This window comes from Melopsittacus undulatus, unplaced genomic scaffold (assembly GCF_012275295.1).
Source record: "Melopsittacus undulatus isolate bMelUnd1 unplaced genomic scaffold, bMelUnd1.mat.Z mat_scaffold_438_arrow_ctg1, whole genome shotgun sequence".
Lineage (NCBI taxonomy): Eukaryota > Metazoa > Chordata > Aves > Psittaciformes > Psittaculidae > Melopsittacus > Melopsittacus undulatus.
The window spans coordinates 1-64,596 of NW_022994324.1; the positions used below are offsets into that span (position 1 = coordinate 1).

General features: G+C 38.3%; 1 protein-coding gene and 1 long non-coding RNA gene across 2 annotated transcripts; one reads left to right on the forward strand and one right to left on the reverse strand.

Moving 5' to 3' along the window:
* Positions 1–11,645: 11,645 nt before the first annotated feature.
* Positions 11,646–36,113, reverse strand: LOC101880772 (desmoglein 4). Its single transcript, XM_005153532.3, has 16 exons — positions 35,904–36,113; positions 29,448–29,483; positions 28,941–29,069; positions 28,119–28,274; positions 27,825–27,972; positions 26,821–26,984; positions 26,404–26,538; positions 25,671–25,856; positions 25,235–25,494; positions 24,240–24,382; positions 23,864–24,082; positions 21,977–22,471; positions 19,976–20,124; positions 19,431–19,491; positions 17,616–17,824; positions 11,646–15,547 (listed from the first exon to the last, which is right to left on the reverse strand). The coding sequence occupies exons 1-16, from the start codon at positions 35,949–35,951 to the stop codon at positions 14,591–14,593; spliced, it is 3,495 nt and encodes a 1,164-aa protein (XP_005153589.2). The 5' UTR covers positions 35,952–36,113; the 3' UTR covers positions 11,646–14,590.
* A 98-nt stretch (positions 36,114–36,211) lies between these two features.
* Positions 36,212–46,516, forward strand: LOC117438527 (uncharacterized). The gene is made up of 3 exons (XR_004550839.1): positions 36,212–36,355; positions 36,502–36,578; positions 45,415–46,516. It is a non-coding gene; the product is annotated as an uncharacterized lncRNA (long non-coding RNA).
* Positions 46,517–64,596: the final 18,080 nt, after the last annotated feature.

The following is a 64,596-nucleotide window of genomic DNA, read 5'->3' on the forward strand; positions in this document are numbered from 1 at the left end:
GCCGCAGCGAGTAGGAAGCGGGCAAAGCAACTGTGACATCCGACCGATGTAGTAAGGAGCTATTGACGGGGGAGGGGGAATAAAATGGTGAGGGTTTTATCATAACCTTACATGTAATCTTTATAATACGCTCCCAGCTATATCCTTCCTATCTCTACTCGGCAGAGATCTTTCCTGGATACGCCTGATTAATTGGTGCTTACAAAGGCGTAACTGATTCTTCATGATGGTGTGAAACAATTAAATATACTTCCCATATATTCTCTCTTCTTTGAGGCAGTTACCGAATGAATCTTTATAGGATTACACTCAATTGGTGTAAATAATGTTTGAAACGGCTGGTTATGACTATGTGTGATACTATTAGGGCTTGGAGAGGGAGCCAGCTGTATGGGAATCTTTCCAATTACATTATTATAGGATCATAGGACGGTTGGATTGGAAAGGACCTTAAGATTCTCTTGTTCCAATCCCCCTGCCATAGACAGGGATCCCACACACACTAGCCAATGTCAGCCAAGGCTTGTCCAGCCTGGCCTTGAACAATTATGTCCCCTTATTACATGTTGTAACAGTGTATGATAAATAATGTTGCATTCTCAGTGAAGTTGGTTGCAACAATTGTCATTTACATGGGGGTCACAAAGAGAAAAAGCTTTACAGTTATATGTGTCTGTATTACTGACTTAGAATATCACAATTTACAGAGTTTGCTGATATGCTTGCATATTTTTATTAATTTAAATAAAAGCCAGATATAAAGCAGGAAGCATACATGAAACTCACAGTATTAAAGGTTTCTGTATTCTTTCTTGTTTTCATCACTGAGTCACTGTGCTGGACTGATCACTGTGTAAGTGAACAAAAGCACAATAATACTTCTTGAGATCCTCTGAGGATCTTCAGAGTCTCAAGGCAGGGGTGCAGTTTGGTACAGGTTTAACAGACAATGCTGCTAGTGCAGCTGATGTTACTAAAAGTACTGTGAAATTTGCTTTTAGTAATTCCTATTTGAGATAAAAGGAAGCAGAGCTTGTCTCAGGGAGCCTTCATATTGCACTACTTTTTATTTGGTGATTTGATGATCAGAAGTAGATTCTGATTCTATCTGTATATTACATTTCCAAGCCTGGTAGTTAAGCATAACTTGAAAGGATTTCTTTATATCAGAAGACTGTAAGAGAACAACGTTAATTCTCAACTTTCTTCTCAATGTGTACATTGCTTTGTGGAATTCTAAGAGTTTTTGTCTGCATATCCAATGAGATGGTAGTAAATATGTATATTTACAACTATTAGCCAATTTTTATTGCTGATATGATAGAGTAAAAATATAATTTATTTTCCATTGAAAAGTCATTAGCATGATGTTCCTTCAAAGTTACCTGTGTATTTACAGCAGGAATGAGTAGAATAAACTGTTCTTCACAGAGCCCAGTAGCTGCAAAGAGGCAGAAGCTCTTCTGCAAATTATTTTGACAGAACTTAAGACTTCTATTCTCACGTGGCTTATAACTGTGATGTGGGTCAGCTACATGTGCTGCACATCCTACAAGACCCTCAGTCATTACAAAAAGGTTTGGGGCTTTTTTGTACTTGTTTCTGTTGTATGGAAAACTTAATTATTCATATGTTACAGAAATAATTTGCCTTATGAAATAATTATCAAAGAGGATCAATTTGTTTATAACATAATTGCATCACTGACCACTCAAGTTGAATATCTTTCTGTCTTTCCTCTGCTTTAACCTGGCAGCTGCTAAACACTCCTCCTCCCACAGACAAGCTGCAGTTCTGCCACTACAGTTTGCACAGGAGGATCCATGAAGCATTTTATCTTTGTTTTCCCCCTCGAGACAGCAGCAGTTCAGAGTTCACCAATAGAACAAAGAGGAAGTTCATCTTGCTTTTCAAACCATAAAAGCAGCTGGACCCTTCTTCGGTGCTTGGTGAGGAAAGAGCTTCGTTCAGGCTTTGCGAAACGACCTGCTTCTTCGGTGTGGTGGAAAGAGGTTCAGTGAGACGCATGCTCTGGATTGCTCTTTTTCAAACTCTATGTCTAAATTCTTTTGATAAGCTTTTAATAGCAAATACATCATCATCTAAACCAACCTGTCTATTCTCAGGAGGGAGAGTGTTTGCTTTCAGGGTTAATAGCTGTCAGCAAGGGTGTTCTAGCAAGTTACCATTGCACAGAGTCACCTTGGCTGAAGGGACAGTGACTTGGTGACTCTGAAACCTTGCCTTTCCCACAGCTCTGTCTGCCCTACTCCCTTCATGCCAAGCTAATACTTTACAGCAGGGCCAAGAACTGCAGGCTTCCCTGGGGTGGAGACAAGGACCGTGCTTTAGATCAGGCCAGCAAAGTCCCATCTCCACTTCTGACAAAACGCAAAGGTAACTTTCCTGCAGCTGTAGGTTTGGGTTTTGTTGCTGGAAAAGTTCCAGTTTCTTCTGTTAGACAAGTGATTAAATCAATTGAGACAAGTGCAGTACCTAGCAAACAGTGCTAAGGTGGAAAATCCCAGTGCATATATTTAGTAATGAAATGTTGAAATTAATGATTATATGAGGCTATCATGCAAATGTTTCACATTTTTTGAAATTATGTCATTGGTCTTTTCTGCATTGTTTAAAGATTCTTTACTGCAATGTGGCCCCAGCTGCCACTTGGTTTTGGGTAAAAGTTCCCAGTAGAAAGTCCTGTATCAAGGCTGAGCATGAATATATATCAAAATTACATTTTGTTATTTAAAATATATAATGGTTAATGCGTATGCTGTGAAAAAATATACACATCACAGAGAGGGTTCCTAACCCTCAGATAGCTCTTGTTACCAGAGCAGTTGTATTAGGTACCCTTGCCAGTTTTTAAGTGCTTGCAGGACCAGGGCCTGTGGGAGCAGAAATGAGCAGACTGAGGAGTACATTACGGACAGGGTTTGATTCTTTAAGTAAACAGTTGGCACTTTTAGAATGGAGAAAATTGTTTCCCCCCCCTGCACGTTCACTGTGTTTTTGATTCTCCGTGCCTCCTGTTGCGCTCCTTAGACAAATTCAAGCTGTTTAGTCCCTTATAACTATCAGGAATAACCCTTCCCTGCCCTTTCTTTTGCTTTACTACCTCCTCTCACTCACTCAGCTGCTTTCTCCTTATCTGTCTCTCTCCAGCTCTTTCCCCTGTATCCACTCTCCTGTTTGCTGTCTGCCTGGTTTTTATCTTCCAGAGCGCCTGGATTGTTTAACTTTCTAGGTGCCAGCTGCAGCTGTAGAAATGAGTAAGCCTGCTGAGCTGCGACCTGTGGGATTGGCAGAGCTGTAAAAAAGCCAGACCAGATCCTTGCCCTGAACACAGGCGTTTTGTTACTGCCTGACAGCATGAAATACTGACTTTTATGTGTATGTAACAAGGAGTGGCAGAGCAACTCTTTTGTTATGTTCCTCTGCGTAACAACTGAGGCTGCTCTGAAGCTGTCTGTAGACCTTATTTTCAGGGCAGGGTGACTGTTTCTGAAAACTTACATGTCAGAGTGTTCAGGTAGGTATAAACAAATGATTTCTCTGTTGTGCAGCTGGTGGAATAGAACAGAACAGAACAGATTATTTCAGTTGAAAGGGACCTGCAACAATCATCTAGTCCAGCTTCCTGACCTCTCCAGGGCTGACCAAAAGTTAAAGCACGTTTTTAAGGGCATTGTGCAAATGTCATAGAATTGTAGAATCATAGAACAGTTAGGGTTTGGAAAGGACCTTAAGATCATCTAGTTTCAACCCCCCTGCCATGGGCAGGGACACCTCAATACTGACAATCTTGGCACATTGACCACCTTTCTAGAAAGCCTTTTCCAGTGTTTGGTCACCTTCTTGGTAGAGAAATGCTTCCTGATGTCAAGTCTGTACATCTTCTGGAGCAGCTTTGAGCCATTCCCATGTGTCTTGTCACTGGATCCCAGAGAGAAGAGACCAACACCTCCCTCTCCACTTCATCCCTCAGGAAGCCATAGAAAGCAATGAGGTCACCCTTCAGCCTCCTTTTCTTCAGACTAGAGAAGCCCAAAGTCTTCAGCCACACCTCACAAGGATGTTCCTTCTGGCTTTGTTCCTTTCCTTCTCTGGAAGCATTCAAGGACCTTCACACACAACTTCCTTGAACTGTGGGGCCCAGAACAGCACACAGTACTCAATGGGATAATCACCTCATTTGACTGACGAGATCTACTGTGTTTGATGCACCCCAGGGTGTGGTTTGCCCTCTTGGCTGCTAGAGCCCACTGCTGGTTCACATGGAGCCTGCTGTCTGCCAGCAACCCCAGATCCCTTTCTGCAGCATCGCTCTCCAGCCACTCTCCTTGTTTACAGCTGTCTCTGGCATAAGCATAAATATTAACTTTTTTTTTCATCCATGGGTCTTCATCAGTGCTGGACGGCTGAGCTGTGTTCAACAGGAAGATTATTTTGAAAAACCAGAGCTTGGGCTATAGAATGAATCTGTGCTGTTCTTACTGTAGTTTGTCAAGTCCAGTGTCAGCTGCAATGCTACAGTCCAGTGTAACTTTTCAGGGATAGTACAATAAGGAATATGACATTTCCTGTCTCAGAAAAAAAAAGTATTATTCTGTGATTTTATTTTCTTTTTTCTGTCACATTTTAGGTCCATGAGCTAATATACTTAAAATTATTTTGTATGCCTCTATGCAAAGTCAGTAGGTTGGCTGAGCAAGAAAAAGAGATCTCCATTTTAAGAGAGAAGAGCAATGCAGGCACAAAGCGAGATATCAACTGCTCTGAAGTTCAGACTGGAAATCAGAACAGTGAACTCAAATTGGTGGGGCTTGGGGTGCCTTTCAGTTGGAAATGCAGCAACAGGAACTCAACTGTTTTTTTTTGGCAGATTTCAGTCAGCTTATAAAAGATGTTCTATTTTTGCCAGTTGTTAATGGACTGGATGTGACTACAGGGAAAGTTCCTTCAAATTTTCATAGAATCATAGAATTAAGGAATCATAGAATGGTTTGGGTTGAATGGACCTTTAAAGGTCATTGTTCTGGTTTCAGCTGGAATAGAGTTAATTTTCTTCCTCATAGCTGGTGCACTGCTGTGTTTTGGCTTTAGTCTGAGAACAATGCTGATAACACTTCAATGTTTAGTTGTTGCTAAGTAATGCTTATCCTGGTAAGCAGTAGAGACTTTCCAGTCTCTCATGATCTGCCAGTGAGGAGGGGCACAAGAAGCCAGGAGAAAGCAGACAGCACACCTGACCCAAACTAGACAAAGTGGTATTCCATACCACACAGCACATCATGGCCATTATAGAAGCTGGGGGGGAGTTACCTGAAAGGCCCAGATCACTGCTTGGGTTGGGCTGGGTATCAGTCAGCAGGTGGTGAGCAATTGCAGTGTGTATCACTTGCATTTATGGTTGGTTTTCTTTTCCCTTTCCCTCTCTGATTTTATATTTTCTCCCCTTGTTATTTCCCTTAACATTATTATTATTATTAGTAGTAGTAGTAGTAGTAGCAGTAGTAGTAGTATATTGTACTTTAGTTATTAAGCTGTTCTTACCTCAACCCACAGTTTTACACTCTTTCGATTCTCCCCATCCTGCCTGGGAAGGGGTAAAGGGCAGGGAGTGAGCGAAGGGCTGCATGATACTTGGTTGGCTGGGTTTAAACCAAATGAGCAGGGACATCTTCAACTACATCAGATTGCTCAGAGCCCCATCCATCCTGACCTTTAGTGTTTCCAGGGGTGGGCATCTTCAACCTCTCTGCGCAACTTGTGCCAGTGTTTCACCACCTTCATTTTCTAACAATTCTTCCTTGTATCTAGACTGAATCTGCCTTCTTCTATCCATTGTCCTATTGCTAAAGACCCTGTTTGACTTCTTGAAGGGCCATTTGAAAGTTACTTCTGCAACATATATATCTGAATGCTAACTAAAACCTCACCCTTGGTTGGTTTCACCACAGAGTACCTTGTTGAAAAACATGCTTTTTGCAAGTGTTGGCTAGCTTGTTAGAGAGTGCATGTCTGTCATATCAATAAGTGTATAAGCTGGCTGAGTGTTAGGTTATGTTTTCACTGCATTTAACTCATGTTCTTAGTCGAGAGTTGCCACAATACTATCCATGCATGAAAATCTCTCATTAATTAATGACGGTATAGCAACAAAACTTTGGCCTCTGGCTCTGCTTTTAATTGTCCTGGTAATATATCTACACTGCAGTGAGGTTGCACACTAAACCATTTGGAGCTGATACTCTGCAAATACCTACCCTAAGTTCATTACATGAGCCCACAAGTCAACTAAAGCTCCCCCCAAGAAGAAGTCCTAAAATAACTCAGCTTATGCCAGCTGCAAAGAGCCATCTAGGACCACCTGAAAAGCCTTGGAGCAGAAATAACTGCTGTTGCCTTACACATGCACATTACCTCACATGTATCTAGGGTGGTATTCATCATAAAAAAGTAAAATATTTATGAGAGAAAAATCTATTAAAGTGAGACAAAATACCTAAGACTGAAAAAATGTGTGAAATTGAAATTTGCTCTATTATTAGTTGTAAGATTTCCTAAAAGACTGTTGTTGTGGAACTCTGTGAATTGGCTTTTATATTAATCATCCTTGTAAAGTTAGCTGGGTTGTTCTTTTCACTGAGGTACTTTGCATAGCTGAACTATGAAAAAAATGGAATAGAATGCTATTAGCTGTGTTTACAGTAAAAATTGCTAGTGTTCTCTAAAAGTTCTATGCAGGATAAGTGAGAATGTGTATTGGGCCAAGCAAATGCAAGCAGATAACAAGAAAAAGAATAACAGTAAAAATAATAATAAATAATTTGAAGTTAACTGCAAAAGCAAAAGAACAGCAAGATAGAGTCTCTATGTATGCATACTCTTGAATTTTCTACATCTTTGATTTATAAAATGAGAAGGGCACTCAGGAGGACTCACATGATTCAGGCCAATAAAGATAAACCAGTCACTCTGAAAATAAAAAGAATCATAGAATCATAGAATAGTTTGGGTTGGAAGGGACCTTCAAAGTTCATCTACTCCTACCCCCTGCAATGAGCAGGGACATTTTAAACTAGATCAGGTTGCTCACAACGGCATCCAGCCTGGCCTTGATTGTCACCAGGAACTGCACATCTACCATCTCTCTGGGCAACCTGTGCCAGTATTTTATTACCTTCACTGTCAAGAGTTTCTTCCTCATTTCCAGCCTGAATCTCTCCTCTTTTAGTTTAAAACCATTACTCCTTGTTGTGTTGTAGCTGGCCCTGCAAAAACATCTGTCCCCATCTTTATTATAGGCCCCTTTTAAGAACTCAAAGACAATGATATGGTCTTCCCAGTCTTCTCCAGGCTGAACAAACCCAACTGTCTCAGCCTTTCCTCATAGGAGAGATACTCCATCCATCTGATCATTTTTGTGGCCATCCTCTGGACCCTCTCCAACAGGTCCATATCTTTCCTGTACTAAGGACTCCAGAGCTAGGTGCAGTACTCAAACTGGGGTCTCACCAAAGCAGAGTAGAAGAAATCTTGGTTCCCATGTCCTCACAGAGTCCAAGAAATTTCAGTAAAACAGAGGTTGGATTAGGTAATCCCAGGGGGTTAGATTAGGTAATATTTGGAAGGCCCTTCCAACCCAAGCCATTCTATGATATTTAAAATGTACATTAAAAGGGCTTATGAGTTCTGCATTGGCAAAGGATGAGAAAATGCAAAAAAATTAAGAAAACTGTAATTTCAACTTTCTAGTAGTAATTAAAGGACTTGAACAAGCTGGGAGGCTGTTGAATCCTCGTTGCTGAGAGGTGTTAGGTTTAGAATGGCCATTTGTCAGGAAAGATTGCAGTAGAGTTGATCCTGTGTTGAGTCCCTTCTGCTCCCTTTTTCATTAACAGAAGCAATGTGATCAGATAATACACAAGTTAGATGAGACTACAAGGTCCAGTCCTTTAAACCACTGAGCTTTCCTATTCAGCATCTCCTGGTGATCTGATGTAGTCAGGTACTGTTGATATATCATTTGGGATGTAGAATCTGACTCTATAACTTTGTGTACACTTGATTTTTCTTGTAATGCCTTGAATGGATGGTCCTAAAGTCTAAGGCACTTTCCAGAATTAGACTTTTCTTTTTTTCCTCTCTTTTTCTCCCCTCATGTCCTCATACCACACCCCCTCTCCACACTTCAAAGAAAAGGTCTAGTTGCAATTTAACCTTCTCTTTTCACCTACAAATCAAAGTATGGCAAAATATGTTGCCAAGAATTTGCCATATTGCCTAGTTTTACATGAACTTTTCACCTCAGCCCTGTTCTCTTGAATATTGCTTGTGGGCTTTACTGTAAATCCTAGACTCACACCTCACTTCTTCATGTTTATACTCCAGGGGTTCCACGGGGGTTGGAACTAGATGATCTTGAGGTCCTTTCCAATCCTAACTATTCTATGATTCTATGACTCTCTTTAAAAGTACTTACTGAGGACAAAAGAAGAAAGAAGTAATGCTGTAAAGAAAATTCATGCCTGTCATCAAATATTAGTGTCAAATTCCTGTTCCAACTGAAAATACATTAACTCTAGCTAAATCATGGAAATAATTTTAAGGAAAAATGAGGAAGTAACGAGCTATAGTTTCAGGAGCTTAAAATACCCCGTGAGTCAATCTAGTCACAGATGATTTCAACAGAGAGCTCAATTGAATGTAAAATTAAAAATCAACATAGTTAACTGTTTTTAGTACCTCAGTATAAGGGAAATCAGGGCATTTAGATGTTTCATTATATATGCTTACTTTGTCCTGCAAGCTCTTAGCTCATGGTGTACATTATGAAGCTAGTGGAACTTTTGAGATTAAACTTTTGTGGATGATTCTATTTGCAACGTTTATGGTATTTGGTATGGCACAGCTTGTGATATGCTGAAATGTGCACATATAAAGTACTGTAAGGTGCTGCAAGTCTGTCACGTATTAAAATGTCATTTTTATTCTCCAGTGGACTTATGCACCTGTTAAAAATGTCTGCACAGGTTTTTCTTACAGAAATGAAATGTTAAGGATGATGCCAAAGTATTTTTCACACACTTACGCCAGTGATATTTTCCTTTTGAATAAATTGTATTGATAAAAACAATTACAGAGATACTTTGTGAATCACAAATGGTGATAGAACAAAATAAGAGCTGTGTCTGGTGAGACTTCTATCAGAGTGGGCCGTGGACATGCATATTTCATTGTGGGATGGCTACAGGATGTGTATCCCATCACCTTGAGACTACTGATAAGTACTCTGTTGAATTGAAATACATTCTGATTTTGATGGCAAAAAGCAAAAATCCCCAATGACCCAAGGGCTGCATTGATTTTTTTCCTAATGGTTACGCAGCTATGAATGTAAGAAAGTGCAAACCATAATGGTTAACATTAGTGTTAAGGCTGACTACTTTCCATTAAGACTTGCCTATTTCAGATGCTTTCAGACGTTTCCTGTATAAAAAGTGCAAATCCCATACAACCTCCTAGAACTGAGACGAGGAAACTTTTTGAAGGTGATAGAGAAAGCTATTTGCAATCACTGGCAATACTCTTGCTCAATTTTCAGATCTGGGCATAATAAAATTGAAAGCACCTGTCACATGGCAGTGGAGCATAATTGAGAAGACTTGAAAGGAAAATAGGTGTATTCCTTTTCATTCTGCCTCTGACAATGGCAACGGGAGATGCCATTAGAAAGTGTTCAAGCCTGGCCTGTGTTTGCTGTCCATCCCCTAGTACTCACCCAGGTGAGGCTACTTTGTAGTTATAGAACTGTTATGCATGAATTTCTCTAATCCCTTGATCAGCCTGTTGATGGTGCCTACCATGGTAATTTTTATTCAGTAATATATTGACTAAAGAAATCAAGTCAGATATACAAACCCAGAAACAACACAAGCAAAGCATTACTTTCCTACTATTATTAATAACTTTGCATGTCCAGTGGCAGTTATTTATATATGAATAATTGATCTAGAGTGGATTTTACAGTCAAAAGGCGTTTGTTTTAATAGACATCAGAGACTTGAGAACTGTCCTCTGTATGCATGATACAGGCACATTGCCCACAGTGTGTTTGTATGTATTTCCAAAACACCTTAACACCTCAGCATCTTGCAAACATGGATGAATTTATCATCATATTCCTAAGAGGAAGAGATTAAATTGCCATTCCACTTTTCAAAGACAATTTATTGAAAACAGAAAATTAAACAACTTACCAAGGTCTTATAGTGTGTACTGAGGAGGTCTTTGTTTCTTGAGTGATTCACCTCCCTGACAACCTGAGCCTGCACTGATTGGCACATGGACAGACACTTGCCCAGATCTTTGGTACTGGATCACTGTAAGTTCAGAGCCTGCAGATACAAAATTACTATTTAGCTTACTTATATTTTGACTCATTCATTAAAGATTTGAATCAAATATTTACTCTTTTACTTAGCTCAAACAAACCTTTTTGGAAAATATCTGTACAAAAAGCCCAGAAGAATTGTAATCAATACTGGCCTGGGATATTAAAAGGAAATTTGATTCAGAAAAATCAAAATGTTCAGTTTTTACTTTTAGGACCAAAGTGATTTTCTTTGGTTCAACTCATTTTGACCTCTGTGCACTGAATGTACCTGCAGTGCCTGTGCTGCCCAAATCATGTGCTCTCTTTCTTCTCTATGGCTTGTGCTCTGTCGTTAATCTATAGCTCCTCTGAAGCAATTCAGAGTTGTAGGATACAACTGTATCACAGAAAAGAGTGTCTAAAGAGAGAGAACAACACACAGAATGATGGCTTGAGGAAATTGTACTAAAATTCTTGTGAGACCTGACACAAGTTTCCGCTTGACACCTGAACCAAAGTGTCTTAGTCAGTTTGACACGTGAAATAGTATTACCCTGGAATGACCTGACTTTCTAAATCAAGACCTTCTGTTTAATGATTTTTTTTCTTTACAAAAGAAAATTAAACCCAGATTTTTTTTTTACAAACTAGCAGTTTTTATGCAAACTGTTTCCTACTGATAAATGGGAAAAAAAAATCCTGAGTCACTCTACTTAAAACATGACATTCCAAATGATTATTTATTGTATTATTCAGTGCCATTCAGAAATTATTACAAACAACGCTCTTATATTTTTATTTATGAAAACACAATAACACTGTAATATTAATGATATTTAAATAGAATGAAAAATGAAAATAATGCATTTGGTTACTCAGTAGTAAGGAGCATTTGAATTACACTGTTATGTCAATTCAATCAAAATAATAGTCTTGTTTTTGTTTACTGTTGCTAAAATTATGGGTTCTTTTAATATTGCACATAGTAGGTGCTGCTCACAACAATTTAAATGTTCTATTTAGTACCACTATATCAGGAAAGAATAAAAAGTATCAAAACCTGCAGTTCAAATTCAGACAGTGTTCCCAAGATAGAAATCTAATGAGACCCTCACCTTGTGGCTCTATTTTTTTCCATGGCAGTATACTTTTGATGATGCCAAGATCTCAATGAGCCTGTGTAAAACTACATGAACCTGTGTAAAACTGCAGGACCCTGCTCCACAAAACCCAAGTAAAAAACAAGGAAGCCATAGACTTAGTGTTGCATTCTGCTGACACTTTAATAAAAGCTTTTTGCTTGAATGGTTTATAGCAGGATTGATAATCACTAGCCAGAGTTGTCTTCCCTGAAAACCACTCATTCTTCTTTATTAAATGATATGATTAAAGGTAGACAGCAAGCGGGCTTCTAACTTACAACTGAAGGAAAAGAAACAAAACTAATATCTACTAGTCAGGATAAAACTATTTGCCACTTAATAATAAAGCTAGAAAATGAATTCACATAGAATTTTAATGAATCAAATATTTGTTCACATCTTTATATGCATTTTTCATCCAAAATTTGTAGTAACCTAAAATTATCCACATGTCACTAAGAAAGAAATTTTAAGAAAGTTTGTAAAAATTACACAGCAATAGAAATTAATATGCAGAGATGTACTGGAAATGTGCTGAGGGATGATGTGATTGCTGTTCAATGTGAGAAAACAATATTAAAAAATGCTAGAAATATTTCAAGACATTGCATTAAATAATAAGCTGTTGATCTTTAATAAGTTGGGAAAAGATAGTACTAGACATAGACAATCACTACATAATCAAAATCTGTCCTTTGAAACAACTTTTTTTTTCTATTAATTTCTACCCTTTGTATTTCTAGGCATACAAGAGCCCAGTTAGTTCAGACACTCATACTTCACACAGCATCCCTGTTCAAGAGGGCCACAAAGAATTCAACATGTGATCCCAAAGACTACTTCTATTACTTTTGAATCACAATTAGGAAAAATATTTCTGATTTGCATAGATGATTATGGAAATATTTACACAAGATTTTTTTTTTTTTACATTAAAAAAATATCCCCAGTGGGCTTTGACTATATTGCATAGTCTTTTTAAATGTCCAGAGGGTCATAGTTTTTAATGTTTGCTTTTTATTTATGTAAATAGGTGGCTAGCAAAACAAAAGAGAGGTTGTCAGCATTTTAGTGAATTTCAGCACAAATTCTCCAGGGTGCAGATTTATGTATTAGTATCTATTTTCTTCTTTAATAGATAGTTCCAGAAACCAAACTTATAGTTGGTGAATAACAACATAACATATGGGAGAGACTAATACCACTGAAGTCAATGCAATTTTAGCGATACCTAAGATAATCAGGCTACAGGATGAAATAAAAATAGCAATACTTCAGATATGGGAAGAGCATCTAGCACAACTGACTTATAAAGAACTTGAAACCCTGGAAGTGACCCTTTCTCAAGGTAGCATTGAGATTGATCATGACTCCTGGGGATTACTAGTGTTAATAGCAGTGGCACTGACTCAAAGGGCACTAAGAGTTGTTTTTGACAGTGGATCTAGTCGTATTTCTGAAAGGATATTTCAAAAAGCCTTTTCCTGGTATCTGACTCAGAAACTTGTCCCCTAGTTCTTAGATAAGGTAAGCTGGATATGCAACCCAAAGTTTCTTTTCCACTTTATAGAGAGGGAAGTTCACAGACAAGCCTTAACGTTTTCATTAACCCATCTGTCAAAGCTGAAGAAGCAAAATTTGAGGGGAAACTACAGATTTGTTGGTCTAGCAAAAAAAGCTAGTCCGTCTGTATAGCTCTATTGTATTTACACCTAAGTGATGTTATGGTTACTTTACATATGATAACTATGATGATAACTATGGTTACTTTACATATGATACACAAGTAAAATGAGATAGATACTATATTTCAGTACTCCTTCAGATCATATTCTAAGACACTTTAAAGTATTATTAGAATAACAGAGTCCAGTAGAGCTGTTTTTGTGGGAAAATAAAAGCCAGATTTAATTAAGATTATAGTATCATAAAGACTTTTTCAATTAACACATTCAAATAAACTTTCCAAATATCAATGCAAAATACATTGACATATGAAATAAAAATTCTCCACATGGCTTATTAGCAAATTTATATTGCTCCTAAGTGCTTTTTCTTTTCCTGAAGGACTTTAGCTACCAGTGTCAGTGATACAATACTTGCTATTACCTTCCCCACATCACAAAGCTTCTAAGACTTTATTTTATTGTCACTATTTGAAAAGAGGATTGGCACGGTATATTATAGCCTTCTTAATATAACCTGACATTGGGGATTTAAATGGTAGTCAGAGTTTGGCACAAAAATCTGACTAAGAGCTCCTGGTTGTCACTGAAGTCCTTTCACATTTAAGTAAAACTGTAACCGTAATGGAGAAAAGGAGAAGCCAACATCTTCCTGGGTGACAGTGTCAACACAGCAGTGCCAGCTGCAGTGATTTGCTGGTCACACTCCTTTCCATGAGAATAACATCATGGCAGGCCATGGCAGAGTGTTTTACCGAGAACTTCAGAAAGCAATGAAAATGCATTGTGTTTATACGATGATTATTTATAACTGTTGTTGGTTATGGGAGAAGTGGTTGTGAGTGCCATTTTACACCACTTCTTGAATAACATGCAATATAAAATGATGCATTTGAAAGTGCTTATTTAGTCTTGAGCTGACTAATTATCAATTACATTCTTTCCCTGTCTTGTCAGTGAGGGGCTATTAACCCAAATCTGCTTATTGTGGGAGATCACTCAGCAGTACAGTATTTTAACATTCTTTTATATGACATAAATTCATACTGATACTGTATGCATACAAGGAACCCCTCTCACTGCTCCACTCAGTAATCAAATCTCCCTCCAAAAACAGAGTGTCTGTTCATACACTTGTAGTCTATGTGGAGAGAGAGAAGTAAATTTAAAGCTAACTTCGACTTTCCCTTCACTGACAAAGCCCTGTGTTTGACCTTGAGATGGGGCATCCTTCAAAGATCCTTACACAAGTAGGAATCCCTGAAATTTTAGCACTATTTTCTGGTTATAAATAATAACAATATTCTTGGTGGGTGGCAGCTAATGAGTGTCGGTGCAAATGGTGATTTCAGCAGGAAGGGGTCCTAGCAGAGGCCTTACTGACTGGAGTACTGCATGCTGCTGTACTTTGTCACTCTTCTCCGGGAGGTGCCGGGGGATGCTGTGCCCATTGCTTGGCCAAGGTGACAGTCAGCACTGAGCATCTGACTTGTGCCACTCATGCTCCCCAGATTTGCTGCCCCCATGCTGCTCATCCCAGACCCTGATACTACCCTCTCGGTGACCATCATGTTGTGGGCATTTGTTAATTCTGAGGGAATATTTATTAAGCTGCCTGGCACGCCAGAGGCAGGCCTGAACACTCTTTCTGTCACTACCACATTCGATCCATCTACCAAATCGGGAATGCTCAGAGAGGCTGGGAGCCTGGAGTTAGGCGCGATTAATCTTTCTGTGACGATAACGTTGGACCCATCTGTGAGATCGGGGATATCTAGCATGCCACGCAACTCAGAAGCAGATGCAGGACCGACAACCCTTTCTGTTACAACAACATTGGATGCACGCAGAGGGTCAATGCAAATTGAGGGGGAACCAGAGGTGTAGGTCTCAGTCACCGTCATGTTGCCGTGGAGCAAAGGATCTGGCATCGGCCTTGAGTGCTGTATGGTTGACCCAGATGTGTAGGTGTTTTCTGTAACAACAGTTGTAGTGCCAACTGGGGGAGGCATAGGTGCACCTCCATTGACAATGATGGTGGTTCCAGGTGGTGGGAGATTTAGATCACTTTCAGGGTTGGGGAAGGGAACGTTAATGCTTGGCCAGTGTGGATTGACATCAGGGAAAGGTTCGATCTCTTTGCCCAGACAGATCTCTGCCAAGGTCTTGAATTTTGGTCCTAATGTATCCAAATATGTTTCATCTGTATCTTCTCCAATAAAGCTGCAGCAACCCACAGAGCCAACGGGAGTACCGACTCCTTCATGATCATATATTAATAGGCAGTCATTTGCTGGCCGACCTTCATCTTCATCTGCATACACAAACGCTTTCTGTAGTTTGCAAACAAATAAAGAAACAAAAAAAGAAGAGAGTGGCTTTTTATCAGGTTTTTAAGCATGAAGACCCAAACCATGGTAAGGTTTCCCTAAAGACAGTAAGGCCCAGTTGATTTGAAAAATGGGACATCAGCAGAACAAATTACATAATCAACATCTCTGTAACCTTGAAATAAGTTCTGTTCAAATGTTACTGATGCCAGCAGTGTGTGCTTACAGCCCAGATAGCCAACCGTATTCTGGGCTGCATCAAAAGGAGCGTGACCAGCAGGTCGAAGGAGGTGATCCTGCCACTCTACTCTGCTCTCGTGAAACCTCACTTGGAGTATTGTGTGCAGTTCTGTTGTCCTCAACATAAAAAGGACATGGAACTGTTGGAACAAGTCCAGAGGAGGGCCACGAGGATGATCAGGGGACTGGAGCACCTCCCATATGAAGACAGGCTGAGAAAGTTGGGGCTGTTCAACCTGGAGAAGAGAAGGCTGCATGGAGACCTCATAGCAGCCTTCCAGTATTTGAAGGGGGCCTACAGGAATGCTGGGGATGGACTATTCATTAGGGACTGTAGTGATAGGACAAGGGGTAACGGGTTGAAACTTAAACGGCGGAGGTTTAGACTGGATATAAGGAAGAAATTCTTTACTGTCAGGGTGGTGAGGCACTGGAATGGGTTGCCCAAGGAAGTTGTGAATGCTCCATCCCTGGCAGTGTTCAAGGCCAGGTTGGATGAAGCCTTGGGTGACATGGTTTAGTGTGAGGTGTCCTTGCCCATGGCAGGGGACTTGGACCTAGATGATCTCAAGGTCCTTTCCAATCCTAACTATTCTATGATTCTATGTTTTATTTGTGTTTCTGCAAACACTTGGCATCTCAAATTTGGTCTGTTTTCAGTGAGTTTGACCCTTGGATGAAGGGAAAGATTGAAAGAGACAGGGGAACAAATCTGCTGTTTGGGCAGCAATATCTGAATGAAGTGGTAGGAAAAGAAACAAAGCAGGATGGCAAGAGGCACAGTGGAGAGGCCAGAACAAAGTGGATGAGATGAAGGGTTGGCCACAGTGGAGAAATTTTTGTGAGTCTAGAGAGGAAATCCATTTTGAGCGGGATGAAGATCACTGATTTGGTATGGCATTGGGGTGGTGGGGTGGTCAGTGCAGAGGGATCAGGCAGGAAAGAGGATAACTTAACATGAGTGTGGGGTCAAGTTATAGAAAATGGGGAAGGACAGAAGGGGTGGCCTGTGAGGGAGAAACTGTGTTTGGAGATGGAAATAGTCAGCAGGAATAATCTGTAGAGGCTTATGACTGGCAGACAATTAATATGTAGGGCTCCCAGGCTAGGCAGGTAGACTGTGGTCTGGAAGAAATCCATGCTCGAGACTTTGAGACAGCAATCCTTATATATTAATATTTTGGTGACATATGCAATCATAGAATTTATGCATGTTCATGATAATTATGAAAATATATCCCATTAATCCATTAATCTTGTAAACATCATAGCATTTTTAATCCCATATTTAAAGGCTAATTAATTTGTTGCCAATTACAAAGCTGCGTATTTGTGCCACTTGCAGTTAATAAATATTTTAGGGAACAGAAATGCCAATAAAAATAAGGAAGAAAGTGAACTGGTGTTCATAGTTCTCTAGTGATTAAAGTGACTTTATTAGACAAACTGTAGAGGAAACATACGTGAACAATTTCACAAAGTTATTATCGAACTCTACACTGAAAAAGATGACAAATATATGTTTGGTGGCCTATTATGAAGCTGCAATAATTTATTTGCTTGCTACCCATGCCTGAAGTGTGTCCATCAGTTTTACCAAAAGGCCATTTAACATTCAAATCTACCATGGCAGCAGCTCAAAAGTGGTACTCCTGAGTGTCATAGTTTTTCCTACTAGTAAGTTGGAGAGGAGTATCTAACAGTGTAAGTCTACTAGTGTAAGTGTAAGTTGGAGAGGAGTATCTAACAGTGTAAGTCTACTAGTGTAAGTTGGAGAGGAGTATCTAACAGTGGGCTCACAGATATACCACAAAGAAGATAAGGCAGTTACCTCAGAGAAGTAGTTGTCTAGGAAGGCCATGTTCACCCCTCCTTCTCGATATTCTTTAATTGTTCCTCCAATTGATCCTTTTACTTCCCCTGCTCCAGAGATTCCTCCAGCTGTTCCGTAACCAGTACCAGTGCCATAGCCAACCCCTGTAGTTTCTTCAACACCAGAAGCTACTACTCCTCCTCCTCCATATGTATTTGTATATATGTCTGAAAAGAAAAGAAGTTATCCTTCCTGTGCTCTGTGAAAATTTATACAGAATTTGGCAGCTGTTTTAAAAACCAGTACGCTACTGACAGTGCTGAGTTTCTAAAGGTATTTTGGACTAATTTTAGTCACAGATCCATGCACAGGTGCCAAACATTGAAACTGCAATTAAAAATTGAATATTAGAAGACATCTAATACCTTGATTTTATTCCTGAGGCTAGGCAGCATGTGCATATATGTGCTTTAGAAAATAAATGATTTACTTGAGTAATTGACTGGAGATTACTGTGTCTGATGTATATATATGTCATCTTGGAATTTGCATTAGAAAATCAAATAATGCTTGTGTATATTTATGCAAATACATAAATGTATATTTATGATCACTTTGGGGTTAAAATTGTTCTGCCTTAAACTCTGTTCCAAAAGAAATACCTTTGTAACTCTTCACATTTTCTAGCCAATAGATTGTTAAGGAGGATTTGGGAGAACAACGATAGAGCATAATAACCACCAGTGCTCATGATGCAGAATGAAAATGATCTTTACAATAAATTATAAAATCATACTTTCACAGGATTTATCTTCTCCAAATTTTTTTTATATATGATAACAAGGAATGAGTGGTCTTAAATATCATCATGTAATAAGCCAATTGCATACAGTAGTCTTATCTATGATTATATTAAGAAGCATAGGCTAAATTTTGTTGTTTTTTTTTCATTTAATCTCATTAGTCTGAGTTTATAGAATTCACCATAATAGTACTGAAGAGTGGAAATAAAGTAAATGAGATGTCTAAGTCTTAAACTTTTCAATGGCAGCAGAACTTCCCTGAGAACAAAGACTCTTAATTAATGTTTATGCCCCCAAATGTTCCCTCTTGATTTAACCTTAAGCATGAGAACATTTTTTAATAATCAATAGCCATTAGAGAAGGTGTTTTGCAGAGTGACGTCTTCCTGTCAGAAGCTAGTGAAAATGGATCTGTGCCAGCATCCTTCCTTCCTGTTGTGGAGTAAGGAATGGGGAAAAAGAGGAAATGGCACTGCTCAGCTTGTCTTATTCTCTATGGCCATTGAATCCCTGAGGGAACTTTTATCTCAGAAGCCTGAGTTTATTGTGCTAAGTACCAGCTTTCGGTCCAGGCTAGTGCACAAATGGTCAGTAATTAACTGGCTGCTTGACAGGTCCTATTCTCCTGTGGGAAGCAGAGCCAGAAAACTGAGAACTGAAGAGCTCAACCTTTTACCATCAAGTTATGAAAGAAAATGTCCTTCTTCTATCCTCAAGATTGATTTGTACTAAAGCTGCTGCCTTGAAAAGTCTCTCCATTCAGGAGCTGGAATGATAAATTGCCCAAGATTTGAAAGCCTTGGCAGATATTTTGAAATAAATGTAGTTTCCAGAAGTGAATCTGCTCAAAACTCAAATCTCATTATTCACACTGCAAGTCATACTAGTATCGGTTTGACTATCTGCAGATGTATGATTAGAAGGGTTGGGTTATACCTGTGAAACCAAAGTGCTCTATGAATCAGAAGATGTGAAGTTCTGAAAGAAAGCTTTATGACAGCTCACATAGAAAACTTTAGGATCTGCTTACCAGAGGGTTCACCAAAATCACCTCCTGCAGCAGTTGTTGGGGCAAGAATGTGTGAGACATCCTGGAAAACAATATTTTGACTCCTTGAATGATGACTTTGAAATTTTCATATGAAGAACAAGATGTTGTGAAGCATGTTAAGAAATTAGCAGTCTAAACTGTTAACAGTAGCTGTCCGTTACCATCCCCATTAAAAAAAAAAAGACAAAAAAACGACTTCAAGTTTTTTTCATTGTTAATGTGAAAAGTGACTAGTGAAGATGGTTTCTATTACCTTGTCCTACTTTGCACTGATTAAGATTGCTAGTTATTGTGTTTCAGCTTAGGGAATAGATATCACCAAACTGTTGGGCCAAGCTAACTGAATGCAACTTAAAACACACAAACTCCATCTCCAGATGTTAATTAAGAATCACCTTTCATATCTGCCTGACTTCTTCTGGATGACAACACAGTACTATGATCACTTTCATGCTTCTAATCAAATGCAGTCTTTTCTATAAATACGAGCTGCTGCGGGTTTTAAAAACATAGGATGTACTGACCCTGTCTTCAGGCTGGGCACCTTCTATTCCCCACGGATGAATTGCCCCTTCTATGCATTCAGGTACAGGTTCAAATCCAGTTCCAACTCCAGCTGCAGCACCAGGTCCACATCCACAACAGTCGCTCATTGACATCAAAATTGGAATCACTTAACATGATAGAAACAGGAAACAGGATTTAGGACGTCTCTTCCTCACAGGAATAGCTGCTTTTCCCAGAGGGCAGGTGCTCAAGAACTTTGGAAAATGTGTCTTTATAATGTTTCAAGCCAAGCAGCCTCTAAGTCTGGCTTTCAGAATAATTAGCTGCTTTTGGAAATGTATGTATTTGGAAATTCAGAATAATTTGTACCTTCATTTATAGCAGAGCAATGTGGGGGTGGAGTAGGGCTGTTACTCCAAATTTATGCCTGTGCACCTGGGAACAGACTTTGTCTCAGGAGAATGAATATAAGTTGCATGCATATGAAAATTAAACAAACAGAACAAGCTGTTCTCTGTATAGCATTCAGTGATGTTCATTCTTGATATATAAGCATACAATTGTCTCTTCAGATATTGTAATTGAAACGAAATACACATTAGCTATAATAGACATAGAAGAATCAATGGAGGTCCATTTGACTGCAGTGATCTTTGGCTATGGGTCCAGTTGTATTTTTTGCATCACTTACACCTAATACTTGGTTTGAAAAAACAGTAGAGGCAAATCTCAAACCCTAACTTTAAGAAATGATTACATAGAGTGAGTCAGTTTTCCCAGTGTGCTGTATTACGCTTAGTTGTTTCAAGGACTCTGTGTTGGAAATTGCTGAATGCTTTAAATGCCAACATTGAAAACATTGCTTATTTTAGAAAGGCACTGCAATATTAAGTCTGTCTGTCTTTAGGTCCTTAGCCTAGATAACTAGATTAGTAACCTTGTACTACTGCAGAGGAAGTGGAGGCAATTACCTAAACTAGACTAAGCAGAGCATCTAAAGCTCCCAGTTTAACATCAAAGTGAACTGAAAAGAGGAAAAGGCTACAGAGCATACAAAGTACTACTCCACACTGCATGACTAAGGGAATATGTACTCCAGACTACCAACTACGAGAAGTTTCCAAAGGCAGAAAGGCAGGCTGTCCTGTAACATTAATCAACAAAAAAACAGCCTTTTGCAGCTTCAAAATTTTGTGTTAGTTGATTCCTACTAATCAAAAATCAAAACTCAAACAAACCACACTGTTCAAAAAGTCAGGGGAAAAAATCAATTTCCTCTGGTTTTGTAATCAGTATTTCTGCACTGGGAAATTTTAGATGTTGATTGCTTGATGCCCAGCCCATGAAAGAAAGATGACCACATCTGACTTTGGTGGTCTGAAAAGGAAATTTTTGCATAAAGACTAACTTGAAAAATCTTATCCCTGAACTTGTATTTCTTCAAAATTACTAGGATGTATGAATGAATTATCTGTTGTCACAAATGCTACACGTTTTTAATAGGTGCAGCGCTTGGTAGCAACACCCAAAAAGTTCAAAATGCAAGATTATTAAATTTATTGTTCTACCACTGAAATGCTGGCTCTGAGTTCAAAAGAAGCTTGTTCTTTATATCTTTTCACACCCTACTTGGAGCTGATACTTGTCCATTAGTTTTAGTAATGTAACTGAATTATGAATTGCAAAGGGTAAGTTCAAAATTGCAGGGGCAGCTCTTGCCCCAAATCTTTATCTTCTACTAAACATTCTTATCCAGCCTAATGTATCTGAATAACACCTTGGGAATAAAATCCTAATCCTTAGGAAAGAAATAATTATGTCTGAATGAATTATATATATAAATATGCAGAATATAAATATGTAAAAAGTATCATTTATGAGACAATTTTTTCTCTGTCAAATGGCCCATGGGGAGTTAATAGATTAGCAACCAACCAGAAAAGTCACCCTATTTTAGAAGAATTAAAAGAATACACCTTTTAGAAAATACTTTTTTTTTTTTTTAATTTTATACTTACAAACAAATATTAATCCACCAAGGAACATCAGGCCAATGGCAGCACCGCTAAGTGTGGTAGAAGTTTCGAGAGCTCTGCCATAGTCTCCATTTCCATCATAACCATAATCAGTGGCTGCAGTATATCTGTCATTCTCATCATAGTCATCAGTGTAAGTCTGCCAGTTTGTGTGGTCCTCAGTATATCCTCCTTCTTGTCCCCCTCCACCACCTTCCTGGCCTTTATCACTGTCGCTGCCACCAGCCTCACTGCCACCAGCCTCACTGCCACCAGCCTCACTGCCACCACCCTCACTGCCACCACCCCCACTGCCACCACCAATGATAATTATTTTTGTGGCCCCACTAGTGCAGTAATTACGACTATCACACTGACAAGCTTGCACGGGAATTATATGTGGTTTAAGGCAGCGTCGGCCTTGGCTATCTCTTACGCTGACATAGATCCTATAAATGTAAAAGTCAATGTTCTGAGTCGTTAGTTCTGCAGAGGAAGCTTTGGGGGAAAAAAAAGAGACAAATATTTAGATTAAGGTATTGACTACAAATACTGTACAACTGAATAATGAATTTTTGAAGTAATATTTATAGAACATGATGAACTGCTGCTACTTTAATATCTGCTGTTTCTTATGTGCCTACAGTGCTTATTCAAAGTTGAAGTTTATGATATTCATCTATGCTAGTTTTCAGTTTTTGAAATCCTGAACCAGATCAGTCTAGTCATCACTTTTTAATGTGAGAAATATAAGAGGCAAATCCGCCTTTTTGTGTCTATTGCTGCTTTTACTGATTTTTATTTGCATAAAGGTGAACATAAAAATTGCAATTTCTATACTTTTTTGTTTCTCTTACAAGGAATCTAAATGTGTTTTCTGAAAGTTTTTTCCAGTAGTTTTAAAATATTTAGAGTTATACATTTGCATCTGTTTAGGACAAATAGGAGACAAAAGTAGCTGTAATGTGATAGTTATGATTTAATATAGTCTTCTATGCCTGCAGTAAGTTATGCAAATTCTGTCATTTAATAATATAGTCATGTCTTATTGAAGGAAACTGGAAAAGCTTCACTGGGCACTGATTAGCATGTTTTTCTTAGAAATAAATGTAAAGTACAATTTGTACAATAAATTGCAAAAGCTGTTATCTTTATTTGCCATTTTCATATGCCTCATAAAAGATCTGCCAATGAATAACTTTAATAAAAAGAGAGTTTTGTCATATGCTTAGATTTTTTTTTATAATATAGAAATAAAAATGTATCAAATTACAGAATCATAGAATCACAGACTGTTTTGGGTTGGAAGTGACCTTAAAGATCAGTTGCCCCCACCCCATCATAAGCAGGGACATCTTTCACTAGACCAGGTGCTCAGAGCCCCATCCAATCTGGCCTTGAACACTGCCAGGGATGGGGCAGCCACAGCTTCTCCGGGCAAGCTGTGCCAGTGTCTCACCACCCTCATAGCAAAGAATTTTTTCCTAATGTCTAATCTAAATTAATCCTTTTGAATTACCTCATTACATTTAGACCAACAGCAGTGCTTATAGCTACACTCAAGTAAAGTAGTTTTGCTGCTCTATTTTTATCAGTATGTTTTTATTTTCCTTTAAAAGATGATAACCAGCTAAAACACATGTAATGATTCTGACTCTAGAGCTAATATGAAGTGTATATATGTACATATGTATATATGTATACACACACACATATATGCAAATCCAGAGTAAATTTGTGAATCCATATGAGCTTAAAATCACATTTAAGTGAGTTTAGAAGAGATGTTAATAACAGATTTGTTTTTTAGTAAAAGATTAACTTAATCTGTTATTTTAGGGAACAGCTTTTACTATGGTTTATTCTGTAATAAATTGTGGGTTAGCTTACCATTTATTGATCTGATAATCCATGTAGTTTGAGGTTCACCATGTATACTGAATGTAAAGGGGGCACCATATACTTCACCATTCATATTCTTTGCTGTGATAATCACTGATGGGGAATGCATACATACTTTCCGTAACTCAGTATTAATAATTGGGCAATTGTCATTCATTTCCTGTATTGAAAGCACAATGGTGCCAGTAGCAGTATATCTGGGAACCCCTGTGAAAAGAAGGTATTTGTGGTCAGGAGGGAATACTGACACTGTAAACAATGCAGCTCAGGTGGGAAAACTAGAAGGAGAAAAAAAAAACAAAACAGTGAGAGAAATCTGAAACAAAGAGAGTTTAGTTTCAGAGAACTTAATCTTTTTTCTTACCTCTGGTGATAGCCAGAACCTCTGCTCTGTACTGCCCATTGGTTAAATAGATTGATTCCCGGTTAATAACTTTGGTCAGTGTGATTTCACCAGTATTTTGGTTGATTCTGAACAAGGCACCTGGATCACGTCCTATACTATATCTGTGTTTGGTGAAGTGAAAATAGTCAACATTATGTTATGAATATATTTATTACATATTCATTTTGCAAAGAATACTTGTCACTTGGGAATATTTTCCTTTAGGCTGTGCTAGGCGCTATTGCATTTTACCCTGTTCAAGCAGAATTCTTGTAGGCTTAAAAAAATGTAGACCAGAAAAAACAATTAGGAATAATGTAAATGCAAAGAAGTCCATTGTACCTTGAAAGTAGTGTCATAGTCTAAAAATAAAATCTTTCTAGACACTGTAAACCTTTATTAGAAGCCTGTTGATATCAGTATTTAAATCTACAGCTCTGCCTGTAACACTTTGAAGCTGTATGTGCTAACTTTTTTCTGTTTTAAGAAAACTTTCAAACCTTTGTAAATTAGATGTATTTATTTCTACATACATTAAAAAGCAAATTATGGTCCCATTAAATATTAATTTCAGGAGAAATAAATTTCCTTTTTTTTTTTTTTAACATAGAATTCGGTGTTTGTAGCAAATGTTCCAAGAAAAAATATTCTTAGTTTGGGTTAAAAGAAAAAATCTGTTCTGATTTATTTAACTTACAGCCTGATAGAAAAAATGGTATTTTCTTTGTCTTGTATACAAGGCTAAGGAAAGTGCGTCAGGAAACAAAAATAATCATAGCATAAAAATGAGTGGAAGAATATGCTATTCTATCACTATTATTTTACTATTATATATATCTATTAACATATCTGTAATATATCTATTAACATTTTTAAAGTTGTTTTTTTAAAAACACCCTTTAAAATACCTATTTCTCATCCCCCTGATATCCCAGAATTATTCCGCCCAGGTATTTAAGCAGGTTAGAGCTTACACAACATTCGTTGCAATAGCTCCAGTGTCCTCATCAATGGCTGTGTATGTTCCCACAACATAATTTGCTCTTGTTCTTTCTGATAGAGAAAACACAACTGAAGATGGATTAAATCTTGGTGGTTCAATCACATTTTTTACTTCTATTGTGAGGGGTGTTCCAGATATTTGGTATTCATGAGCAACAGAGTGGTGGAAGGCAGCCACGTTCCTGACACCAATAATCAGTGAGTGAGTCTGGAGATGTTCATAATTCAGTTCCTAAAAGATAAACCACAGAGAACTAGATATAAAAGTTCCTTTCATTTTATTTAAATGTTTTATATTTTAGAAGGTTAAGTGCCAGTGTTTTTACTGCTCATTTAATTTTTTTTAAATGAATTAAAGCTATTTAAAAAGGATAATTTCAACTGTTGAATCACAATATTTATCCGTACCTTAATTACTCTAAGGATTCCTTGATTTGTAGCTCGATCTGTAACAATTTCAAACCAGTTATCTTCATTACCAGATATAAAGAAAAATTCTGCTAACCAATTGTCTGTAAACTCTTCGTCAGCATCCAGAGCTTGTATTCGTAGCAGTTCTGAACTGAGTGAATTTTCTGAAATACTTGCTGAAAACTGGAATGACAGATAAATGTCTATCAGCAAACACTAAAATATATGTGAGGAAAACAAAGCTAAATGCAGAGATTCTCTAAAAGGTTGTCCTGCACATAGACCATGCCAATTTAATAAAAATCATGTGTTCTGGGTGAATTATGATTCTGGTTGCATATCTGAAGAACTGAATCATCTCAAGTGTTTGTGGAAGTGGCTTAAAGGAAAAGGATTTGTGCTTTCTGTAAGAAAACATATACAAAGATTGTATTAATGTTTGTAATCTGTATTGCAAGGATCTGGACAACTGAATGACTGGATTTCTCTGAATTCAGAGAAGTCAGTGTCAGGGCTGACTTCTCTGAATACAAGAACAATCTATATGTATGTTATCAGAATTGGTGTGCAAGCAGTGGATTGGATTTTGAGCACATTTAAAGGAAACAACCACTCCAATCCAGTGGAGCATTCAAATGTGAATGATTTCTACGGGTTGGTAAGGGCTCTGTTATCAACTTCTGAACAGGGTTTTGAAACAGTGATGTTGCTTTTGGTATTAAAAACTTACAGAGCTTTGAGCAAGAGTTGGGAAATTGTCATTGACATCAATAACTTTAACATTACAGCTACAGAGGGATGATATTCCATCGGCAGCTCCATCCCGGTCTGACGCTTTCACAACAAGGGTGTAGCTACTATGTTGCTGTTGCAAGAAGAGAAATGAGTGTGTTAGAAGGACCACCTGTACATCACAAATGTTATAAATATTCATGTCTTGCTACTATTTCCTAATGCAGAATTTGCCTTAGACATTTCATTGTAACATACAGAAAAAATGTTTCTTCCTTAATTTTTGTAAAACCCCACAAACTTTCTCTCTTTTTCTCCTTTTTCTCTTTTTTTTCTGCCTTCCACCTTCTTTCCCTCCCCCAACACATATACACCACAACATCGTATTATTTAACTTTGGAACAGGAAATGTTACCTCTCTGTCAAGATAATTTGCAAGATGAAGTTCTCCAGTATATTTATTCATAATGAACATGGGTGGACCTGCAGGTTCCTGACTCTCTATCTTGAAGGCAATTTTAGAATTCAGGTGATTAGGTTCATCTGCATCTGTTGCAATTATTTTCATCACCAGTGTGTCTAAAAAGAAAAAATAAGAATTAGAAAAACTAATCTATTTTGTTCCTGCAAAAAATCCCATCAAAACAATGCTATAACTTGATGTATAAAAATTATTGAATGCTATCTATTCACTGACATTTACAGAAAACCCCAAAAGTTGTATTTTGCAGTACTGATTCTGACTGAATTCTGACTTTCAAATGCATTAAAAATTAGGTGGAGCAGTGCAGATTTTCACTGAACTCGAGTCAATATAGTGGCTGTGTAAAAACTGTAAGTACTGAGCTTGCAGATATTCATGTAAGGAATCTCCCCAGTTTTAAATAAGAATTTCTGCAAAGTGGAAAATGAGTGTTAGGCACCATTGCCTCAGTGCTATTTGCAAGTTTAATGTGTATTGCTGTACTTTTTACAAAAAGAACCATTTTAGAGTTTAAGTAAGGGTTTATTTAATAATCTACTTCATCTGCAATAGTCAGGCTGCAAATACAAATATTTGAAATAGAAAAAGTCAGGAAAAAACGTATTTTATATGCCCCTAAAGGAAATAAGTGTAGGTGTAATGCTAATTTTTTGTAATGAGAGGGAATGAACTGATATATTTTAAATTTTCACGTGAAAAAATTTGCATGGTGGTATGATTAGGAACTGGTACATTCAGTGTTTGTGTGTGGGAGAAAAGGAAGCATCACTGAGTAATCTTAGGGTATAAGCTTGGGCTGCTCCTTCCTCTGCAGTAGCCCTGGCCATTTTATGTCATTACCTAAGAAGCAGTAAAATGAGCACTCCAGGTTTGTATTAACTGTATTCTGTGAGCTTCACTACCTATACTGTAATAAGCATAACATAGTTACTTACTGTCCATACTGCATTCTTCAATAGATCCTGTAAAAACAGTTTGTGCAAATATTGGAGGGTTATCATTTATATCCAGAACTCTGACTCGAAGTTCAAGAGGTGGCTCCAAATCTACACCCGTCACTGAGTGTTTAGCAAAGCAGTGTATCTAGGTAAAAAGATTTACTCATTTTAAAACCAAAAGTGAAATAAGCAAAATAACAACCTGAAACAAATGAATTTGTCTACTTCTACTCTCCCTGCCCCACCCTGGATCTATCATTATAAAGGTAAAAGAAAAAGGGGAGTACTCACAACAAATACTGGGGTTACTTCCCTATCCACTATTGATGTTATATTAATTTCTCCTGTTCTTGGGTTAACAACAAATATTCCATAGGGGGCACGATCAATTCCAACTCCAGAGATGCTGTATGTGATTGGATGGTTTTCTTCACAGTCCGATCGGATCTACAATAATAGATAATAATAATTTATTCCAGTTTACTGAGGACACCTGCAGGGCTTTTTATCCTATTGCTAGTTCCTGTAAAAAGTGCTATATAATTTCAGTTTTTCAACCACTTATCACAAGGTTCCACTGACAGAACCAATGGAAGTTGTACAAAACAGCCTAGAGATCCATCTCCCCTTAAGTGCTGGACAGGATTTCTATTTCTCTTAAATATTCTGGCAGGGAAGTGAAGAGAGAAACTTCAAAGGGTATCCCCCTGTGGCTGGGCCACAGTAAGGGTATGGTCATGTTGAGAGGTCATAATCTTTGCTCTGTTGTCTGCAGAAATTATGTACTAGCCTTGAACTTCTGCTCATGGGTTTCTTAGGATCAGAGAGAAAAGGAAAATATTGTGATCTAGCACACAGATGCTGTACATTAAAAGACTGTGATTGGAGCAGTCCAGGAAGTAGACTGATGGCAATATTCTAGAAAGCCTTTGGTCGCTCCTCAGCAGCCACATGGGTTTACTTTGTGAGACTGTCTCAGCAGAGCTGGAAATATTGCATCATCTTGCTTTGACTAATCTAAGCAAATACATTTTTAAATCTCTCTGCTTTTATCAGCCTGTCTTTAGAAAAACTTCCTTGTCAGTGAAAACTTCTGTTGCACTATCTACTTACTTTGGCAATTGGATTCCTCTTAGAATTATCTTCTCCTTCTCTACAAGCTGCAGCAAATTTGATCCATTCACGTTTTTGTCTTCTGAAGGTTTTCCATCTTGCCATTCCATTTTCATCCCATTCTTTTACCTTCAGCAGAGAGTTCCAGTATCATATGACCAATAATCTCAATCCATTTTAAACTAATACAGACATTTAGAATTTCCAGCAATAAGGAGAAAAGGAATTTTTATAGATCATGTGCTTTTTTATATGTCCATGAGTCCCAAACTCTTAAAACTGTACATATTTACTTTAAAAGTATTCTTGTGTATGAGATACTCATTTAGGCTCAGGAGAACTTCCCTTCACAAGGTAAGCAGGTTATTGCCTGCAACTGTTTAATATTTAAATACATTTTCAATCTTCAAGTTCAGAAATGTTTTAGTTCAGTATTTTCCCTTTAGGTTTTACATTGACTAAAATCCCTTTGATCAGATAAACAGTTTCTAAAGAAATATGTATTACCTCTACATGAAATCCTGTGCTGAAATCCAGGAGTACCTGCAAGAACAATAAGAAGATTGACATATGAAAATGCAGGGCAAAATGCAGTAAGCAAACCCAACTGCCAGACATTGCTATACTGCAGAACTGAAGCAGTACTTCTTCTTAAGTCTGTTGCAATAACCCATCTAGGCCAGGTACAGGATTTTTATAAATTACTTTGTGCAATTAATTTTATTTTATACCTATCACTTCAATTCTTCAACAGTTAACACCTTCAAAATCAATTCTGTCTTTCAAGGAAGAACTTTGAGCTTGAATGGATGTGCCATAGCAAATTTCAAGTTTATGTACATCGAAATACCCTTCACCAGATTTGCAGGTCATAACACTTCATTTGAAGAGAGATGTGGTTGCAAGAGTTGATATTAAAAAGTAATTCTAGGAAACTAGAGAAAGAGTGTTTATTTATTTAAAAAAATGGTATTTTTCTGGTTTAGAAAGTCCACAAACCTGAAATATTATGTAGTTTAACCAAAAAAAGAACAAAAGTGTTTTGTTGAAACTTCCCGCTGAGGTTGAAGAGTTTCAGTGTAAGATGGAAAGCCAGCTGCAGTCATAAGGCCGATTTCTCTGGAGTGCAGAGGGCTTTGATTTGAGATCTAACTATGCAACCAAAGTCTTGAGTAAATGAAGGTGTCAGGATCATATATAATATGTAATTACTTTAAAATTAAAATAATAGAGAATCCTTAATTTCCTGATTAGCATAATTTAAAAGAAGGTGCAGTTTAATTAACCTCATTTCTAAATAAGGTGTGAAAATGAAGTTCATTTGGTGGATATACCTCTTCATTGCATCTCTTTTGGGTTTAGGACCTGCATCTGCTCTCCTCAGATGATAAAGGGTGAAGAATATAGGATTTGCAGGACTGGATGTTTGCTTCATTAATCAATGGGAGAAATAAAATATCCAAGTGACTCAAAAAGTGTTGTAGAATTTCTCTTTTTTTTTCACCAAATGCCCTTTCCAGCAGAAGTTATCAAATTTTCAGTTTCCTTTTAATTTTCCAGTACTGTTCAACACTTGGTTGTTTGACTTGGGTTTATTTTTTTTTTCATCTGACATGTTTTGTCTACTGTTGGAGTTCTGTTCATTTGTTTGTTTCAGTTTTACTTGGATAAACTCTGTGATCATCTTTTTCTCTATGGCAGTTTTACCTCATGGGACTTTCCTCACTTCAGATTTATTGCATTGTTCTGTCAAGGCTGAAAGATGGGCACAGACTTTTTTCCACTTACTTCATATTAAAACTACCTCTTACATGCAACAGATTAATGAACAGCAGCTTCACACTCCTTTTCTCTTCCCTCTTTTCCCCACCATATGTCATTTACAAAGCAATGTCTCTAATGATCTGATCTTGCCCAGAACATTCCCTGAGACCTCGGCACATATTGACTGCCCTAATCTGCTTCTGAATGAAATCTTCAGTTGAAGAATGAGTCTTAAATTCATGTGCAACCATTACTCATCTGAGATAAGGGAGAGTATCAGACTTCATTTAAATTGTGGGTTTTTTTCACCCAGAAGGAGCTCAGGCCTGTCCTTTTAAATCTCTCTTGGAGCTTGGGAAAATATGGGGTGTAGAAGGGAGAGATTACCCTAGCCAGAGAACCTGAGTGATGAAGTCCGCCAGAAATAGTACTGGTTTACATCTCTTATCAGTTGATCCTACCAGCAGAGCAGAACCTCATTTGGTGAGTACAGTGAAATCCTCTCCACCCTTAGGCTGAAATCCCTTCTGGCATGCAAGCAATTTTCTTGATACAAGAAAGTATGGGTATACACCTCCCAGTGCAATGTTAGTGAATCTTGTCTACTGTCTGCATCCTGTGGCCTGTTCTGTTATTTAACAGTGAAAGAAAGAGCTCACATCCAGCCACACCACTCTCCTACTCAGCAAGCCTAACTGAAAAACTGTGTTGAATATCTCTGAAATAAGTATTATGCCTGTAAAGCATTCTGTTCTTTAAGGACACAAATATTCAAAACCCACTTGATTTCAGCCTATAGGGAGTCCTGTTTTAAAGCAGTGATGAATATACATTTTACACTGGAGTTTCATCCTTTGTTTTTGAGCACCAGTAATAGTTACGTCAAGAATTTCGTCATCAGTAATACTGGGGATTGTAAACTTAGGACCCGTATTTCCACATTTGTCCTATACTAACTGTGGAAAACCCATTCTGCTATGTGTTGCTAATGGAAGATCTTGAAAGAAGTCTTGATGGTTTTGAATACAGAGTCCTTAGTGCAGTTTGTGATATTATTTCAAAAGGCTGATCCTATGAATTTGATGTCTGCATTTGGTATATCTCTCTCTCAGTAGCTGCTGTGTTATAAGAAGGAGGACAGGCAGACACCAAAGTTGTCTAGTTCACCAGCTAGACCTCATCAGTTCTGAAATTACATCTATCCAACTATACCTCCAAGTAATGTTTTCCAGTTCTCCACTATCACCAGCAGTTAGGCTCCCCACACCCTGCTTGTCTATTGCTAATGTCTCTCTGCAATACAAACCCTTTTTTTCTAGCGCAGTTTATAGCAGAGAGTTACTATCTCCTAGTAGCGAACTCTTATATACTTCTAGGCAGTGAATAAATTTTCTTTGTAAACTAGTATCTGAGTACAATACTTTCCACAGATTAAGTGACTAATGATAATTAAAGCAATAGGAGCCACTGGAATGTGTGGGATGCATCCTGAGAACCTTGGGATAAGCAATCTGATCAAAATGATACTGAGGTTTGTTGTCCTGTTAGTCTCTGAGAGACTGTGAAAAAATGGAAACTGCAGAGAAGCCAGACTTATTGCACAAGTTGTTTCTGGTTTGCGTTGGGACAGGTGCAGGCAGGAAACATGTTTATGGTGACTGTCATTTGCACAGTGGCCTGTCTGAAAACTTATCTTTTACTGTAATGATACAGAGCTTCAATCATGTGCCTAAAATGAAGCCTTAGAAGCACATTGGAGTTATTCTGGATTTATTCTGATGTGACTGGGAACAGAATTGGTCCCATAGGATGTGTATAGTTTTCTGCACCTTCAAAGCAATTTACAAACAAGAATTAACTAATCATTAATTGACTGCCAAGCAATATTATATGCAATTATGGAATCCTCCCTCCTCCACCTACTGAAATCTAAATGACTGAACACGCCTTTAACATCTTCCCAGCATTATTCATACTGGATCTTCTTCTCTCTCTTTGAAGTCAACAGCGGTATTGTTACTGGCCTGTATGGGAGGAGTGCTGAGAACTAACATATATTATATTAGTCATGAGGGTGCCATGGTGGCTCTGGTTGTGTCAGCGTTTTGGGACTTTTACATCTGTATTAGTCAGCCAAAGCTCTGACTACTGAAGGGTTGAAATAGTGAACACTTCCCTTTATTCATTCTGCATTTCTTAAAAAAATGATAAAACAGTGCACATGAAATAATGAGTAGCATAGACAAAATAACCTCATCTTTTTAAAAGTATGTATTTGATCACTTTTAAATCAAAACATGAATGTTTTTTTGTCTATACTTCTCATTTCTGTAGGTTACTCATGAAGGTGCTTCTAAAAGGGGAAGTTTTTCAGGATTATTTTTCTGGCATTTTGTTTTCTAATTCTGAGGAAGTCGGGTGTTGCTATTACTTCCTGTGTCAGCAACTGACGTCAATAGTTTGTACTGCAGCCATGATGGAAAATCCATTGCTATTGCTATGATGATGTTCATGTCGATCAGAAGAGTATATTCCAAATTTTTATTTATTCTAAAACATGTTTATTTGAAGAACTGACCACTTTGAGAGACTGACCACTGAGATTGTTTCTGTTAAGCTGAGTCATACAGATATAAAGAATTTCCATAAAATAACTGAGCCTAGCCACTAGTAAAATGAACAGAAAAGTGATTTCAGTACAGGGTCTATGCTATTATCATTCAAATTTGAGTTTTTCAGATTAGTCATGCTATATCTTCTCAATAAATATCCTCAATAAAACCTGAATTCTATTATGGGCTAGCTGCAAATGCACATTTTCTTTGGGACCATTTTTGCTTAAGAATGTAAAACTGGAATTTTAAGAACTGACTCTCACATGATAATTCCTGGATGCAGAATTGCTTTAGTTCCTATTTCAACAACAAAATTCTTTGGCAGATCAGCTTGCAAGTTCCTGGCTGCATCCTGACAGATGTTTTGTTGCATATGCAAGGAGAGGATTTGGCCCCTTAATATTTTTATGGGCAACCGAGTTATGAGTAGGATGTATAACCACAGCCTAAATGGAAAAAAAAACCTGAAGCATAGATAGCACATGGGAAAATGTAGCCAGACAAAAGTGCATATAAGAGATGCGGTGAATTTAAAATTATTAGCTGTCACATGATAGCTGGCAGGAGAAGAGTCATACCTGATCAAACAGGTTATTTCCATAAAACGTGTCTGTGCAAGTATCACAAACAGAACTCCCTTACTCATGAGAATAACGCCTTTGAAGTCACGTGAACAAGGGTTGCAGAATCAGTCCCTCCAATGGCGAAATGCATATAGAAAATTATTACTTTCATGGCTGGTAAGTTTTCTTTTTATGAAAGTGCAGTCGTGTACTAAAATATGTATAACTCCACAGCAATTTTATTTCATACAGATTATTAATAGTATACTAGCCAGACACACCATTCAGACAGGTAATTTTCATGAAAGATTAATCAAGCTTAAAACCAAGACTGTTTCTCAAAATACACTAAAATTGGATAAATAATTTACAATTTATTTAACCTCTACAGTTTGTGCATCAGCTTTCTTTTAGGCGCTGAAAGATGCTGTTAAGCTGTCCAGGCCACCATGAACACAGCTGTGCATGCTGCATAATAAGAACAACAATTGCTTCTTCTGGGTAATAAAAGTTCAAATATTTGATAGCCATTGAAACATAATAATGGCATAATGGCAGTTTTTACAATTGCTTCTCTTCCTGGCCCAACACATCAGTTACAATTGTAACAATAATATACTGAAAGAATGAAAATGGCTTCAGAGTTTCCACGAGAAGCAGTAAAATCTCTTTTGAATGGACATATATTAGCTACTGTACAGTCAACATTTGGTTTTGAACTTTGACAAATCAGGACTATGCATCACCAGGTAACTGAGTAAAATGAATCGTCACTACACGAAAAACCAGAAGTGTTAGTGTGATGTACAGCAGGCCAATCTCAGAGACTTCTGTGCTGTGTTAAAACAAGCAGAGACTCATCTTCACCTTAACTTGCTTTTGCCAAGTTTTGTCATTATTTGCTTGGCAGCTGCATTGTATTGGTCAGTTCTACTTTACTGACTGCAGAGCTGTCACCTAAAATTATTTGATGACCTTTTCAAAGTAAGTCTTAGTATTTCATATTCTATAACAACAAATACCTTTTTCCTGACTATAACATTCCTAGAGGTGTCAGTAACAAGAAGTTATCAAACTTCTACCCTTACTAATACATTGTGTAAAATGTAAAATTGTGTCAAAGCCACAGAAGAGCATAACTATAACAGAAATCCTACTCTTTTCAATTTTCAGGGCCTTAAACCTCTACGTAATTTCAGAAGATCAGCACAGACAAGTAAAAATAATCTAAACAAAAATCAAATTGCAGGAGCAAAAGTGCCTTCATAAGTCTTTTAAGTCCTTTCTGGGTAATTTCTGTGCTTTGATGAACACATTCTACAACTATGCTGCTTGACCATAGCCACAACTTTCCTTCTACAGTGAGAAAAACAAGCCCAAAGAACAACACTTCTGTCATTCATTCACTTACTAAGCACATGGCGGCTCAGACACTAATGCACCACAAGGCAGAAACTCTTTGCAATATGAAATAATAGGCCAAGTCTTTGTTTTTTTTTTTTTATTCAGCTGAAGTCTTTGCTGTATTTCATATTTTTCTGTTGAATACAGCTGTAATATATGGTCAGCTCTGAAGCCCTCTTGCATAGAAAAGAGATTTGCTTTCCATATTTACTCAACTTAAAAAAAAAATAGACATAGAACCAAATGATACTCAGTCAAGTTATTAGGATTTTTATAATTATAATAAGTGTATTAATAGCAGTGACACTTTAAAGAGTACCAAGGACAACACTGACCTAAAAAGTCATGCATTAAACATAGAAAGTCAGAAATTACACATCAATGGACTGCAAAATGTTTAAGTGAAAGAAACATTTGTCAGCATGCAAAGAAAACCTAAATTACTGTATAGAATTTTCAGAAACACAATTTAAAATAAGTACAGCTTGTTTTTTTTCTGCTAAAATTCACAGGTGTTTTTTGGGGCAGTTTACACTGTCAAATGTCGTGATCTGCTGAGGAAGACTCAACTGACATAATCACAGAGTTTACAAATGTTGTTTTAGAATCTGACTTACCAATAAAAGGAACACAAAAGCAGCCATTCGGTGAGGGAGCCAGTCCATGGCATCTGACTTCTCGGATACAAGTCCAACTGAGTTATGATTACAAGCTTGTTCCTTTTCCCCTCCCCCCCCCCAGCTCTGGTGTCTACTTAAAAAGACACTTGGTAGATGTCCTTATACTGAGCCCTTCAAGGTGTCTCTGCCTCCCTCTGAGGGAAGCACTGAAGATGCTGTATAACAGAGTGTCTTTCCCCACCCCAAAATCCTGGGCTGGTCTCACCTGAAACGCTTGACAACATCATTATTGCTTGCAGGTAAAAGCTAAGAGACACACCTTAATTCTTATTGCACTGAAACCCTTTGTTGGATACAAAAGGGTACGTTTTAAAAACAGAAGGCAAGCTTCGCTGAGAAGATACTGAGTGATTTATAAATTACTCACAACATAAGGAATCATTAAAATGGTAACTTATCATTTCTTTCAATTCAATTATCGGTTTTCTCCTTACACCAAGTATAATAAAAAAGCTTAATGAAAATTACCATAAAGAATATGGACTTCAAGAAATGATTAGTTTTAATTAAAATATGCCGATTTGTTTACTTCCAGGTGTGAAGAAGTGAGTTCCATGCACATTGTTCACAGAAGGGCAGCACTCAGAGCAGAATGGGGTTCTCATTAAAGAGGTAACACATTAACTTGGGGAAAAATATGGTGGTTTATTTATTAAGGCCACAGGAATATCTGGAGCAGAGGAAGGAGATTTTCTGCTTTCACCAACTGCAAGGTTTCCTCATGCCGTACCTTTCCCTTCCTATGGGTTGTGCTCTCGCTGACATGGTGAAGGGAGAGATGTACACATGTCCTGTGCCAGAAAAACTGGAGAGCTGCTCAAAACAACATGTAGTGGAGGAAAAGGAGGATGTGCCGCACAGCTCACTTCTGGCCTCATTTTGGATGGCACAAGCACAGACATGTGAGAGATAGAGAAATCAAAGAGGATTCCTCACTTTGCTCAGCAGTAGGTCCCTTCATCCTGCAGCTGAGGCTTTGTAAGCCCCTCCTTGTGTTCTTGGGACAACTGAACCACCCTTAATGTGCAAGAAAAAGTTAGAGTGAGCTTTTGCTCTGCCACGGAACTCGGGAGAAGGGTGTATGCTTCATCCCTGAAAGTGCAAAATGGCTGGTATGCTTCTGAGCCTGCCAAGCCCACCATGGTGCTGGGTGTCTGCCAGGATGGAACTTGAGCTGGGAAAAGAGGGCTCAGCACCTCTAGGGTAACTCAGCACCTCCTGGGATGAGGCCACATGCTCCTGCTACATAAGCAGTTTTGCAGCATGCCACACACCTCATAGCAAGGGTGATGTGCTGCCTTGCCGCTGGCTAGGGTTGCCAAAGCCAGCTGTGCATGTCCCTGCTGTCACTCAGCTTTTGGTACTGAGCTCAATGTGCCCATCAGTGAGTCAGTGAGGCAAACTGGGACAGGAAATATTAAATGGATCACATCTAGATTTTCCCTTTTCTGGGAAATTGTCAACAATCTGAAATTTGCTTTTGGATTAAGGAAAAATAAAGTTGTGCATATAAAGTCTCCATGTTCTTTTATGAACCAAAGGACCTTATTTCAGAACTTTTGCTTAATCAAATTTTCCAGAAGATGCCAGTAGTAATTTTTGTATGCTTTTTAATGTTTCATACCATACTGTTACCATTATTGCACTATGTAAAATATCTATATTACTAATGCAATAGTCAGTGGTTGAAGTGGGGCATTACTCTGGCATTTCAGAATTAGTACTATACTTTCTATGCAGTGGAAATACATAGGATAGGGGAAAACATGGCTTCAGAGTGAGTTTTTAAACATCTCTATGGAACTTCAAAGAGTTGTGTCAGTAAATTATTTTTGTAGTACCCTTGAATGAAGTTTGATAAAACTTATTTAGATTATTGAGAAATCACTGCATGTGAATCCTATATAGGAGCCTTGATAAGAAACCAATAAAGGATGAAAATGTGTATCACTCAAAACTGATTCCAGTTTTGAATTTCCATTTTGATCACTGGATGGAAGTTATTTCTTGCAAATATAAAATATGCATGTTCTTTAACAGACCAAAAGATCTCAGTTTTGTTCTTATTTTTTTTATAACAGAAGATAGTTACAAAAGATTATAAAATGCCATAAACAGCAATAATAGTCCCAGCAAAAAGCGAAACCAAAAGCTATAGCTGTTACAATATATATCCCTCTGTGCCATACCTCATTAGGAAGAAGAGTGCACGTGGACTCTTCAGAAAAGATAAATAAGAACAATTTCAAATGGGATTTCAAAACAAATATTCAAACTTTGAAAAGTATTATTTTCATATTAATAATTAAAAAATAGTTCAGTCTAAACAAAAATGACTGGTAAAGATCAGTAGTTTGATCTAGCTCGAAGAGGAAATCCTAAACCACTGGCTATAACCCTTTGGGATTACTGCAGTAGACAGAATTAGTGGCATCTACTTAATAGTAATTCTGTGCTCTTGGAGCTTTTTTCTCCATTACATTTTTTTATTAAGATTTTTGTGGTTTTTAGTTTTACTCCTGTTAGCACCTTACAGGGCAGCAGAGGAAAGCATCATTGAAAAAAGAGCTGTACAATTCAAAATATGATTGCATATAAGGTAGTTCATAAAAATTTCACTTTTCATGGAAAGGCTAAAACGGTCAGCTACTGATATTGCAAAGTCAGCTGAGTCCAGTTCCTAGTGACTTCTGTTTGCGTGAGGTAACCAGCAGGAGAAGAGGAGCTTGAACTTGGTCACAGTATGCTGAGCAACCTTAATTCTTTGGGGAATTAACTTTGGACCAGACTCTCTAATTTCAGCTCTGTGGGGAACTAACCTCAAGCAAGAAAAGTGGAGCAAAAGAAACAGAAAAAATGGGGATGAAAATGAGAAGTAGAAGAAGGAACTGAGACGTGAGGAGAATGTCAAAAGATGGTGTTGAAAAAGCAGACTAATCAATTGTAATTTTAGATTATGCGTGCGGACAGCAGCAACTAACCAATTGTATTGTAGCTTTAAGTGCATGGGTATGATCAAACCTATATATAAATCATGTAACCTAATGTAAAAAGGTCTTTGACCAGCAATCGGAGTCCGTGCCTTAAATCCCCTAAATGGTGACCCTGATGTGATCGCGGAATGAAAGGGCTGTGTACTCTGGAGGGGACTGTCTCAGCTGAAGGATCATCTTGCCAGCTGGACCGAGCAGACCAGAAATCCCGTGTAGCTTCACACACCTCAGAGAAAAATTCAGGTGACCAGCTGAGAGACAGGAGGGAAAGAGAGGATGAGTTTGAATATCTCGAGCAAGGAAAGGATGATAGTTAGGATGATGCAACAAATGTTAAAGAGACGAGGAGTAAAATATGAAAGAAACAATATGGAACTATTGCTAGCATGGTTCAAAAGTAAAGCCTTACCCGCAGAAACACTGCGTGTATTTGACTATGAAATTTGGAAAAAAGCTGGTAATCTGATCTTTGACCATGCTACAAGGGGTGACCCAAATGCTGTATGTATACTATCGACGTGACCTTTGGTATATAAGACACTAAAACAAATGTGTCGTGAAAAAATTGTGACAGAGGAAATCAGTAGAGTGTTAGTGACTGGAAACCCAAATGAGGAATCCGCTCACAGTGGAGAGTCAGCAAAACAGGAAAAAGCAGTTCAGATGGACGAGAGTGAAGCAGAACAGGAGGAAAGTGAGTCAAAAAGCTCAGATAAGAAGGGGACTGTGGTCTCATGACCGATAACATTGCTGCCACATATGTGACCTGTGGTTTCACATAAAAAAGGGTTCAGGCAGGATGAGGCTCCCTTCAAGCTGTAGGGAGCAAAAAGAGGAAGATGAAGGAAGTAAAATAAGAGAAGGGTGGAGAAAAGTGCATTTAGATGGAACCAAGGAAGGGGAAAAGTTGCAATTAACCCCTCACTTGACATTTCCAGTGGTGGTCCAGCCCAATAAGCCTGGGACCCATCATTCTTTCAATTGGGAACTGGTAAAGGAGGTTTGCAAAGCTGTGATGCAAAATGGGCTACAATTACCATTTACCCAAACATTATTGGAAAATGTTTTGGGTGGGCAGCTGGTGACCCCATTTGATTGTCATCAATTAACCACATTGATTTTAACACCAACCCAAAAGTTGTTGTGGAAGGACAGATGTGCTAGGGAAGCCCTTCTATTGAGTGGCCAGGTCTTACAGACACAAAGGTTGCTTTTTTTTCTCAGTACCTGTAAGATATCCAGTGATAGGGAGACATGCAGGAAAGTTAGTGGTGTAAGATACATATAGAAGCAGTAATAATAATAATACAATTCTGCTCAGTGTAATTAGTTTCAACAGAAATTATCTTAATGTTTAGAAGTTTACGTACAACTTTTCTGTTTCATCTAGATGGCAAAATATGATAAAATTTTTCACTTGACAAAATTTCTGGCAATATTCTGTCATTGTTAATCACACCTCTAAATTAGTGTTTTTCAGTAAACAAAACTGACCAGCACATCATCTGTCATTTACAAAATGCATGAAAATAAAATCAATACCATCTGAAGTTACCCATAAGCTTGTTCTTGCTACAAGCTGAAGAATCAGTATCATCCTATAGTGTGATATGACTACAAAAAGAAAGGCTATGTGGTTTCTTTGGCTTGTTTGTGCCACAGGTGAGAGAGAAGGTTGTTAGTGATGATGAAGAGATAACTGAGTTGTGGGTAAGAAATTCCTTCTTGCATAAATCCATCTCCAGTACTTGCTTCATTATGGAGGCTGTTGAAAAGCCTTGCTCAAAGAGAGCTAATCTTTGAGAGTAAAATAAACTGCCAAGGCACCTTCCCTTCAGAATGAGTGATGAGGTTACCAAGTGGGAATGCTAAAGGACTCATGGAAATGAGGTATCAGACCACGTATCTCAATCAGATGTATGTTGCATGTATATTCATACATGGTTAACATTAACATTCTTGTAGGTTGAAGCTCACAACCTTAGCTCGAGAGTTTTACTGTAAGGGGAAAACACATGAAATAAAATACGTGTTCCTTTAAAAGTAAGCATGGTGCAGTCTGGGATGATAAACCCAGAACTGACTTATTCTTAAAGGTATCACAATTGTATTACACTGTTATGGAGCAGGCTAATGTGGATGTCTTAATTGATTTTTTAAGTTTAAAGATCTATAACTTCTAAGGTATTCCCTTTAGTTCTTAACTTTCATATTATCAGTCACATCTTATAAAGCTTTTTTTTTAGTAATATTAATTTTTCGGTTTAACTTTTTTCTTCTTTGTTTTGCTTCAGTTTGTTTTCTTTGGTAGGGGGAGTTTTCATTCTGATTTTTTTTTTCTAGAATTTCATGTTAAATATTTTCACAGTTTTTCTTTCTTAACTAAGCACACATTTTTATACAATTTTATATTACCCACAGCTGTAAAGAACATGCATATACTTGATTGCTAAGGCACATGTAAAACAACAAGGTGCTTGGTGACAGCCAGCATTGGTTCACTAAGGGGAAGTCCTGCCTGACCAATTTGGTGGCCTTCTATGATGGGGCTATGGAACTGATGGATGGGGTGGAGCAGCTGATGTCATCTACCTGGACTTGTGCAAAGCATTCGACACTGTCCCACACAATATCCTTGTCTTTAAATAGGAGAGACATCAGTTTGATAGATGGACCACTCAGTGGATAAAGAACTGGCTGGATGGCCACATACAAAGAGTTGTGGTCAATGGCTCAATGTCCAGCTGGAGACCAGTAATGAGTGGTGTCCCTCAGGGACTGGTGTCGGGAACAGTCTTGTTCAACATCTTTGTCGTGGACAGTAGGATTGAGTGCGCCCTCAGCAAGTTTGCCGATGACACCAAGCTGTGTGGTTCAGTTGATATGCTGGAGAGAAGGAATGCCATCCAGAGGGACCTTGACACGCTTGTGAGGTGGGCTGATGCCAACCTCATGAAGTTTAACCATGACAAGTGCAAGGTCCTACACCTGGATTGGAGCAATCCCAGGCACAGCTACAGGTTGGGCAGAGAAGAGATTCAGAGCAGCCCTGTGGAGAAGGACTTGGGGGTGTTGGTCGATGAGAAAATGAACATGAGCCAGCAGTGTGCGCTTGCAGCCCAGAAAGCCAACCGTATCCTGGGCTGCATCAAAAGGAGCATGACCAGCAGGTCGAAGGAGGTGATCTTGCCCCTCTACTCTGCTCTCGTAAAACCTCACCTGGAGTATTGTGTGCAGTTCTGGTGTCCTCAACATAAAAAGGACATGGAACTGTTGGAACAAATCCAGAGGAGGGCCACGAGGATGATCAGGGGACTGGAGCACCTCCTGTATGAAGAGAGGCTGAGAAAGTTTGGGCTGTTCAACCTGGAGAAGAGAAAGCTGCATTGAGACCTACTGGGATGCTGGTGAGGGATTCTTCATTAGGGACTGTAGTGACAGTACAAGGGGTAACGGTTAAAACTTAAACAAGGGAGGTTTAGACTGGATATAAGGAAGAAATTCTTTACTGTCAGGGTGGTGAGGTACTGGAATGGGCTGCCCAGGGAGGTTGTGAATTCTCCATCCCTGGCAGTGTTGAAGGCCAGGTTGGATGAAGCCTTGGGTGAGATGGTTTAGTGTGAGGTGTCCCTGCCCATGGCAGGGGGGTTGGACCTAGATGGTCTTAAGGTCCTTTCCAATCCTAACTATTCTATGATTGTGTGAGAGGCTGCATATAATTTTCAGATTTCCCTGCATTTTTTAAAGATGCTAAACGTCCAGAGCAGCTGATAGCAGGGAGGCAGAGCTCAGGGTGCCAAGCCAGGGGCAGAGGATGATTAGGACAGCCCCTCTGGGGGGGTAGCAAGGGTTTGGATCTACATGAGATAATCACAAACACACCCCCTAATACTGCAGTCTCCCCTAATACTGCAGTCTCAGACTTAGCCTTGAGTGAAAGTCTCCTGTGTGGGAAATGAAAAAGCCCAACAACTCCAGTAATTAAAATTTTCTGCTCTAGCTTTATCTTTTTGATTAAAGGAAGCATGTTCCCCAGCAGTTACCTGGAGGATCTGTCATTCCTAAGTTAATACACACCTCCATTCTGAACAGGAAGCCAGTCTAAGACTTTCCTAAACAATCTGCTTTCTGGCAAGCACCCAGGAACCTAGATTTAAATTATTTTACCAATGCTATATTCAGACCTACATGGAAAGGCTAAAAAAGATTTTCTGTACTAACAAGAAAAGGTAAATGGTAAATACCATTAGGTCTATCAATACTGTGTATGATGAAGTCGGCACCATTCATTCTATTTGAATTTGAGAAACCTAAGGCTCAGCAAGATGAAATGACTTGTCAGAAATAACTCACCAAAGCAGGGACATGACTGTTTCACCTGCTGTACTTTAAGATATCTTACAAGTGGCATATGGCAATGCACTCATCCCTGATGTATCTTACAGCCCAGAAAACCAGCTGTATCCCAGGCTACATCAAAAGGAGCATGACCAGGAGGTCAAGGAAGGTGATTCTCTCTCTCTGCTTCAGGGCTGGAGTACCTCTCCTATGAAGACAGGCTGAGAAAGTTTTGCTTTTTCAGATTGGAGAAGATAAGGCTCAAGGGAGACCTTATAGCTGTTTTCCAATAGCTAAAGAGGGCCTACAAGAAACCTGGAGAGGTACTTTTTATGAATGGTAGGACAAGAGGCTTTAAACTGGAAGAGGGTAGATTTAGATATTACTTATTATTTAGATATACTAATTATTTAGATTCTTTATTATGATGGTGGTGAGACACTGGCACAGGTTTCCCAGAGAAGTTATGGCTGCTCCATCTCTGGCAGTGTTCAAGGCCAGGTTGGATGAGGCTTTGAGCTACTTGGTCTAGTGGAAGGTGTCCCTGCCTATGCCAGGGGATTGAAACTAGATGGTTTTTAAGGTCCATTCCAACCCAAACCATTCTATGATTCCATGATATTATCATACCATCTGTTTGATTATGAAATTGAATGTTAAAATATGATATAGGCAAGATCATGTTAAAGGCAATTTTTTCAGTTTCCTCAGAATAGATGATTTTTGCAGATTAGTTTTTTCAACTTGCTGCTATTGCAAGTAACTGTCAACAATAATAATGATAATAATATCATCATTTTTGAGTTGCTGATGATGTGTAGGACAAACCTAGGAACATAATAAGAAAGACTTGCAACAAAAGCAGAAAAATTAAACATGATGTAAGGAATAGAAGGTAAATAAGAAAAAATAAAGTATGTAGTAATAAGAATGATTAAAGAAATGCAGTCATGAAATTGCTCACTCTGAGATGATACATGCCTTCTCTGTCCATCCTCTGGAGCCAACAGCAATAGAAAAATGTTAAGATTCGTAAATGCCCTTGGTAACAGTCATCCGCTACTTTTTCAAGCAGTTAGCATCTCCTGGCTGCCTTCTTATTCTCCCAATATGGGGTACAATTTTTCTTTTATTTATAATGAACAACTAGTGAGTCTAATCTGGTGAAGCCAAATTCATGAACTGTAGGGTCTGCAGTAGGGTTTAAGCTGCTGAACAGTTTGATATTGCCTTCATGAGTTACTGCCATGACTCCCTCTGAATTATGAGTCCTATCATTGAAAGTCAGTATTAATGTTTTTGTTGTCTCTCTATTAGGATAATCATATGAATACTTCCCAGCTCCTGGGCCTGGCTGCATGGCACAGGAACTCTCCAAGACCCATGAGCAAGCCATGACACTTTCTTGCCTTTTCTGTCTAAGGCAGGTCTGCAGCCACAAAGCACACACTTCTGGTATAAAATAAAAGATTCACTGGCATGTCCCCATTCTGGCAGCAGCTGGGAGGTGATATCATAGAACATATCAGGTGGCGACCAATGTTGTTCTTCACAGGTCTTTAAGTATCATGGTGGAAAGTCAAGAAAGTCTTAGAGGTACATAGCCTTCCCCATGTCTCTCAAACCCCAATGTTATCCTCTCTTATCCATTATTATCTCCTGAGGAAGAGTTAATTCAGGAGTCAGAATTAATCTTGCCCTCAGAACTTCAAGAGAAAATGGTTGGTTCATTATGGGCAAGGGTGGAAGACCTGTAAGGAGCTAACATGCCTGTATGTATGTGTTTGGATGCACTTACTACTGAACAATCCCAAGCTTCCTCCATATCTGCCACTGTACCTCTTAGAGAAAATAAGATAAGCAGATTTTTTTTCTCTCATTGAGTTTACTTAGACTGTCTTTAGTGTCTAGAGAGAAAGAATTGTAGGTGTCATAACAGAAATCAAGCAGGCTCAAGAAAGCAGCAGCAAGTCAGGAGCAGTTAAGATCAAAGGGTGGCAAGTTTCATATGCATTGCCAGCTCCCCAAGTTATTCCTTTAAAGATAGGAAGATGACCACCTTGATTTCCTTTTCTGGGTTTTACTGCTGATCGATGCCTTCCCTGTTTGGTTTTCAGAAACACCCCAGTGTTGTGGTTTAAAACCAGCTGGTAGCTGTCCTGCTTACAGATAAAGAAGAGAATCTCTGTGCTGGGAAAAAGAACAATTATAATCCTAAACTTCAGGGAGAAAAAAACAAAGAAGCAAGAAAATAAAGATGTCAGAGCCAATGGTGTAATCTGGAGCTACCCAGGACCAATTCTGTGACAGATGGAGGCTCAAATTCAAGCAGCATTTCTAAAAGCTCTTACCAAGTAACAGACTTGTAAAGTCATATCCAAGCATCTAAGTGGCATGACTTTCAAACATGTCAAGCATCACCAGATTAGTGCTACTAAAATAAGGCCTGCTAATTAGAAAACTGAGCTGGGTAACAGCATCACAGCATCACTTCAAAAGAAGATGATTTTAAGACTCTACCTTCAACAGCCACTAAAAAACCCCAAACCACCAGAAAATCTTAGCTTGACAATCTAAACCATGAACCCCTATGATTACATGATTTAAAGGTGAATTTGCTTTAGATGGTGTAAAGCTAGGTGTCACTTTCAACAGGTTTGACTTCAGATAAGCAAGTAGAAGACCAGAAATATGCCTAGGCATAAAGAACAAAGTTATGAAACTATGTCTGAGTCCTTCTTCACTGTTCTGATGTGTCTCCCTCAGCTGTCTTGCTAACCCTTTGCACATGATTTTTTCCTGAGTTTGGGAATAATTTCATTTACTTTCAGTGTTGCTAAATTATGGGGTACTTGGTTCAATTTTACTGTTTGTTCTCTCTTCTAAAAATAAAAATCTATACTGCTATTTCATATGGGGTTTTAGTAAGACCCAAAGGTATGTGTGTTTGTTTTTTGATATCAGTTGCAGCTAAAAATGACAATCTTAAGCCATTTTCTGAATAGCAGTGCTACCTCAACATGCTGCAGGAGTTCTGCCCTCACAGGTCGAAAGCGTGTAGGAACACATACCACTTAAGAACTGGAGAAGTAAACAGCAAGGATAAGGTCATTGTATAAGATTGAAAAGCTCAACATTCATGACAAGATAATTCGATAAATATCAATATATATAATTATATATTTATATTTCAAGTCCATGATCAACCCCAAATGAGCCAGGAATGTATGTCAAAACTCACACAAGCAACCTCACCATCTCTATTTAAATATGTTGCACTAAAACGTCCATGGAGTCAAAACCCTGTGCAATGTTATAATATTATCCAGTCTTACCTCTTTCAGTACCCAAAGGCAAGTAAGCCCCTGAAGCATTGTGCTGCCATCCCATTTCTGCTTTCAATTTTTTTCCACTTCTGCTAAGAGTATGTGATTGAAAGTCACATTCCCATCTTGGCTCAAGCAAAGTCCTGGTTATCTGGATAACTGTGTTACCTCAGACACTCTGCTCAAGTTCTGCACCTGGGTCCTTCCCCCAAAAGCTGTTGAGCAGGGTGGGTAGACAAGAGGGTGCTGAAGGCAAGAACTGGTGAAGACAGTGAGTCTGAGGAGAGCTGTGTGCTAGGAGTAGCACAGAAGCCAGGCACCTGCAGTTGTCCTGTCATGCTTGGCCTAACTCTGAGTAGCAGCTTAGAGGAGACATCTTAGAGTTTTTTGACTATGGTTTTTAAAAGGCAGGACAATTTAATGAGCTTTTCCTGTCTTAATCTCCATCAGCTAGCATCAGATATATCTCAGAACAGCCTGCACTTCATATGTACACACTCACTTGTTTCTGGTTTTAATTAGCAATGAAATACCTGATTAGGCTATCTGGTATGGTGCCCTGTCCCACCTCTATTTCTAGCATATTTGAGAGTATCTCTTCCTCCCAGCCTCCCAGGGAGATCCACGAGATGTACAACTCTGGCCATGTGTTTCTACTTTCAAGTCAGGTGAGAGACAGATAGACAGGCCTGCAGTGGAGCTAGAGGAGACGTAGCAGGAGCTCTGCTGTGCAGATCCTCCTGACAATGCCTTCACACATGGTAGGAGGAGAACTAATCCCTTAACTACCTCATCTTCCTTTGAAGAAAGGAAAGATAGATGAGAGAAAGGAAAACAGTGCCTTTTCTTCTAGCTCTTAGAATCTGTACTCAATTAATAGAGTATGTTTGAAAATATTACAGAAATCTCAACACAGATTTTAGATAGCAATAACCAGGTTTTTGTATATGCTGCTGCAGGGCATGGTCAGCAGTCTTCATCTGCTGCCTTTGCTGGAGCTCAGGGAGCATTTACCATCCATAACACTAACAAACCAGCTGTCAAGACACTACAGGGAGTGTGATCGCTTCTCTTCAGCTGACTGTATAGGACAGGTATGTGAGCTACAAGCAGGGCATGCAGTTTCTTGTCTATTCTGCCTGCTCAGGCATTGATTGATGTGTGAATTGTATGACTAATAGTACAAAGACATTCTGAATTCAGTCTTATTCAAGTATGAACTGAGTCCCTGAAGAAGTAGCCATTTTCTTGGATGTTTTTTCTGTCTTAGTCATCACTATATTGATAATGACTTCAAATTAAGCCCCTCAAAATTATTTTGGTGCATGGATACCCATGTCTTTTTCTTTTTTCAGAGTAAGTCTTTGTGGTGTAGCCTGCATCTGAGTGCAGAGAATGAGAAAGTGGGATTCATCTAGTTCAGCAATCATAATGAAAATATCACCACTGGTAACGCTAACTAGTAAAGTAAAAAAAAAATAAGAAAAATCTCTCTAATACAATGCTTTATTAAAAATTAGTAATTAAACATAGAAAACACTGAGTAAAATTAAGTTGTTTTTTTTTTTTTCTGTTGAAAAGGGAGAACAATGGTATTTCAATACCCTGTTCTAACAGAAAATACTGAATTCCTAAGTAGTGACCCCTGTTCTTTCAATTTCAGCAACTAACTTTTGTGAAATGATCACAAATTTCCAAGTTACAAAAAAAAAATTATTTTCAAGATGTCATATTTTTATTTATTTGGGAAAAGCCAATGCCCAAGCTTGAACCTGAAGTATATATTTTAGTGTTTTCATAATACGACACTTGTGTTTTGCATTTTACATACATAGCTTATATATCATCTTCTTTAATGAAATGGCATTACTATTTTCTCGTTTTATATATGAGCACTAGTAAGGTACGCATCTGAACTGGTTTTATGTTTCAGAAAAAGCCTATAAAACATTATATCTGGCTGAGGATCTTTGCATATTCTATGCTTGTATGCTGAATCTATGAGGACTCAGGTTTTCATAAAAACATTAAGTGGAGATAATGACAGAAGAATGTATAACATCACTAGCCATATAGACATCAGACCAAAATTCCCTCTACACTGACAGCCTGTGTTTGAGCAGCCAACAGCAGCTGCTTAGTGTAATAGCCAAGTTCAGAAAGGAATTCACACAAAATGGTTATTGGTGGTTAGGAATTTCATGAACTGGAAATTGCATCCATATGGCTATGCCTAACAGTATTTGACTCACCTTTCTTCCATTAATTTGTTTTAACACTTTTACACCACCAAAACATCCTCTGGCAATGAGTTCCCCAGATTTAGTTACGTGCGATGTGAAAAAATTCTTCCTTCAGTTCTTCAGTTGTTTTAAACATGAGGGTTAATTATTTTACTGAACGTACTCTGTTATGAGAAGCAGCAAGTAGCTGTTCATTAATCACCTTCTCTAGGTCATTCACTGGCATCTACTAAACAACAGGGACTTACACAACAAAATAAAGTGCATACCTTCTAAGAATGACTACTGAACTTCTCTTTTAATCAGGAGTCGGCCTTCCCTGTAAATAACAGTCATTATGCACCATTAAGAATGAACATGGAGCATTGCTGGAAATAAAGATCAGCTTTTTTATCTCTCCAGTTGTTCTGGATTTTCTTTCATCTCTGGGAAGTGACTGACCCAGAGATTATTGAATTAACAGGAGAGGATGTTTTTGAGTTTGCTGAACTTTGGAAGAGGTCCCATGAGGGGATATTTGCTTCTGTAGGTGAAATGGGTTTCCCTAATTTGTGTAATCAAAGAGAGCAAGAACTACCTCTATAGGAGGCTTGAATACAGAAGTCAGTCCTTAATTATGTGAATCATGCTTTTAACTTATTCTCCTGACACAGGTGCATTTGAATACTGTACCAGCAGATGTGAAACTGACACCCTTTCTAGGCCCTGCAAACACTCTGCTGAAGAACAGATGATGGAGATTTCTCATACCCCTAAATCCAACAAAAAATCCTTACAGAGCCTAAATTGGATCACCAGAGACTGAGCAGCATTTAGCAAGCTGCATATCTGCTATTGGTATGATGCAGCTTCTTCCCAATACCCTATCAGCCCTGCTCTGCGGACCAACTTTCTTTTATATCCGTCCAAAGCCTAGATTCATATCACCTTCCTAAGCTGCGCATCACAAATACATATATAGTAAATAGAGTGTCACCTGCTTAGCACAACTCAAAGATGAGCCTCCAGAAATGGTTCTTTCTGACCATTTAGAAAGTTAAAGTGGCTGTGCTTCTAACATTACACTTCTTACTCTGGTGCCTTTTTTTGGGTGGGCACTTAGTCAGACAGGTGGGATTTCCTTGTGCCTGAATTCCAAATTGTGTGTGAACTGAACAGGAGGCAGACCCTTACACTGGTCACTTAGTGACAGACAGCGTCACTGTGCATTGCTCCATCAGTCCTGTGTCAGCTTCTGTTGCAATCTGGCTCATGGACATCTCAGACAAGTTGCTGAAGAACATCTAGACTGGGTTGGGTACCTATTACAAGTCTAATTAGAAGGAAGCAATTACTGGCATTACATGTACAACTGAGATTCTGTGCAAGCAAATGCCTACTTTGGCATTTATTGAAGCTTCTTTTTAAAAATACTTCTTATAAAAACATTGTTCTATTAATTTCCATTAATTGTATATGCAGTGTAGAGATTTAGGTTTGTCATAAAGTTCTGCATTTTTTCCAGGTCTTTCTCACAAAATCAGCATGCTTTTGCATATTCTTGAATCTCAAGAGGCTAACTTTCTAGTTTGGTCACCATAACACAAAAGAAAGGCATTGCCCCTCTGCAAAATTTCAGTTCCTATCGCTCTCCAGTTTAATTCATGTATCTTTTACTATACCTCTTAAAACTCCTTGCCCTCTGTTGTCTACTCTCAGTTTTCCTAGGTCCTGCCCACCAGAGCAGTTGCATCTCCCAACACAGTGATGACAAGACTGCCAGGCTACCTCTCAGCACAAGGGAGGCACATGGGACTGCAAAAACTGATGCCAGGTGCTCATTTGCCCTGCTATGTTGCTATGTTAGCTGAAGGACATGTTACATTTTTAAAGTTGTGCTTCCTTTACATCACTTGAGCAATCATTCCAGGTATACTAGAAAATTTAGAGAAATATGTATACTCCATGTTGACTGTTTTCTTGTTTTTGTTGTTATTTCTCCCCTTCTGCTGGTTTATGCAGGGAAAAATGCCTCTTGGAAACTCTTCTAAACCAGAATACATATGTTTTTCTAATTTTGTTTGCATGATGTTTTGCTAAAATGGCTCAGACCTGAGCCATACAAATCTAAAAATGACCATTTTTATTAGTGACTGCTCCATACCCCCAGTGGTAGCATGTACTAGCAGGGGATGGTGCTGAGCTCTGTGGCATCTTGGGGGATGTCTCAGGGGTCTCCGTCAAGGCAGACCCTGTCATCAAGGTAGTGCCTTCCCTGACACATGCAGTAGGGGATCTTCATCCTCTAGAACTCTTCAGCCCTCATCCAGCCTCCTCTTCTGGTGTCCTCCCTGAGGACAGCTCTCTTGCTGCTATGGAAGATTCATAAGTTATTCCAGGTGCTATTTCTGATTCTTTCGTATATCTAATATAAGCAATGAAATATGAAAATGTGCTTGACCACACATTCACTAATGAATATAATGGGAATGTATAAACACCTTGAATCTGCCAAAAGATGGTGAAATACCTGTGTAACTTCAAACAATATTAAATTGTCTGCCATTTGGCTGAATTCACAGTCTTTACCTCCCCCTTCCATACATTACTCAGCTAGGGATGTAATGAACTTTGACCTTTAGAGAAAGCTGTCTCTTGTAGCAAATTTAAAAACCCCTACATGCCATTCACCCACAGGTTGCCATCTTTAAGCTTCTAAGATACCTAACTATTCTATGATTCTATGATTCTAAGACATTTGGGTTTCTTCATACACAAAGGGTGCGAAAGTGAAGCCAACAAGAGAAAAACAGGTATTAAGAACAGGGATAAATCTTCAAATACTGGATTTCACACTAATGTTTTGTTCTGAAAAGAGTAAATCATTACCAGCTGTTTATGCCTTTTGGACTGTGATGAATAAAGAATGTTATCAGAAGCAGCAAAGATTAAACACTAAAAATGCCTTAGTCATTGTTAGATATAAAACTGGTGCCTCAGCAATACACCCACCCCCCAAAAAAAGAAAAAAAAAGAGAGTTGTCATGGTATTAGCAAGTTATCCACTTGGTTTCTCAAGAGTATGACAGTGCACATGTGATTAGACAGGGAATGAGAGTGGTGAAAATGGAGAGGTGTGGCTCTACAGTGCACTGAGTACAGTACACACCTAAAAGAACTGCCAGTCACTTGGGAAACTGATAAACAGTTTCTGTACTCTATATCCAAGTTGACAAGCCAAACTCTGGTGGAGCAGAATGCTTCATCCACTGAAGGTGCATGAACCCTAAGCAAACTTCAGCAAAGCACTGACTTTTGATTGACTGGGAGAGCACAGCTCCAGGAAGCAATGCACAGGACGCTGCAATTGTGCAAGGATATACCACTGTGCTAACAATGTATATAGATGTATACATATACATTCTTTTTGCCCTCCCAGCTTTGGACTATGATCTCACTGTAACTGTGTCTTTTTTGCTAATTAGTGGCAAGCCTGTTCGGGAAAGAGAATTTGGTTTTAGTTGTGTTTATAAAAGCTACAGTGGGGTATAAATGTCTTTTATTAGTAGTAGTGGTATTAATAATGGTAGTAACAGCGGGGAAGCAAGAAAACTTCTGTGTGTTGCACAACAGAATCTTTTCTTGAAAAATTCTTTTTTTTTACCCTCTAAGCTATTGCTCAGATATTTCAGACTTGAAAGGAAGAGCAGGCAAAACCAGAAATGTAACGAATCTACGAGAAATAAAAAAAATGGAACCACTGTTAAAATAAAAGGATGCTGAATATTTTGGATAATGGGACTGGGTACCTATAATAAGTTTATAGGAGAACTTTATGTGTTATGGATGGTATTGGCTCTCTATGTGTAAAATACATGGCCTTCTAAAATAACTTAATGGTCTTTTTCCTAACAGTTTTCAAAAAAGCCAAAAGAAGGGTAATAAATCAACCTCACTCTACTGGTACAACTGGATTTAGGAAACTGTTGAGAAAGACAGTGACACAGAGGGTAGTTTGGTATGGAAATTGCTAAGAAAGCAAAAAAGCAGACTGTGATTCTCTTCAGTGATTACAGCTTGCTCAATTTACACCAAATCCATAGATTAGGGGTGGAAACAGTTTTCCTAAGAATCCTGTTAAAATTAAGTCAAGATGTATCATGAATTAAAAGGCAGTCCTTCAAAAAAATCTCTACCAAACCCATCTCCTACTGTTTCTGCTCTTTGCTGTTGATCACTGGAAATGGCTGGAAAATATCGTCTGATTTATTTATACCTGTTCAGATGATCTTGAAGTTTCTTATTTTCTGAAATAAAAAGGTCACATTTTCAAGTCTGACTTTATCATAAAATTGAAGTGATTTGAGGAAAGGTCATAAAAAATTTCACAGTTTTCCAAATTGCTTCAGATTTGATTCTCAGTCTTAAAAGTTATACTGTGCAGGTTCAATCAATTTTTGAATCAGAGGAAACCATCTTGAAAAGTCTGAGGACTCCTGCACATAAGTAATTTATGATGGCAGCAGTGATGTGAATTTGCACTTGACTTTTTTTCCTGGAAAAGAAAGATGCTACCATCAAGAAAGGTAGTGTCTCTGCACAGACATAGCAAGCAAAACAGAATGGTCAGACCACCAGCACCAATAGAAGAACATTCCTAAATCCTGGTTTTTACCCTCAGTTGGGATTTCCCAGATGCTTCTCCTGTTTCTCCTGCCCCTGCTGGTGCAAATGGTGCTTATACACTATCATGTACTGTATAGATGAATCCTCCCTTTTTGTTGGTCACTGTTGCCTTTCATTAACCTACTGCACCAATTTCCTCTCAAGAACCTTTCCTTTGAGGTGTGGTTTTACAAACAGCAGCAGCAGATGCTATAATAAACTCCTTCTCCCTTCAGTCTGCTGCATTAGGTTGCTACACCAGAGGAAACAGTTCATATGTTTTAAGGCTAGAGGGGACCATTACAATAATTTTACTTGCATAAGAAACAGAATACATAATTCAGAAATATATCTGGTCTTGACTTAGAGCCTAGATTCCATCACTTTCTCTGCTGATTTGTTTAATGTTTATTATACTTCTAACCGAAAACCTGGTGTTAAATTTACAGCTTGTGTCTCTCTAGCATACAGATTTCAGATTCTGACTCTTGCTATGGTTTAGTTTACTGAAGTCATAGAGTCCTCTAATGCCAAAATCTTTCACTTGAGCATACTTATGGCATCTGAAAATAGTTATGGACCTCTTTGGTCCCAGTCACAAGTCATAACACCAGCAACAGTCATAACTCGCTTTTCCTCCTAGAACACATTGTGAGCTGCAAGATGTTTTCCTCAGTCTCTGTTTACAAAAACAGTCTCCATCTTTTAATCAAGAGCTCTCTCTTTTTCTTTGCTTTGCATCTGAACTATGCAATTAGATTTGAATATACACATGGCTGATTACACACTGCTGACAGCAGTCTTCAAGAGGAGAGAAGATAGAGAGGTGGGCAACAGACATTCAAAAATTCCAAGTAACTGGTTGTCATTGTAAGAGTAATTAATGAGGGGATGTTTGACTCTCTATCCAAACACTTCTGTGCCATTTCCTTTCTAGCTGCCATAATTCCCCCACATACCAGGCCACATACTGCTTTGCTCTCCCTTCTCCCTTCCTCCTCATGCAATTCACTCAGAGAGCTTACTTTGTCCCAGAAGGAAGTACCCAGAAAGGCAAGAGGCATATCTGAGGAGGAGGAGTTTTGTATATGCCTTTCTCACATGCAGCAGGGAATGCATATGTTTTAAATGCAGATTCTGTGTACCTTGCTTTGCAGGCCAAAAAAGGAAACAAAGAGGAAGAAATACACTGGAATTCTTCTGGCTAGTCTGGAGGAATCTTTAGTTCATTTAACTTTATGCACCTAACCTGGGTATGTCAAATAGGAGCGCAGTTTCCCTTTGCAGTCAGTGGAGAGGAAGTCACTTACAGAAGATGAATCAGAGAATCCAACACCTCAATTACTGCTGGAAACACTTATCTCCTCCCAGTGACTACAGAGGGAGGACACGGTGATGCCATTTAGCAAGTCAGAACATCAGCTAGAGACCTACAGTGAGTTGGCTTTCTGTCGCTCTGAAGAAATACACAGTAGAGGTATTTTTCCACTCACAGAAGTTATTCTGCGTGGTAACTACAGAAACAATGTTGTTTGACGTAAGTGAACTGCATGGCAGGTTGCAGGTCCAGCTACAACCTTTGTCTTTTGGATATTTAATTGGATTCTTCAGCATCTTTTGCAGTGACCTTGCATCATCACATTGCAATTTTGAATAAATTAAAAACAACCTGGCCTTGAACACTGTCAGAGATGGAGAATTCACAACCTCCCTGGGCAGCCCATTCCAGTACCTCACCACCATAACAGTAAAGAGTTTCTTCCTTATATCCAGTCTAAACCTCCGCCGTTTAAGTTTTAACAGTTACCCTTGTACTGTCACTACAGTCCCTAATGAAGAATCCCTCCCCAGCATCCCTGTAGGCCCCCTTCAGATACTGGAAGGCTGCTATGAGGTCTCCACGCAGCCTTCTCTTCTCCAGGCTGAACAGACCCAACTTTCTCAGCTTGTCTTCATATGGGAGGTGCTCCAGTCCCTGATCATCCTCATGGCCCTCCTCTGGACTTGTTCCAACAGTTCCATGTCCTTTTTATGTTGAGGACACCAGAACTGCACACAATACTCCAAGTGAGGTCTCACGACCTGATGGTCATGCTCTTATTGGTGCAGCCCAGGATACGGTTGGCTTGTGGCATGCTTCAGTGTGAGGTGTCCCTGCCCATGGCAGGGGGATTGGAACTAGATGATCTTAAGGTCCTTTCCAACCCTAACTATTCTATGATTCAATGAACTAAAGCTTTCAAGTAGCTTCCATATCTGCAGAGGCTCTTACACCTTTGCAGCGTACATGTCAAGCAGGACATGTAAACCTCCTGAGACAAATACCACACATTCCACCAGCCTCAAGCTCCACAGTCTTTTCAGGGCCTTAAACATGTGATAGTTTCAAAGTTTTGACAGCTGGCTTGAGAAGAAGCCTCGGGGGTTATGCTCTGTTTAGATACGTTACCAACCCACTTCTGCATAGCTTGCAAAACAAGCTCCATGTCTATGCTGCAGCTGAATTTACAAGAAATTCCACAGAGGTATAAGAAAGCAAAAGAAAAAACTATCTTGTCATTTGCAGATTACAAAGTCAGCTAACAAGGATGCATTCGTGCCTCTTAAGCTTGGAAATCAACCATACATCCACAGCAATGTCAGCTGAACCTTTTTTGGCCTAGAAACCAAATGTGAGTTGAAATATGCTGATTTTGAGCATGCTTGGAGACATGAGCATGAGAAGGATGAATCACCTCTGAGAGCTGGCATAATACAAACCACCCTAACCAGTATCAGCACTAGTCACTGAGCCTGAGGAACAGTGGAGCTCCTCAGTGAGGGGATGGGAGTCTGCACAATAATTTCACAGTGGTATGCAACGCAAAGGAAGATTCAGAGTTGTGCCTGCAATTCCTGCATGTCCTGTTGCCACAGCTACATTTCTCATAAGGTTATGCCAGTAGTCTGTAGACACCCTAAAGATATACATGTGATTGAGGGCAACACTTTGACTGGAGTCCTCTGTTAGGACTCCAGTCCGAGCTTTGCTAGGGACTGTAGGCACCTGCATAGGAGATTTCCTTTGGGTTACATTGTGGTTTAATGAGGTAAGAATTAAAGCAATGTTTCCCTCTGCAGAGAGCAATCTTGCTTTCCCTCCTTATATGAGGAGTCCCACAGAGCTGGAGGAACAAGCTGGGCTTGAAGGTTACACGTATGCCAGCCTTTGAACTAAACTCTACCTTCAGTTACACCACCATGAACTGCAGTAAGCCTTGCACTTCATTGAAACTAGCTAGGATGTTTTGTTGATGTTACAGAGGAAAGACAACAGCTAGAGACCTTTGCACTCATTTTGGAGCTCCAAGAGCAATTTCCAAGTACAACAGCAAAGGGCCAAGTGAAACAAATGATTATTGCTGTAATAATTTAGTCACCCTTGCTTTCTGAAGCCAATTCTGTTCAGAAAAATAAATATTACTGACCAGGCTTCTATAATAAGGTATTCATTTATCATAATTGAGCTACAGCTTTAAGTAACTCTTAAATGTTCTGTTCAGAAGTCTAAGGAAGCTTACAAAGCGTTTATTTAATTTGCTGATCTTGTGTAAGCATATTTTGTTTTAAATAAAAAAAAAAAAGGTAGCAGAACCTTTCTACAAGTGTTGCAGTTTTTCCTGCTACTGGGAGAAATATGAGTAAACAAGGATAAGAAGACAGGCCCATGAGGCAAAGGAGTCCGCTGTGAACATTGTGATTTTGCTTGTTTTCCACAAAATGAAGGATTTTAATGTAGTTTCTGAGATAAATGTTTGTAAAAAAATATTTCACAGGGAAAGATACATGAGCAATAATTTTGGCTGAGAAGAGCAGAGGAAACCTGCAAAACAAGAAACAACAGTTCATGTAGAAACTTAGTTTTAATAAGATCAAGTTTTGCCCTGCCGTGTTTTGAAACTATCTGGAAGAGCCTGTTGCTTTCCACAAAGAACAAGCACAGGTAAAATTACTAACGCAATGACTCTCCTTAACAAACAACTTAATACCTGCAGACTTTCTAACTGGGTGTGGAGGTGTAATTGGCTCTTTTGGATCTTTCTGCTTGGACAGAAGCCAATGTAAACTCCCAAGCCAAGTCATCCTGATTTAAAAGCCATTTTCTGAAGCTCTCGGTTCCCATGAAAGCTTGATATCTATTTAAGAACCAAAGATTCAGATACATTTGAAACACTTCATTTGGAGGCATTCTCTGAGTAAAGTCCGTAAAAGCAAAAGCACAAACGTGCTTTAGAATACACAAATACCTACTCAGTGCACCTTGGTCTAAGTTAATAAGAGGAAATATTTAGGAATTGAAAGTATCTGTTTATATGTATTAGATCACCAAGCACAGGAAGAACTGTGTTTTAGTGGTTGACCCTACCATGTGTGGGCACAATCCAGCTTATACATCCTGTTACACTCATGGCTCTTCCATGAGTCTAAGTTTACTTCAGAAACAAGGAAGTCGCAGGCCTCATTTCCGCTCAGTTTAACTTTTACACTATGTTATATTCTTTTTTCTCCTTGTACTAATTATATTTTTATTCTGCTGCTTACTCAAACTGGCAGGTCAGTAATACTTCTTGTTGGCTGAAGTAATACCACTCAGGTATTCCAGCTTGCTTTGTGATACACTCTGACATGTTGTCTTCATGTCTCAGTCTACAAGCACATCTGGAGGGCAAAGTGGACCAGGTGAAAACAAAACCACAGCTATAATAATGACAAACGTGCAACCGCATAAGAGATGAGCTAATTCTGCTTTGGCAGAGCTGGGGCAAAAAGTAATGCAATGGGTCTTTGACTGATAAACATTTTGTGGAGTGAAATTCTAAAGAAGCTCCATCAGGAACCCCCAAACACAAATAACAGGTTGTCAGCACCGGTGTCATTTCATCTGTGCTGATACTGCAAATGTTAAAGCAGCACAGAATATTCAGTAGCAGCTATCCTGACTTTACTGAGGTCATATACACATTTTTACAGAGCTGTTAGATAAAGTCTTCCTGGCTTATCTGTTAATGCAAGGAATGCTTGCTGTAGGAACTAAAAATAATGAGGGTAAATTGCAATACTAAAGCAGAGAAAAAGCCTTTTGAAGGATTGCCCTGTGGGATTAGCTGACTAGTTTGGTCAGGTTTAGGAAGCGTTAGAAGACAAAGAATCTGAAATTTCAGAGAATCTCGGTTCTGACTTGAGAGAAAAAGCATTTTACCCATCTCATTACTGACAGATATAAGACTGAGCAAGACAGATGAAAAAACCTCTAAAGGATTTCGATGTGGAAAAAAGGATGTAGAAAGCAGGTAAGCTAAGTATTATTCATGCTATTTCAACATTTTTAAGGCACATTTTCTCCTAAATGCTTTTTCTAATTAAATAGTATGTGCTTTATGGAACTGGCTGGTTACTGAGCACCTGTGAGAGAGCAGCATGCTGGGAGAGGTGCAGGGAACCCAGGCCAGTCTCACCAGCTAAATGAGACCCAGACACAAAACATTGGTCTGTATGTTTTAGCTCCAAGAACCTGACAACAAGAGGCCTGCACTACAGTGGGGAGAGAGTCCTGTTGGACCGGAAAATGTGCTGTGCATGCCAGAAAGTGGCTAGGAAGAACTAAGGGCTAGTTTGCAACATTTAGGTATAGTTATTAGTAAGGAATGATGCAAATTCTTTTTTTTCCAGGAGGAAGCACAGGGGAATGTGCCCACATACTGTTTTTTGTTCCCATACCTATGCCAGCCTGCATGGGGTGGTTCACCCTGCTTACCCACGTGTGAAAGGCTGGACTCGCCCTCTCTGAAAAGCTTGTATTTTCCAAGGAGATGGGAATGGAGTAAAGCATGTGTTCCTTTGGGGTCAGAGTGAGATTCACTCCATCTGTCCCAGGGACATTGCAATAGTGACCTGTACATCTCAACTGCTTTTTTTTCTTATTTCAGCCTAGGTAAATACAAAGTTTATTCCATAATCTTTAATCTTAATAAAACTCTCTCTCCCACCCCCACCCCCCCAATTTCAGTACGATCTCAAGTGCATGCTTCCAAAGGCAGTTTAAAAAAAAGTGCTTATATAAAAACGAGTGATTCATGCCTCTGTATTCACAGGGATATGGGTGGGGGAAACCCTTATCTTCTGCTTTTTCTGCAACCAGCTAACCTACACAGATATAGCTAGTTACTACAAAGAATAAAGTAGAGAAAAAAATTACTTGTGGACAAATAAGAACTTTACATTATGAAAAAGGCTTTAAAGTGGACAGAAAAAATATCTATGATGTGACTCCTTTTATAGTCCCTGTGTTATGTAAAATGACCTTTGTGAAACAAAGAATCAATCAAAAAATGTTTAAAATTCAGCATTTCTGCATACCTTGAATCTATTCCTAGCATAGAGTGTACTCTCAGTTATACATGTTAAAAGGTCCTATGTGGCACTACTGCTAAATCAACACTTATAATTGCATGGTTATGTTCTGGTATTTTTGCATGCATTGAAGGTTCTATATAGATTTGGTCATGATGCTGCCACCTTCAGGAATTAAGTTTTATGTAAATTTAAGGTAACTGTACTTGTAAAATGAAATTACTCTAGCGGTAATCTAAGTTTATCTAATTTGTTAAGCATGTAAACCACCTTAGATTCACACTGGATTCCTGTTCATCTGATAGATCATCTCTGAATTTAGCCTTCATAGTCTAAGGCTAAAAAATTCTAAGGCAATCTAAGGTTGGTTTAATTAGTGTGTCAAGGGACAGGGTAAGGGTGTGCCATGTTAAGCAGATAGTAAAACCTATGTGAATGTGTAAATTAAAGTAAATCAACTCCCCTTTTAATTACTTGCTCTTTGTGTATATAGTCCACCAGATGGATCAAAAAGGTTAGATGTTCAAATATGCCTTGGAGGCACAGACTGTAGCAAAAAAAAGGTATGGAATTGAAATGAGCAAAAGAGAGTTTTTACATCCCTTAGAACTAGTAGAGATTTTCAAATGAGTCCTGTATTGCACTAGAATAAAGCGGGGATCTTCCAAAGTTTTAAATGCCATTCACATCAGAATAGTAACTGTGGTAACCCCTTAGTATGAGACTTTGATAGGATGTAAAATGTACTGATTTCAGTCTTTGGTTTGAATAATTAAGAATAAAGATTTGTCCCAAGGTCTTTCCTATTGCAAGAAAGTAACTTAATGACTATTTTAAACTATGCTTTGCTCAGGCTTTTCTATTAGATCTGTTTAACATACAAATAAATTTTACAGAAACCTTGTTCACAGTAACACAAAGGCCAATATTCATTTATCTAACTTTTTGGTGTCTGTGGTGCAGATGTCTACATCTGAGCTAGTCACACAGATAATCTAGGGTTGCCTAGTTACCATCTGTACTCAGTGGAAATAGAGTAAATGCAATTGATGCCACATAGGGCAATCTTAATCTGTCCAAAAGCAGGAATCTAGTTTAGGATGAGACATATCTATCAACTATTGGCCAAATCTCTGCTGGTTATAAAAATACTTTTTGCTCAGCAAGGCTGATTCTATGATTGATCTGATTTTTATAAGATATATCTTCAAATTAGATTTGTAAGCAAATATTGTCCCAATTCTTTATTTGTCCTTCAAGCCATGTTTCAGTTAAAGTGAAAAAATGGCATATATAAATTTTATTACTTAATTTTCCTAGAAATTTGCTCAGAAATAGAATCTTTCCTTCCTAAGCCTGTATATATGCCATAAGAAAAGGCTTTTGGTTTATGAAATATATTTTTTCTCATGTCAGGAGTAGAATTCATAGTTCCTTACTTTCACTTTCTAAAAAAAATCATGTAATGCAGTATTATGGCATTTGTGTATCATAACTTTAAAGCTATTATAAGGGAAAACATGTAAATTATTATTATTGTCAGCCAGTCCCTATCTTATGCTGTCCATTTTCCAGATAATATAGTAAACAGAAAGTTAATTACCTTATAGGGAGAAAAAAAAAACCAACAACTCCGTAATATCCTTGTGTACCCTACAGATTTTATCTGCTTCTAACATCTGATGATCTCAGTTTTATAATTATATATAGGTATCTAAAATAAGACTTTGCTTTGAACTGCTTGAAATGCAGCATAAAAGAAGAGTGCACTCCAAATGGAGTATTAACGTGGCCTGCTATAATATTGGAAGGTAGCATGCAGATATATTAACTGGGACAGAGGGTTTGTGTCTTGCCCAAGGCTATACCACAAACCCAAGAAAGCCCAATTTAACTTCTTGTTCAAGTCAAAAGGATTCTTTCTGGTGACTTCAATAACAATTGGCCTGGATCCATAAAAGAATGAGAGGATGTTATCAGGCATTAGCCACTTTGTTTTGATAGGAACTAGACACAGATGTGTTTTTGGAAGGTTACTTTCAACAACAAGGGAAGAGCTTTGATGGTGTAAATATATGGATGCAGCCTCACCCTCAAATACTTCCCCTTCTGAGAAACAGATGGGTTGCAGTATAAGATTTCACATATTGCCCTTTCTGTTACCATTTGACTGCAACTTCTCTTGTGGAACTATTACACCTTATGTGCAACAGCATAGGGTTTTTTTCTTTTTGATGTGGGAACTTAAGAAAAAGTCTATGAATGAAGGTGGACATAGCAAAGGAATCCTGTCAGCTGTAAATCCCATGGAATAGTAGCATTTTTTATTTTAGCATCTTCTAATAAGAATAAATATTTTGTAGTTACAGGGTGATATTTTTTATCTTCTTCAAAACAAGAAATAATTTTGGTTGTTTGTACTTCTCTAAGTCTCTACATTTTATACAAGAATTCATGGAAAGAGGAATAAACACAAATAAAGACAACTGACAAGGCAATCCAGAAAATCTTAAAAAGGGAAAGTAATGTGGCTTTTTACAAAGAATTTCTTCTTTTATATTTCTGATTTTAAAAAGCTTGGATGTGAGTTAGCTTATGGAATATGGCCCTAATAATACTAATTTTACTTTGGGAAGGGATAATTTCTATGTCCAATAGAAGACAAAAGATCCCTGCAAGGTACTTTCCAGTATAGTGAATTACATCAACAACAGGGCTTTGTTGTCTCAGTATCATCACTGTATGCAATAACTAATGTATCAAAGGTTTAATGAAATGCCATCTCCTGTCCATCATATTCAGTATTGCATTTCTTTCAGTTTTTAACTTTTCCTTTTGCAAGAAAAGAAGTAATCATTTTCTCTATAAACAATAACACTATCAAATTAAATACTTTTGTCAGGGGAGATTTCATTTTGTGCAGCAATACAAACTTAAAGTACAGAAAGTTGCAGTCATAATCACAATGTGTGCTTTATTAAAAATGTGGATTAATATCCATTCTTGCATCCACTAAACAGACAAAGAAACAAAACCAGAGACAAAACCACCAGCTGTATTTCTCATATTTTTGTTTTCTGGCCACAATATATCTCTCAAGAAGCAAACAAAATGCATTCAGACTTTATGTAAACCAGCAAGTATGTCTGGTTAGTTAAAAACAATCAAAAATTTACAAAACATCGTCACAATAAGTGAAATAGTACTTTAAGTTTGTGGACCTCAGAAACTGTGTGGGTAAGTTGCAGTTTAACAAGTATCTGATATCAGAGGAATCTGAAGCCTGATTTTGGGTGTTTAAAAAATGGATGATAAATTCACAAAATAACAAGTGAAACTGTTTTTCAGTAAGGAGAAAATAACTCATTATGAACAGTCAGTCTAAATATAGGCAGAAATGAGACAGTTAACGCTGAAATCAACCAGACCAAATATAGGGGAAAGTCTTTTTTTTATATGCATTTCAGTTTGGTTTTCAGATGTGGAAAGGTATAGACTGAATATTAGTCTACCAAATAATAAAATGCTAGGTTTTTTTCCTAGAGAGATGAATTTACTCTTATGACTTTAGAGGTTGAAGCTCAAGGCCCAGGAGGTCCCATATTTATTCTCTCTCCTGACACTGATTTCTTCTGCAATTGAACAAGTGTGGAAAGACACACCACTTCCCAGCGTCTGTCTTTCACCTTGAAAGCTAAACAGACCATTAAATAGTATTTAAAAATCCATTGCAAGTACTCAAGTAGTTAGTGTTTCCACAATACTTTAAGCTTCCCCAAAAACAGAGTTGCAAGTTGTGGTATCCTGTAAGTAATACAGAACTTTACTATGTGGCAGTCATGAAATCCTTGAGGGCATTCACAAGGCATAGAGAAATCCTTGAGGGCATTGGCCCTATTCAAGGATCTTTCTTTGGAAATACATGCTTAATTTTGGGGATAAGGGTGGCTGAACAAAGCATGTGGGAATGTAAAGAGACCAGCAGTACAAAGCTGTTTTCTGTGTCAAGGGGGGGCCAGTGGTACTTTGGGAAAGCAATACCTCACTGGAAGATAGTGAGGAATGGGAAAGATAGTTCAGGAAGGTGAAGGTAAGGAAAGAAAATGTAGGCAGGCATACTTTGTATACATACTTTGTGTGTGGGGCTCAGAGATGTTAATAAAGTGGCAATGGAAAAGGGTCTCCTCTGTTTTGCCTCAGACCACCCAACTTCTATATAGAAATCCTCCCATAGTATCCTTCCACAGTTTCACTTGTCTTGAATTGCCTTCCTCTTCTACTTTCTTCTTGCTGTAGAAGCTTTGAACAAGTTATGATGCCTTCTGTGTGACTCCTCTTCTTTAGAATAAGAGATACAAGTTCTTTCAAGTTGCTATCATTAGGCCAAGTTTTCTCAGGCCTTTGATCAACCTTGTAGTTCTTTTGTAAGCATCTTACAAACAGAATGAAATAAGCCTTATCAGAGATTAGGAGGTCAGAAAAATGGATTCTATGTCTCAAAAATAGTGCTTCTGTTTATACATCAGGGTTATCAGAATAATGATAATAAATTTGTTGTTCCTATAGTTTGCTTATCTTCAGTAGTTAGATGCAGTTACGCTTGTAAACCTCAAAAACTTAGAGCCTATTTTGAATACTTGTTCCTTACTTAGCAATTCTTCATCTCCATGTTTTTTGAAGCTAAGTATTTTTATGC

Coding starts and splice junctions, on each gene's coding strand:
- LOC101880772 (XM_005153532.3), bottom strand. CDS start 35,951: ATGGACTGGCTCCCTCACCGAATGGCTGCTTTTGTGTTCCTTTTATTG. Junction 25,495..25,670: donor GAATCCTTAGAGTAATTAAG/GTACGGATAAAT, acceptor TTTATCTTTTAG/GAACTGAATTATGAACATCT. Junction 22,472..23,863: donor GATTATCAGATCAATAAATG/GTAAGCTAACCC, acceptor TTTCCCCCAAAG/CTTCCTCTGCAGAACTAACG.